This window comes from Xiphophorus maculatus, chromosome 6 (assembly GCF_002775205.1).
Source record: "Xiphophorus maculatus strain JP 163 A chromosome 6, X_maculatus-5.0-male, whole genome shotgun sequence".
NCBI classification, from domain to species: domain Eukaryota; kingdom Metazoa; phylum Chordata; class Actinopteri; order Cyprinodontiformes; family Poeciliidae; genus Xiphophorus; species Xiphophorus maculatus.
In genome coordinates this window covers 19,580,307-19,647,201 of record NC_036448.1, presented here as the reverse complement: position 1 = coordinate 19,647,201, position 66,895 = coordinate 19,580,307, and the positions used below count along the sequence as shown (strand labels likewise).

The 66,895-nt window shown below is 35.9% G+C and overlaps 4 protein-coding genes across 4 annotated transcripts; 3 read left to right on the top strand and 1 right to left on the bottom strand.

Moving 5' to 3' along the window:
• Window positions 1-17,744: 17,744 nt before the first annotated feature.
• On the bottom strand, window positions 17,745-37,236 carry LOC102230637 (FYVE and coiled-coil domain-containing protein 1-like). Its single transcript, XM_005799990.2, has 18 exons — window positions 37,163-37,236; window positions 36,562-36,651; window positions 35,393-35,499; window positions 34,229-34,354; window positions 32,277-32,383; window positions 31,145-31,288; window positions 29,751-29,847; window positions 27,229-29,628; window positions 26,106-26,198; window positions 25,662-25,780; window positions 25,303-25,470; window positions 24,996-25,136; window positions 22,886-23,094; window positions 22,632-22,767; window positions 21,681-21,785; window positions 20,159-20,369; window positions 19,282-19,391; window positions 17,745-18,838 (listed from the first exon to the last, which is right to left on the bottom strand). Exons 2-18 carry the CDS (start codon window positions 36,620-36,622, stop codon window positions 18,778-18,780), a joined length of 4,395 nt encoding a protein of 1,464 aa, XP_005800047.1. The 5' UTR covers window positions 36,623-36,651; window positions 37,163-37,236; the 3' UTR covers window positions 17,745-18,777.
• A 566-nt stretch (window positions 37,237-37,802) lies between these two features.
• Window positions 37,803-40,538, top strand: LOC102230371 (chemokine XC receptor 1-like). The gene is made up of 2 exons (XM_005799989.2): window positions 37,803-37,837; window positions 38,635-40,538. Exon 2 carries the CDS (start codon window positions 38,657-38,659, stop codon window positions 39,734-39,736), a length of 1,080 nt encoding a protein of 359 aa, XP_005800046.1. The 5' UTR covers window positions 37,803-37,837; window positions 38,635-38,656; the 3' UTR covers window positions 39,737-40,538.
• A 1,339-nt stretch (window positions 40,539-41,877) lies between these two features.
• Window positions 41,878-44,962, top strand: LOC102230110 (chemokine XC receptor 1-like). The gene is made up of 4 exons (XM_014469083.2): window positions 41,878-41,910; window positions 42,275-42,370; window positions 43,158-43,183; window positions 43,311-44,962. Exon 4 carries the CDS (start codon window positions 43,321-43,323, stop codon window positions 44,281-44,283), a length of 963 nt encoding a protein of 320 aa, XP_014324569.1. The 5' UTR covers window positions 41,878-41,910; window positions 42,275-42,370; window positions 43,158-43,183; window positions 43,311-43,320; the 3' UTR covers window positions 44,284-44,962.
• A 3,652-nt stretch (window positions 44,963-48,614) lies between these two features.
• Window positions 48,615-50,447, top strand: LOC102229849 (chemokine XC receptor 1-like). Its single transcript, XM_014469106.2, has 2 exons — window positions 48,615-48,669; window positions 48,829-50,447. Exon 2 carries the CDS (start codon window positions 48,839-48,841, stop codon window positions 49,754-49,756), a length of 918 nt encoding a protein of 305 aa, XP_014324592.1. The 5' UTR covers window positions 48,615-48,669; window positions 48,829-48,838; the 3' UTR covers window positions 49,757-50,447.
• The last annotated feature ends 16,448 nt before the right edge of the window (window positions 50,448-66,895 follow it).

Sequence of the window (66,895 nt, the reverse complement as noted above, 5' to 3'; positions counted from 1 at the left end):
TAACTGTATGCAATCTCTCTGCCTCAGCTAAGGTGTTTTATGTTTCAATAAAGCTGTGTTTGTTCTTTTATTTGTATCCTGATCTCCAATTTTTCCCACTTATCAACCTGTTTACTATTTGACTGTAGAGTGCACTGCTTCAGAAAACTGTTTGTAATAATGCAATGAGAAAGTGTAAATACCCAATCAAATATTTCTTTCTGGCACAGGATAACAAAGAGACATACATGATAAAAAAAAATCATGTACACAAACGTAAGGGTAAGTTAAAGTGACCAATTCACCTAACTTGCATGTTTTTGGGGGGCTAGAAGGAAGTCAGAGTACCCAGACGAATCCACCCATGTACAGAGAGAACATGCAATCTTCATAAAAAATTTAAAAAGTACAGGTCAGGATATATTACTATTTTTCAGTCAACTAGAGTTTAGTTATGGAAGCCAAAGTTAGCAAAGAAAAATAAAATCTTCAATATAGCTAATGGTTACAGCTATTCTGATATAACTAGAGTAATAAATTATAAATAGATATAGAAATTAAAATAAAAAATAACTATTAAAGGGTGTGAAATAACATACTTAAATATAGTCTATAATATTAGCAAATACCTCCAGAACTCCAGAAATGTCTATGAACATCATTCATTTTTTGGTTAAAATAGCACTGAAATTTTTTAGTGAATATTTATATATACATTAATATATTTGTGACTTTTAGCATGCAACAGACCTGAGCTTGTGAGAACAAGTTAGTAGCATAGATATAGGCTCAAACAAAGTCAGTCTATAAGACCCCTGTGGATTTCCTACATTTTCAACTTCCCTGAGCTTCTGAGCAGGAGGTCATTATTCATCAATGTCTTTGGAGTTAGTAAATGCTGTAATCACTGTTCATTTCCCCCTTTTGTGTCTGCTGCACAGAGATTCTCACAACAGTGATTCACTGTCTGAAGTCTTGTTCATTCTGGTATGCTGTGTACAATCTTGAACGTACAGTCATGAAAAATCAGGACACCCTAAAACTGCTTGTGTGCTTTAGTAACATTTGACATTACTGAAAATTTCAAGCAAAGATTTTTTAAAAAAAAGGTATTTGTAGTGAGGAATAAATAAGGACACCCCAACCTCTGCCACTTAAATTGGAGAAAATATACAGGCCTGTCCTGTTTAGAGCACAGACATTTAATTTGGTGTTGAATTGAGAGTGAACACCGTGCCTACTTTAATAGAGCAGTTTCAGGCCTTCAGAAAAAGAATTATAGAAGCTTATGAGTGTGGTTTAGGATTTAAAGAGATCTCAGAAGAATTTGAAATAATCCATTCACTGGACAGAAAGTAATCTACAAGTAAAAAATGCTCAAAACACCTGCTAAGATACAGTCAAAGTCGACCCGAGAGCAGAGAGCAATATGCTAGAAAACCTATAAATCATCCAAAAACTTAATCTCACTACTGTCGATACAAAAGTGCATCCATCTTTAGTCAAACAGAGATTGAACAAGTTTAACTTTTGGAGGTTTGTAGGAAGAAAATTGTTTCTGTTACATAGATATAAAGTTTGCCACTGAAAAATTACAGAGAGGCCGAGACATGTGAAAAAATGTTCTTTATATAGTAACTTATAAAAGAGGAAAAATCACTGGGATTATCTTCTTCTCTGGGGTTCATGTCAAACATAGCATTCAAACTAAAGAAGCTTTTTCAACAGCATTGGTACTCTCATTACATATTATTGAAATAACTGAAGAACTGGGTCAGACACTTTCTTGTTTTTTTTATCATACTTACTGGTTTGATTCTTATGTAAAGAACAGGGACTTCTTTGTGTCAGTAAGTAACTTTCCATTAGAGTCGTCAAAAATCCAATGGGACTCCAAGGTTCCATCTTGATGACCTTCTTGAAGGTGTAGTGATGGACTCAGACCTGCATCTTCAAAGATCCACAAAGACATTTACAAAGTCAGGCTTCTGTCATCTGAAGAACATTTCCAGGATTAAAAAAATAATGACCCATAAAGATTAAAAGAAAAACAAAATCATCTATGTATTCATCTTACCGACATGAATACTGCATTGCATTGCAATGTTTCTGCTCCACTAATCTGGAACAAACTTTCAGAAAACTGCACAACAGCTAAAAATCTGAGTTTAAATCATGTCTAAAAACCAATCTGCTTAAGTGAACAGTGATTAACTCTAGTCTGGATTGCAACTTTTCATACTTCTTGTTTTGCCACTGCAATGTAATGTTTATTTGTTTAATGTGTTATAAGTAAAATAGTTTGAACGCCATCGCTGCTAAAATGTGCTATCCAAATAAAAGTGACTTGACTCGACTCCACAAACAGGAAGCAAGGAATGTCATGGTTTGGAGATGTTTTATTCAGCAGGACCTGACCTGCTCACCTTGAAATATACCGTGTGTTGGAGAGTACTGGTGGTTGATGTGAGACTGTCTGTAAAAACTAAACTGAATGCAGCACTAGACACCACAACATGAAAATCACACAGACAGTACCGTTTAATCCATGAACGACTGATTGAGAATTAAAAAACTTTAAGCCCTGGACCGGGTCATTGTAAGTTGCTCATGGATGATGTAAAATAGGTTGTACGTAGTACGTACAAGAAAATATTAAAATATCTCAAAGCCTAAAGTGAGGAGTTGGAGAAATTTTTCTCAAATCAATGCAGAATACTGGCAGATGGTTGTAATGTATCACTGAAGTTACTTCAACCTATTTAGAGGGTTTCCCTTGGCTAAAACCCTAATATTTGTCTTTATCTTTTTGCTCAGTGAGTAAAACAATATGTTTACTTGATGTTTTCCCAAAAATAAATAACTTTCTTTTGCAGAAATGAATAGAAAAAAAAAGACTGGACATCATGGGGAGATTGCTTTTGATAGAAATACATGTTTCATTGGGTGTCCTCATTTTGTCAAGACTGTATCCTTGGTGACTGTTATACTTGTGTGTGTAGTGGTTCAAACCTGATCTTACATGTGGCATTAAAGACCAAATGCAGTTTGAAGTGATTTTTCTAAAGCGTCAAAGGCACATCAAATCTAAGCTTTTATTTCTTTAGATTTAGAAAAATTATTTTCCTATAACAAAAAATAGGGATTACCTAATCTCTGTTGTAACAACAAATATTCAGAAGTCTAAAAATGTAAATAGAGGGTTTCAGTCAGTTGTTTCTAGATTTCTTAGGCAGGAAAAAAAGAAAAACATTTTAAAGTTGTACAAAAGAAACCTCCGGGTAGACCAAAGAAACCGTCAAAAGCATAATGAAAATGATTATATGTTTATATTGAAAATATAAGATGGTGTGTAAAAGAAACAAGAAACAAACAGCAAGAAAAAGCAGGCAGAGCAAAATTCTCCCAGTTTCATGGTGTGCTGAAAGAAAGCGGCTCCCACAGCATCAGAAAAATCAAGGAGCAAAAATGTCTCAGTTGTCATGGAGACAAAAGTGTCTGAAGTGCTTTATTTATACAGTATTCAATGGTTGTGTGCCGTTTTGAAATGCTAGCTGTTTTTTTAGGATTGAAATGGGAAAAAATATATATTGTTTAACTAAATTCAAAGTTACAGTTTTGCCCACATGAAAAATTAAATATGTAAAAATAATATCAGTGAGTGCTAGTGTTAATATCATTGCTGCAATGAATAAATTGGTAAACATCCAGTAATCACTTCTCTTCTGCTGAACATAGTTCTGTCCCCTGTTTCTTTTGTCCAGAAACTTTTCCTATTTCATTCAGTTTTCATCATTCAGATGATTTTACATCTATTTATTACAAAGTTCTTAACAATTCGCCAACACTTTTATGAATGCATTAGGTCTCTTGGCCTTAAAACTGAGACGTCTTTATTGTTACCCATAACTGACTAACATTTGGGTATTTAATGCCATACTTTAAGTGGGATTATAACTATATTTAAAGTCATAATTAAGCGATTCTTCAAACTTTCTCCTCCATATTTAAACGGAATTGAAATTAAATTCTTTATTCAGGCCTTTGAATAATCTAGAGATTAGATTTCCTGTAGTAGTTTCTATGGTGGATATTGAATCAAAAGTGTTTTTTTCTTTTTATGTTTGTTATTATTGATAATATACTTGCATCCCACATAGTTCATTGGACTCATGAGTCACTCCATATACCGCCACCTACTGGAAAGCCAGAGTAAGTTCTCAAAACTCATGACTTGATTTGGTCATCTTCAGGAATTAAATGTGTATTTTTCTCTTCTTAACGCAGTAAAGTCATGCTTTATGACTGAAGATAAAGTCTGTCTATGTTACCCTACAGATCAATATCTCCTGCAGGTCAATCAAATCAGATAAAAAGTCAGTTTGCATTCACAAAATTAGAGTGCTTAATAATTTTAATTAGGATTGTCTGTATATTTGTTACATTTTTGTTTTCACCAATACTGCAATTCTAATCACATCACATTAATTAATCCAGCTACTTCGGGAAGTGTACTTTTTCTTAGAGATTAATGAATAAAGCTTTGAGTGTGAATACCAAAACAAAGAAATTATTAAGTAAAAATGCTTCATGTATTCTGTTCCTTGCCCACTATACATAGTTTATTGCCTAAAAAAGGAAATACAGCCCAAAGCAAGTTTCATCTCACTATAAAGCCCATAGCTATATTTAACTGTCAGATCTTTGTCTCCCAAGTAATAAATCTGAGCCTATAAACTCTAAAAGAATAGCAGAAGAGTTTTAAATAGGGTCATTGCAAAATGGGGCCAATACTAAAATCTCAAAGTGGGCCAAGGTTAAACGATACCCAAAAGCTCATTTTGTCCAAAGCTCGTAACTTTGGTGAGGTGAGGTTTTGATGCGGAGCTACATTTTGTCCTGTTATAACCATCTGCTTGGCTCTGAAGGTCGGGATGCTGTCAGCACATTGTGCCCTGTCTGCCCTTCTATCTATAACAAACACACACACACCACAATCACACACACACAAAAGTGCAAACACACTTAGTCTGCTGTGTTTTTTTCCCACCTCCTCCTCCTCTTCCTTTCCTCTTGTTGTCACTCCAGCTGGTGATTCTCGATGAGGGCTGTCAGATGCTTAGCTCCTTGATGTGGGGGCGAGAGAGGAGACGGGAACAAACGGATGAATAAAAGATCATAGACTAATTCTCACCCGCTTATGTTCTCTAAAAAAAAAAAAAAAAAAAGAAAAAGGTTGACATTGATGTTTATGAAGTAATAAAATGCAACTCCCAGAGAAGAAACTATTCAAGAAATAGACATAGAAATAAAAATGTATTAAAAAATTATCAGACAAATTTGGAAAAAAAAAAAACTTTTGGATGACAAGAAAAACAGCATTTCCATTTAAAAGCAGCAATCAGTGAGAATGTTAGACTGTTGTTGGAGTCTGGCATTTGGGTTAATGGGTAAAGCCCTTTCCTAGAACGTGTCAATATGTGTGTGTTACACACATCCCTCTGTTCTTTGCTCTGTTTAGAATTAAAACCAATTAAACCTATCTGACAGAATGCTTAAAACGTCCAGGAAGAAAGCTTGCTCTACAGCATGTACAACTGTTTTAGATGTATGTTTACCATTTAATTTCAAACTTTTTTCTTAGAGACTAAATTACACAAATCAGCAGTAAAGTGGCCAACTAAAATAGCTCTGCTGAATTGATATTGGTAAGCAATATCTGGGATTGTCCTGAAGTGTCCTAAAAATCTGTTGGATGGTCTTTATCAAAAATCCCAGGTTGAGTAATACCGAATGCAGAGCCACTGTGAACAGCAACTTTCCAGGTTCTTTCTAGCTACAGATTATCAACTGATTTCAGTCATGGGCTTGGATTGGGCCGTTTAAACACCCTAATATGCTCTGATTTGAATCTATAGCTGTGTTTTTAAGATATGTTATCCATTTTCCCATTAAAGAATCAAGTTTGTCGCTAAACAAGGTGTAGATACAATAGTTCATTTTGATGTAATCAAACCACTGCACCATCTTCCACAATTTCTGTTTCCTCTTCATGCCTTGTGACAAACTACAAATGGCGCTTTTTATGACATTCCCTCAGCAATGGCTTTTTTCTTACTACTCTTGTATAAATGCCAGATATCTGGCTGCCCTCTGAATATATTCTCCCACCTGAATCGTAGATCTCGGCAGCTTTCCCAGAGTTAACATGGGCTTCTTGGCTGCTTTTCTGAATAATGGTCTTTTGCCTGAACTGCAGTTTTGGGCGGATGGCCATGTCTGGCTTGCAGATGTGCCACACTTGTTCTACTTTTGGATTATAGAATAGTACACAGAGAGATGTTGGCACTTCGGGACACTGTTTTATCATCCAACACTGATTTTAAACATCTCCATAATTTCAACCCTCATCTGTCTGCTGCATTCCTTGGTTTTTATCAAGTGGTTCGTTGAATAATATTCTCTGACAATCCTCTGCAGTCTTCACAGAATACCTGCATTTATATTGTGTTTAAATAAATTACACATAAGTGGATTTATGTTTCACTTGTAAAGTTGGTCAATCTCAAAAAATCAGTTTTAGTGTAGTAGCATGAAAAAAAAAACATTCAAGAATATGAATACTTTTGCAAGGCACTGCAGATACAAAATCTCATTCCAAAATATTTAGCTAGATATAAGTGTCAAACAGATGTCTGTTAATATTGGACAAAGGCTTATCTCAGCAGAATATTTCTATTTGACAAAAGGAGCAGTTGGTTTATTGAGCAACAGAGGCTTTATTCTTTTTTATCTGTCCCGTCTTCCTCTGTGCCTAAGCCAATTCCTCTCAGGTTCTGAGTCTGACAGAGTCCTCAGTGGTGGAAACACCACCTCCTCCTTCAGCCTGTCCTCCTTCCCTGAATAAAAAGGAAAGTAATTGTGTGCTTTTGGGCGCCCTGAGGTCCCCATTGCTTCATCACGATGGTTGAAAGTGGAGCTCGCCGTTGTAATTAGTGGGGTTAATATCCCAGGCAGCATCTCTAAATTAAATCTGTAACTCCATGGCGATGTGGCTGAGTGATGCACCTGTTCACAGTAATTACAGATGCAGCCTGGGAGTGCGCTTGTAATGAGTTGGAATAGTCAAGGTTGAATTGCCATAAAGCCATATCCCACTAATTTGTTAAAAATATGTTTGGGAGTCCAAATGGAAACTATATTTGGTTTCCAAAGAATTGAGCTAAAAAATATATACATATATATATATATATATATTTTTTTTTAATCTAAACATTCCTTTTGAATTGTCTGCCCTAAATTGTATTTTGTATAATGAGGAATTTTTTGTTCCCTTTTATCTTTGTATTGTAGGGGGAAATAGGGTGAAAATTGTTGAATAATTCAGTTGCACAATGTTTAGAAGCAATGTTGACTAATACTTTATTTTTTTAAATAAGGGATCACAGCTGATAATTAGTTTGTTAAATTGCTGAATAAAAAAATAATTAATCATTTGGAAAAATTACCAGCTTTGTCTTAACTATAAATGAGGAACATATTGAGCAGCATATTTGGGATAATCATCCACCAAGTGAACAAATATTCATTTGTAAAGAAACCATAGCAATTGAAGAGTTGCAGAGACTGAATTGAAATTAAAATGATGATTTTTTTTTGTATCATAAGAGTTAAAAGGCCAGCTCTGCAATAGTTTTCTACTTGGTTTCAATGCTCATGATCGCACTAAAAAGTAGCAAATGGTATTCTCCAGATAATAAACTTGTTTTTATTCTTGTCCTGTTCAGTGTCAACAGTCCAAGGAATCTCTTAGACAAATTTCAACAAGTTTCTTGGAATTTCGTCCTTTTCCTCCACAAAGTTTCTAAAACTAGAATTATGTCCCATAGTAAAGCAGCAGACCTAGTCTACGCATACATCTGTTACTTTAAGGCTGGAATATTGCAATTCCTTACTACATGGAATTCCCTATAGGATATGTAGAATAACTTTTTAATATTTAGCTGTTAGTTGTTAAAATAGTAACATGCAAAAAGTAAAAGAAATCTAAACTTTATCTCTTTTTTTTACAACAACTGGTTTTTATAGCAGGTTAAGACATACACTGTAGTTGTTATGTTGGTCATTTAAAGGAGATCCAGGGTAGGCCCAGTTCACTCTCTCTTTTTGTGGTAGGTTTATTTTATGTATAACAAACAGAAATTGAATGCACAAATATGTTGGTTTGGAAATTTCCCTATACGGAAGTCTTACTTCTGGAAATTAACTGAGTAAATTATAGGAGAAGTGACATTGTTTTGCTAATTAGAAGTGTTTATGGCTAAACCAAACTAAATGTTGACAGAAAATGCAAAAGATTAAAACATGTCTATGATTTTCTCTCTTTGAACTTCGACATGGGAACAGTTCAGTATGCAACTCACCAAACAAGTCCTATTTCCTTTGGGGTAGTTTTTGGAAATCTGTTGAATATCCTAAATAGATGTTACACCATTTTTATTTTTTTTTTGCTGCTCTGAACTCACTGGATTAACACACACAGTGAGCTGTAAGGAATCTTGCATTAGGCCACAATACTTTAAGGAGGATAAGAAAGCTTTTGCTCCACCATCCCTGAATGTATCCTCCACTTTCAGTCTCCTCTGACAAATTTCTCCAACCCTTTGAGGCTGCCTGTCTGCGTAAGTATGTACTCAGGCAAGACGGCCTTCTGCACTAATTGAAGTCAATGACACAAGCTGCAGGGGCGCGTGAACAAACTGTGTCTCCATGGAAACACACGCTGGTAAGTGTGTCCATTGAGGAGCCTGCAGTACTATCGTGGAATGGCTGCATGCAATGATCTGAAGCCCCTTGCCATGAGAAAAAAGAAAGAGAAAACAAAACACACAAAAAGAAAGAAACGCCCCATATGCAGAACAGGAACCAGAAAATCGTGTTTACTTTCTCACCTGGTTAAGATACATGAAACACATAAAAATTCAAGAGATGATCTCAAATAAGTGATGAGTTTGGGCTTAGGATCCACATTGATGAGGAATATTTAATCAATTACTAAATTAATAAAGAATGACTAAATGGTCAGATCTTTATTGCTAAGTGTTAAAAATCTGAAGTACAGATAAACCATGCATGCTGGTGCACTGACTGCCACAAATGACTGTTTAAGAATGTTTCTGGTCTGAACACCTGCTGAAGCCCATTACAGTGGATTTGTTAGTAAATGTTCTGGCTTTTGCCTCCTCAGCTTTTCTACAGTCAGACTCACATTTGCATGTTCCACTGTGTCAACCTAATAACGTAAGCTACTTCATACCCATCCAAATCGTACCTGAGCCTGTGCCTAGTGAAACAAATTGGTATAAGTGAGCACAAGAGTGATGATTTACATAAATCATATGTCTTAAGGGTGGTAATACCAAACTGCACACTCCAAGCTATAATATAAAATCAACTTTTGTTTGACATCAGCTCTCTGTAGTCAAGGGGACAACATCACAAATTTCATATCAACAACATGAGGAAAAACTAAACATTTTCCAGACATCTACTGTGATGACTGGGCATCAGCACACACTTAAAAACATAAATGATTGACTGAATTGACATGGTTCGCAAAGAGGCTGATAAAGTGATAATGTGAGGACATTCTGTTCAGACAAAAAGTGAATAAAAAGAATTTTACGCTTCTATAGAAACAATGACTGGGACTCCTAGAAATAATATAAAACTACGCTTCTCACTCCAACTCAGCCTGATAAACAAGTTATTATTTAGTTATTATTTAGGATTTATAAACCATTTGAGTCAAAATAAGTGAAAACACAGTCTGTATTTGTATAAGTAAATATTGTCTAAACAATGTCAAGGTGTACTTATTGTCATTTGTAAGATTACATATCATAGTTTACAATATTTTACAGCATACATCTAAATTATGCCTTTCAGTGAGAGGGCCAGAGTTGAACCTATTCTAATAGCATTCATGTGCAGTGCTGTAAAAATAGATTTCCCGTTGTATGTGTTATTTTGACTTTATGGTGTTTGTATTAATAAAAACACCTACGCACATTGTTCTTTGTTCCACATTTTTATGACAGGGATGTAAAAATAATACTTTCCCCGCTGTAATTTTCACAACCAGCAAGGAAAAACGAGTTTCAATCCAACAAGTTCAGTCTTTCAAAAACGCAGCCATCACTTTGTGCCACTTGAGGCTGTCTAGTGTGAAATCATTTAATTTTCTGCCAATACAGACTGAGTAAAAACCCTAAGAGGGATGACTACCATAAGCAGTTTGATTACTGTGATTTGTGAAGTTGAAACAGCATTGAAAAAAAAAACTGCAGAAATATCTGAGGATGAAAAGATAACCATAAAAGCATTTTTCTGTTAGTTTTCTATCAGAGCTGTGACACTGTTCCTTTTAACGTCCCACACAAGGGCAGAGATTTCATGGCCTCGGCTAGGCACTTATCCCAAAAGAAGAAGAAAAATAAAATCAACATTGGCTGCTTTTCTGTGAGAATTTTTAATTTTCCAAGTGAGACACACATTGGACACAACGTCTCTGATCTTTTGAGATGTTGTGTGCAGAGGTTGCTCTAACAGTGTTGCCATGGAAACAGCACTCATCAAGACACTCTTCCAGCCTCTACCTCCACTTATAAGGGAAGCAGTAATGAACACCTCTGCTGCCCCCACCAACCCCCATGTCTGTGCTCCTTTACATCTATATTAGATTTAAAGCAGCAGGGGGCCTGTGGGTGGACCAATGTTCAACCGGAAAGAAAAAAAATAAATGTTTATACAGGCAAAGAGCCTTGTATAAATAACCATCCATGCTGGATATTTATATTTCCTTTCTTGAACCCGCTCCTGGCTTCCCTCATGAACATGTTTCTGTTAATGATCGCGGTGCTGGATCCATGTTCCAGACCTCCTGAAACTCTTACTCATTCATCATAGCAGCTCAGCCAAGCCTGGTTGAGATGCTGCAGGATAGCAAAGAAATAAATAATAAAGCAAAGAAGCCAAACTCTTCTCATGACAAGCGAGAGGAGGATAATGACCTCACTACGGCTGCTGATACCTGAAGAAAATGTTCAGCTTCTCACCATAAGAAGACGACCTTAAGTAAAAAACAGGCAGAATTGCTAAACTGGCACCAACTTGGCTTGTTTTGTTTATTCTAAAACACTTTCAGAATATAATCAAAGATTTCTGCATTACTTTTGCATTTTATACTAGCAGAAGTTATGATCAGCTCTTCCTGTTAAAGCTCGTTATGAAATTCTTGTTTGATAGTAAATGCTGTAATTCTAATATAATTATATTAATATCTACTTCAAGACAATCAAGGTCTCTGAGTGAAATTTATGTCATCAACTAATAAAGAAGAAAACTGTTTGATAACTGAACCACTTAGTAATTTTTATTAGGCTACTGCTACACTGTATCACTTTTACAGAATCACAGACTAATATGTCATTAGTTCCATATTATTGCAACGATACTGTGATATAACCGAATGGAAATAACACTGAAAACATGACACTACACAATGGTTGCATGTTACTAGAAAGCAATTACCGTTGCAGTTGCAATGTTGCAATCTTATTACTGAGCTATAATAGCAACTTCTTATATTGGCATAATTATCCAATAATTAGATTAACTAAAAGCTGAGGCTTGATTTTTACTAATTATGAGATGGAGACGAGCTGCTGGGATTGAGTTTTAAATATTAGTGAAAATTTTACATTTATACTAATAATGCATTAGTGAACATGTCTTGCGTAAACTCAAGTGCAGGCTAATGGAGGGCACGAATCAGATGCAAAGTCTGTTTACACCTCTGGCCCACCTCTGAGTGCAACTTTGAAATAAAATACACTGCTCAAAAAAATAAAGGGAACACTTTAAGTGTTAAACACCTGTTTAAGTGTTCCCTTTATTTTTTTGAGCAGTGTATATAGTGAATCAAAAGAAAACAATGACAGGAAGTTAAAATAACTTGGGTCCAGCAGGGGAAATGACAGCTGAAGCTGTGTTGTGACAATTTCTGAGACTTGGAGCGTGTGATGGTAGATTTTAATGCAGCAACTGTTTGGATGAAACTGTCTTGGATTGGAGCAAACTGTCAGAGAGGAGCCAAGTAGACCTGATATTATGGGGGTGAAATGTATGAGGAGACAAACTGTTCCACTAAGACACGAACATGCAAACAGGTGAACAGATGGAGGCACACAGACAGGCAGATAAACACATTCACAAGCATGACTGTACGGATAACCTCCTATACACACCGATATGCACAACCAGCAGGTTTGCATCAGCACCGCTCATGCACAAAGAGTCAGGTCCATCTTTATTCAGTTATGATAATACGGTGTCAAGCAGCAGCAGATTATGGTAAGGTGTCTGAAGGGACGGCTTTCACAGAGGAGGAGAGCCCTTGAAGCAGGGAGGACACTGGGATGTATCAGAGCTTCAAGAAATCATAAGAGAATAGACTTTAGAATACAGTTGTTAGTTTATAAATCACTGAAGGGCTTAGCACCACAATACATTAAAGATCTGCTGTTGCTGGATCAACCTTCCAGACCTCTCAGGTCTACTGAATCTGGTCTGCTCTGCATCCCCAGAACCAGAACCAAACGTGGAGAAGCAGCATTCAGCTTCTATGCACCACAAATCTGGAACAAACTTCCAGAAAATTGCAAAACAGCCAAAACACTTGAGTTCCTTCAAATCCAGACTAAAAAGTCACCTGTTAAGAGTTGCATTTCGAACGTTATGAATGAAATCTGATGTGTAATGATGGCACTTGACAAAATGTAATGCTTCAATTATTGACTGTGTGTTCCACGACATTGTAATTTAATGATATATATTGGAGAAATGTGCTATACAAATAAACTTGATTGATTGATTGATAGGCTTATCAGTCACCTGATCCTTTTTGAACGAATTGTGTGACAACCAAACACACACAAACCAGAGGGCAGTTAAGATTGTCCAATTAAACTAACAGCCATGTTTGTGAACTGTGGGAGGCAGAACATGCATGAACCCATGACCTTCTTGCTACAGGGCAACAGTGATTGTTGTCATTATGCTCCTGTTTAATTGATATGCTGGTAATGTTCGTACTCAGATAGTTTTATAATTCTAATTCCAATAAGGTCAAACAGCAGAGGTCCCTGTTATGCTAATATTCCTCAAAGAAATATTTTATCAATGTTTGCTGGAAAAAAAATATTGATTTACAACAATTTTCTTGGATTTTTTTCAAGAAAATTCTATTTAGAAGTGTATTATTAAATCAAAACTAAATGTAAAATACTCAATTGTAGAGTTTTTGTTTATCCAAGACAATATTTCTCTTACCGACATCTCATTGCTATGTATCTGATTTATTTGTTCAATTATCTTTGCGTTAAATAATGTTAAATATGTGTGAAATCCTAAAAGCCTTCATAGAAACTATGTCTGAAACACCCACAAACAAAAACAGGGTGCATGTTAATGTCAATAACAGCATATGAACAACTGATAAGTGATTGAAAAGGAGAGCATGTAGTATGCAAGTACATGAATCAATTTCTTCACGTGTGAGCATTTCCACATGCAGGTGTTTCCATCTGTGATCGGAATACAATTATACGAGTCTATACTTACCAACATTACAATGCAGTTCATGCACACACACACACACGCCCACGCATACATATTTATTAGCTAACAGGCTCATACATGTGCATAGTGATGGTACAAATCACAAATTCAGTGAAGACAGCAGTCAGGAGGAGAGAAACAGAGAAGGGAGGCGGCGGTGGGGTCAGGGAGGGGTGGATGTGACATGATTTACAATTATATCATTAACCTTGAGAAACAGAGAGGCCTCTTTGACACAAACAGTCTTTCTGACAGAGTGCTACCTTCTGGATGTAGACAGACCCAATTTGCTCTTGAATGCCGAGAAAAATAAAGCGTCAAGCAAGCATAAGCGTGTTCAGTGATTCTTCCAACAAAACATTAACAATGCCACACAGAGCTTAAGTTAAGGATTTCAAACTTGATTAAGTAAGAACAGTCACAGCTTCTTATGCAACTGAATATATTTCGACAGACCTTTGTGAAGAAATAAAGCACATTTCATGAAACATCAAGTCCTATTAGATATAAGAAGTATGTGAATCATTTATAATCCACTTTTTGTTTACACATTGTTTGCTATGATGAAGACTGTAGTTTCTAGTGGCATACTTGATTACATCACAGTACTCTGAGAGATCAGTGACTGCCCTAAGTGCTCTCATGATTACTAGCTGAATTATTTTTAAAATGGGTTTGATTGAGCTTCTATTGCACACACACACACAAGCGTCAACAATGCTGTGGTGAGTGAATCTGCTGAGCGCAGATGGAGAGTCTGCATTGTGTAGCATGATAAAGTCTGAGATAGCTCAGACTTTTGCTGGCAAATTCCTGTTTGCCAGCAAAACAAGATTTAAAATTTATGAATAAGGCATGTCACTTATTTTTTATCTGAATATTGTTGAACTTAAAGTTCTAGGTACAGGTTACCGGTTGTTGCATTTTTCATGAATAATTTGGAGCTATGTTCAACAGGAAAATCCATGAATAGGTGAATCTCCCAATATCTAACCGCAAATAGGCGGAGGTCATCCATATTCAATTTATGGCATCTCAAAATATGTTTTATGCAAAAAATATAAATTTGGACATTGTAAAAAAGATGGTGTTTTGAAAATAATTTCTACCATTTTCAATAATTGCTGGAATAAATGTCAATGGCAACCAAACTGCATACAAACTTGTTGCATATTTCTTAGCAAAGGTTGTTGCTTCTGGTTTTCTCTAGTTCTGGCATGAGAAGAAATGTTTAAGCCAAATGGTAAAAAAAAAGATTTTATAGTTAAATTAGTCAGGGGTCTAAATAACTTTAAGCCTAACTAACTGTAAATAGCATGCAAGCTAAATTGAACAAGGCAAAAATGTAAAAAACTTCAGACAAAACCCAATTGTCTGTCATCTATTTCTGTGCCTCACATACAATTTTAATAATATAAAATAGCTAACAAGGCTTACAAAATACAAATATTTACAAACAAGAATTTTCGCTCAATGCACCTCTGAAAGCGCAACTACAAGTTCACGTTGCGGTTCACGTTGAGTTGAGTCACCAGAGCTAACGCGGTGGGGTTTAAACTCTTACCTTCATCAAAAACTCTGGAAAGAAACAATTCCTCACAGAGGGTTGATGTAAATATCCATACAGGTCAGCTTGTGTCCAGTTTGAGTGAAAGGAGGCGCGCACGATCCCTCTGAGGTAAACTTAAGTCACCGAGCTGAGATGAGGCAGCGCGAGAAGCGCCAGCGGTGCGATTGGTCCGGCTTTAAATGCATAAACTATAAACTTTATTCTATAAACATATCTTTTAGGAATTTAGGAATAAATCTGCACAGCCAGTGAAATGCTCAGAGTAACAGAGACGCTTGCAATCTGTCTTAATAAAAAAAAAAAAAAAAAGTGATTTTTATTTTTATTATTTTCCTAAAAACATAAACAAGAAAGGCTTAGCCTGGAGGTGGGGCTAGTAAAGCATGGCGGGCCGCCAGGCCTATAATACACTAGGGAAAACCGTGCATTAGTAAGCAGAACAAAGTATTACAAACCCTGCATAAAGTTTTCAAGTGCAGAAGTTGTTAATTCTGAAGAGATTTGCAAGTGAGCACATTCAAATTTAGAAGTATTATCTACTAATTGTTTTGGCTATTTTTCTTTGAAAACAGTGGACGACACAATAGGATCACAGACAAAAAATGACAAGCAGATATAAATTTTCACACAAATCCTATTTATTAAACAAAACTGTTCAACATTTTAGCTTTAAATGTGTTTCATGTAAATTATATTATAATAAAACATTTGAACATTAGAAAGTAAAATAAGAAATTTAAAGCTCCCACGTCAAATATCCAGTAGAAGACAATGAAAACACATTCACAGATAAAACGAGACGAAAAAACACATTTATCTACTGGCACAATAACTCAAAGGATGCGGGCCATTCAGTCTTTTTTAAAAGTGCATTACACAGCAGTCTTTCTGTAACTTCTTTAAATAGAAATTCCCATTTAGCATGAGTAAAATATAAAATTAATATTTGGCAACATATATTTGTCAGTTAAAACATAAGATTTGCATAATTGTTTAAACATTCACCTTTTTTCCACAATATTAAATGGGTTTCAGTCTGTGGGATGAACTTTTTAAATGTTCTGCTATTGAACAGTGCATCATTAATCTAAACATTAAATATCTACCTGAAAGGTCTACCCAGGGCAAAATAAAATATAAAATTAACATAAATCCCAACTTGCATTATTTTAGTTAAACTATTTTCATTTCAAACATGGTAGGTTAGGATATGGTCACACATAATTCATTTCAAGATAAAATCATTCAAAATCAAAGAAAACCATTTATGTAAATTTAAGAAAAATGCAATAATTGCTGTTTTAGAACATATATTCTTCCATCCTTCAAGTATCTCTTGAGAAATTAACAAAACAAACAAAACAGGTAGATTAAATAGGGTTTTTGTTTGTATGTTTCAGAGATCATTAAAGACCCAAAGCTCAACTCAGAGAGTCATTTAAAGAGACTAATAAAGAAAATGTTAATTAAGCTTTAACAGTTAGCCACTAATAAAAATCTGGGTCATGTAAACTGCTTTTCATCTTATAATAAAAAGATGTTATAAGATCTGCTACATATTTCTACTGTTTGTTTAATAACAATGTTCACTGGGTTTTAAACAGGTTTATAACCATTTAGGAAATTTTAAGGCAGCTAGCTAAATTTTACATTTAGTTAAATCTTAGTTTACCTATACAATAGGTTTTATCAAACTTATTGAAAACTCGATGAAAGTAAATGTAACGTTATCCACTTAAGTTTGTATTCTTTCAGTCCTGGCCTGTGGCTTGAGTCCCCTTTACCTCCATTCATATAGAGCAGTGGTTCTTAACCTTTTTTGAGGTACCGAACCCATCAGTTTCATATGCGCATTCACCGAACCCTTCTTTAGTGATAAAATAACTTTTTTTTCCAAATTCAAGACATAGGTATATGTTTTTTGCTGGTGCACAAAATGAGCCGTGCATGAACGTCACCTTTGCTCAAAGAACAAAACCATGAACTCACAGCAAGCTACAGTATTACTTTATTCTGGCCCCCCAAAAATATTTTGGCCCCATAGAAGAATTTCAGCCCCCAAAAATATTTTTTTTACTATTTTACTAATTAAAAATAAATGTGGATTCTTTCAAAGAACAACATTTTTTTAATAACTTCATTTTTTTATTCCACAAAATACTTTTTTGGGGCCAGAATAAAGTATTGCACAAATGACATACCTGCAAATCAGTGTGACTTCTGCTGTTGTTTTTGGGAGACCAGTTCAGAGAGGCGTGGCTTCACCTTGGCAAGTGCATCTTCAGAGCAAAGTCTGTTCATTTTCTTCTTTTTTTTGCTCGACATATTTAGTATGGATTCAAATATTAAGAAAGAAACCACGCGACGTACAACTACGACAGCTGCTGATACTGCGCGCACTAAATTCCCCGCATCACTGATTGGCCGAGCAATGTAACATGATCCTCTGCAGCAAGTGATGGCCAAGCGGGACGTGTCATCACAGCTTTACACAAGTGTGTCTTTACCTCCGCGGCAGAGGCTCCGCCGAACCCCTGAGGCCGACTCATCGAACCCCTGGGGTTCGATCGAACCCAGGTTAAGAACCACTGATGTAGAGTATACTGCAAAGTTTAGAAAATGCTATTCTTGAAACATTTTATGTAACAACTGAATAACAAGAAGCCAAACCCTTTTTTAAACAGATATTTTTTATGAAAAGAGAGAAGGATTATTACCAAGAGCATTTCCTCCCCAAAAAACCCTGTAAGTCACTTTTAGGAGAACAAAGGCTATTTCAGGAACGTAAAAATGACATGTAAAAATGCCACATTTGCCCAGATAAAATTACAACAAAAAAATGCTGTTTTTTTATTCTTGAATAATAACAATAATAAAAAACAATAAACCTTGATAAAAAAGCAATCAAAGAAAAAAATATCCAAATTAATTTTCAAGTTCTAGGACTTGAAAATTAGAGTTTATTTTAGAATTTAAGACCTTGTAGAAACCCTGATGAAAATTTGACAGTAACAGACCGATTTACTTCTGTTTATTACTTTCATTTTTTTCTTAAACACAGAAAACATAACTGTTACAACACTACAAGCACTGTGGCAGAATTGTAGCCTATAAAACCCATTTATCCAAGTGTAGTTATTTACTTCATTTACCACCGAACTCCTTCTACAATACGAGTGAAATAAAAACCAACTTAACCTCATGATAAACCAAACTACAGTTTTACTTCTGCAAAATTCTCATTGCTACATTTAATCTAGGTTAGTCAACACACTATTAATATCAACAGAAGAACATTCTGCAGAGCAGAACAGTTCTTGTGAGTTGTTTGCAGCTTTTGTTCTTTGATAAGACCCCATCTGACGTTCAACGCCTCGTGTGCAAAACTGAGAGACACTTTTTAAATGCCACAACCTTTCACTGAGGCTGCTCTGCAGCTGAAGAGTCAGACCGTTTTACCTTGAAACAATCCGCGTGAACGTAAACATCTTGACACAAAAAGTCACATCCGCATCCGTTCTCCTGTGTCCCAATCAGAGAAGGCCAGATTAATCGCAGACAACTGGTTTGGCAAGACTCAGATGATACAGCACTTTCTTCGAAATGAACCTAATTAACAAAAGGGATGTTTAGAGTGGGGAATGAACGGGAGAGGATGGAGAGAATGGCTACTGGGAAATTCACTTCTTCATTATTTTGCACCCCAATTTACTTGCTGATGTAATGCCATTTAATCCTTTCCTACATTTTCTATTCATTTTGATTATCTCTGACATTAAAATTTGTTTAAAGATTGGAAACATTAAACTGTGTCAAAAAAGCAAATAAACAGTGGAAATTTTCTTATCATTGTGCTAAACACTTGAAATACAAAACATCCATTAGATGAGAAGACAGAACTGACTAGGAGGTGGCACAAGATCACTGCGAAACATCAAACTACACTATTTTGTATTTAAAAAAAAGGTCAAGAACCAAGTGCACAAGATTTTAAAGCACAACACAGTGAAGAGGTGAACTGACCAGCACCCGAATAAGTTACTAAGACTGACCTGGAGAAAGAGTTGTCAAAGATGAGAGTGTATTCTCCTGGGTTCCTGACTTTCAGCTCCCCCTGTATCGTCTCTTTGTGGGAATTACAGCGAGTCAGAGGAATTAAAACCTATCGAAAACACACTGACATTTAATTCACACAGAAGTTCACATATTTTGGGGTTTTTAAAAACTCAATAGAAGAAGAAAATTAAGGGCAACATATAATAGAATTTAAAATACTAATGAGTGTTGGCAACCCTGCCTGTTTAAAGATAATTTTGTAGCTGTGTTCGATCCATATTGATTCCAGATAAGCAGCTGTATGAGCGAATGTAAAACATTGCAATGGAGGAAATACCTGCTTACCAACTCATTGCAAATACAAACCTAACTTGCTCTTACTTAAAGGCAGGCATTTTGTAATGGAGCTAATGACCAGAGTTGTTGTCGTTATATAGACGATCATTTTCCTGAGGGACTTGGAAAACTTTATGCCTGTTGTAGTTTTTGCATCTCACAGCTGAAACTTTGCTTTGTTTAGCTTTGCAACAACTGGTGCTCTTTACCATCTGTTGTCACTGTAAACAGCTTTGCATATTTCTCTGATAGCAAACAGTTGCTGCAGCTAGCCTGGAGCAGAATAATCATTTAGAGCCATATTTTGGTCTCATTTTGAACTGCTGACAGAAACACTCTTCAGCAACATGTTTTTTATTATGTTAATGTCGTGTTTACAGTGTGTCTGTACCACAAGTGCTGAGAGAAAAACAGTACTGTAAAAGTTATGTCTGAAAAGCTAAAAAATTTGCTGAACATCACAGTAATATTTTAAAATTACACTTGGGGAAATAATTTTCATGTAACGTGTATTTTAGAACGATCAGTCAGTATTACCTTGGCCTGCTCCAGCGGAGTCTCTGCACTCTCCCTATAAACCACACTGAAAGAGATGCTCTTTGGTTCCGAGGTGAAGGTCCAGGACACGGTGGGTCCAGCAGAAGTCATAGTAACGGGGACGATGCTGTAACAGCTCGACTTGATGAAGAGCTCCCGAGAGCTTTCCCCAAATCCTGAGATGTCGTCCACCGTTAGGCGGACAGAGAGCCTACAGGCATACACACACAAGAAGTTCCCAAAGATATAGCATAGCGAACACACCAAACCTCATTTTGAATTGATTTTGTTGAAAAAAAATTATAAAGAAAAATCCTGGACTCATTGCTGCCACATAAATACGACAACCACTAATTGGCAGAACAACCTTTCACTGCAATTAGAGCTGCAAATCCACAGCAGGGTTTCACACCTAGAGACTAAATTGTTTCCCCTTTTTATTTTCAAAATACCTCAAGCTATGCCAAAATGCATGGAGTTTGTGAACATCAATTTTAAGTCATAACAATTGGACTTCTCCAGCTCTCCACAAAAATACACTCAACTTGTCTGCTGTGGCTTTTTGTTTTCAAACTTTTATGGAAACCATGTGTAATTTTTTCCAGTACACAGTTCTAAACTACTTTGTGTGTGCAAGATATTAATATCAATAAAATATATTGACGTTTAAGGTTATTAATTTGACAAATTGTGAAAAAACAGGAAAGTAAGGACCTGGATGTACCTTAGTGATAAACTGGTTCTCTTACAACCTAAAGGTCAGTGGTTTTCAGTTCCTACATGAACCTGGAGTCAGAACCTGAGTACAATCTATCGGCACAATAAAGTTATTGTAGTGCATTTCTATTGGACAGCAAAGTTGATGTGTCAAATATCGCAGTTGCAGTGAATATTTTCAATACAAAACTTGGTAGAATGTCAAAGTTTTGGATGCCATTAAAATCTTAGCACTGTTGGGAAGATTTTCCCTGCCTTCAATGCCCACAACAAAAAATAAAATGGTGGGAAACTTGAGATAAGAGAAAAGAAAAGGAAACACTCAGGAACACAAATTGCTTTAAAGATCATTCCCAAGAATATTGCATTACCTACCAATACAAAGTTTAGTTTGCAAAGATGTTGCAACCAATTTCATTTAAGGAGTTTGGCTGCAAAGGTCACAAACCAAAAAAGGCAGCACAAGTCAAATAATGTTAGTCGGGAGTCCAAAAATAAATGTTAGTTTCAGTAGAAGGATTTAGCACATGGGTCAGCAGCTCCTGGATAAGGTAGAAAGTCCTGACTCCAAGATTTTAGTTTTTTGTAAATACCACAAACCTGCTGTAACCCAAACAAATATTCTTTCCTATGTCCATGGAACACAGTGAAGGTTTTCACTTCCCACTTCAGAGGTTATCTTCATTTGAAGAATACATTTCTGCCACTTCCGTTTCAAGAGAAAGCCAACACCTTGTGGCATGGTAAATATATTTTACTTCACTCTTGGTTTTTCTGGGTAACTTTCACTTCAAGCGAAACTTACGTTAGTTCCCCAGACTTCAGCAGGCAGATCTCTGCATCCTGTACGGCGGTGCTGACGTCCTCAGCATCCTCTGATGGAAAGTCTCCTGTGCTGGCACTGTTGTTTCTGAACCAGAATGAAAATAAATACACACAGACACACTTTGTAAACGTATCTGTAGTGTTGAACTATTTCACATAAATTAATACAAACAATATGAGACATTAAGGTTCATCTATCAATCACAAAGGTTTGGTTTAGCTTTTTAACTAGGCATTCGCTGGTAACCAGTGTGAAGTTATCAAAAGTTTATGATTTCAAGACTTATTTAATAATATTTTTCCAATGACATAAAGTTATTTTTAATTAAATGCCAGAGAAAGTACTAGGGCAAATAGACAGTTTTCACAAGCTATATAAAATATAATTACAATCTTGTGGAATTGTTTTCAGGGCAGACTTGTATCAAATTTCCATGCATCTTTCCTGGTTAAATAAATTCAAAATAATATCTGTATATTTCAGAATGGACAAACTGCAGTTCCTTATGTCCAGATCTATTGAAAACAGGCATTAAATTTCACAGTACTGTAACAAACAGTACATCATCTAATGGATCAGAAAACATGGGTCAACAAGAGCAGCAGTGTTGCCAATACAACACCAGAAAACCACCATCACGAACCTTCTCAAGATAAAGTTGGACAAAGGTTGACAAGTTAAACATTCAAGATGTCCAAGCAGAGAATATCTTAAATATATGACTCAGTTAATGTTCTTTGCTTTTATCTGTGACTTTTGCAACACAACTTAATCAAAATTTTATCTCAAATAGTTGAATTGAAGGAGAGTGAAGCCCCAGGTATCATTCACATGTAAATGTAAAATGTATTTTTCTTTACATTTTATTAAATATTCACTAGTATTCATAATTTCTTTTGTCTGTGTGCTTGTTACATCTAGGATAGTTACAGTTGTGCTGCCTCCTGCTGGCCGTGTCCAGGAGAGCAGGCAGTGGTAAAAGAGTCATTGTCATAAACTCCACTGACTTCCTCTTCTGTGATGATGTCAAAAACACCGTCATCTGGCTTTTCACCTTCATCTCCTCCTAAAAACATAATCATCATGTTTTTACTATTATACTGTTCATAAATTGTGCATATTATCAAAATGTAAACCTACAGCAACAACCTTAGACAGTGCGACTGTGTGAGATCATGTTTCACCTGCAACGCCAGCCATAGATCGGCCAGTCTGCAGCAAGCGGCTGAAAGGAGACCCCGGTGCGTTGTGAGTGACCTCCACCTGTGGGTGGCGCTCAACCACTGCACTGTGCTGGTTGTAGCAGTCAGAACAGCAACGTTCTCTGTTGCCACCCTGATGGGTGCTCACTGCGTTGCTGCAGCAATAGTAGCAGAAGGGACGCCCACACAGCCTGGAAATACAAATATAAAGATGGGATGATGCAGTATGGGCGACAGCTGTGGTTGGTTTAAAATATAGAATAAAATGCAAGAAAAATATGGTTGCATTTTACTATAAAGGCTGTAGTACATGAAAAACTGAACATTATTTGGAATAATGACCTTCAAAAATAAAACAGGTTTAATTAGAGGGTCACTCTATTTATGCATTAAAGGTCAAGTTTATGAAAGACTCAATTTTCAAAATTGCATGTTTCCTTTTTCTTTATAAAAACAGAAAAAATATGTTTTTTTTCCAGTCACAATAGTCTCTGACTTATAAGCATACTTGATCAACCAGACTAATATCTCAAATTAATCAGTAAAGTTTGCTGTTTTTATTAAATAATTTCAAATTCTTGTGGTCATTTGCAGAAATAGGACAGATAACAACACGTCATTAGAACTGACCAGCATGTGATACAACATGTTATGAGACACATTAGGTTTATAAGAGAAGTGAAATACAGAAATAAAAACAGCAGCGGATTTCTGCAGAGCTCGTTTGACATCAGTTCGTGTTTACCTTATCATAACTTGGTTTTTGTGGCAAGAGGTGAAAATTAGAGTCAAGTTCTCTTCCAGAACAAACTGAAGTGTTGCAAACAGTGAAAAAGGAGGATTGCTTGATGGAGACAAACTCAGTTAAATATTCATCTCTTGTGATGTGCTTTGTAGAAGTATTCATACCCTTTGACCCTTTCCCCCTTGTTCTCAGGTTACAACAAGAAGGGTCAAGACATGTTACTCGAATGCCATGTGAAAGACCAATAAAAATCAATCCATAATTGTGAAGTGGAAAAATAGTAAGCCAACTTGAAATCTTGATATGTGTGATATCAGAGTGATATGCATTTTATTTCAACACTCAGAAGAACCTTTGACTGGAAATCTGCTGCTCAAGTTCATCCTTGAGCATCTGTGACCAACATTTTTCAAACCACAGTTTCTCAACTGGATTTAGATCTGAATAAGATCCCAAATATATTGGATTATATCAAAATATTTAGATGTAAAGCATTACATTGTAACTCCATGTATAGTTTCATGTAGTTGTTGTCCTGAGAAAATGAACAACAACCCCAGACCTAAGTCAGCCTCTTTCAATTTTGACCTGCATCTATCTTCTATTATCACCAGCTTCCTGGCCTTGATGAAGTTGCCATTTCTTGGCAGATTTACACACCTTCTATTTCAATGGGTTTTCTTTATTTTCATGACTATTTATAAGGCAAGAAATCCCACTTATTAACCTGACAGGGCACACCTATGAAGTGAAAACCATTTCAGGTGACCACCTCTTGAAGCTCATAAAGAAAATGCAGAGTGTGCGCAAAGCAGTAATCACAGCAAAAGGTTGCTACTTTGAAGAAACTAGAATATAAGGGGTATTTTCAGTTGTTTTACACTTTTTTGTTTAGTGCATATTTCCACAGGTGTTATTCATAGTTTTGATGCCTTCAGTGTGAATCTACAATGTCAATAGTTATGAAAATAAAGGAAACTCATTGAATTAAAAGGTGTGTCCAAACTTTTGGTCTGTACTGTGGTACACTGAAGACTGAGGAACACTCCAGAAAAGATGGAGAAAAAAAAAAAATATTATATATATATATATATATATATATATATAAATATTATTTTTATAGAAAATATATATATATATATATTTTCCTTCAACTTCACAAGTACACACTATATTAAGTGTTCTATCACAAAAAATCTCACTGAAAAATACTGAAATGTGTGCTTGTAGCATGACAGACTGTTAAATCATTGGGTTATGAATACTTTTGCATAGTACTATAGGATGGTGACTCTAACTGTCAAAAATGATGATGGTTGGTGTTTAATTCTCAGATGTACATCTGACCTGCAGTTGTACTTGCGCAGCCACCAGCTGAACTGAGTGTGACAACCCAAACAGTAGTTGACGTCCCTTTCAGTCTCCTCATCACGGAGCTTCTGCTCAAACTCCAGGGCATCAGACTTCTGCCACAATGCATCTTTTTCTCTAAAAAACAACAACAAAAAAACATAACACACTGCATTTATAACAGTCCTTGAGGTTATTTACATGTTACATGGATACAAATGAAAATGAACAGAAGCCAAACAACAGTAAATCAAGAAAATGTCACAGAACATGAGTAAAAATTAGACTAAATGATTTCCTATACCTGATAAGCTCCACAAGTCTTTCCTCTAAATTGATTTTGGTACGATAAAGATCATCGAGTTCAGCGGATGTCTTTAAATCAAAGCTCTGTTTGTCCTGCTTGACCAGCCGTAGATTTTCAGCCATCTCCTGACAGGCCCGCTGAGCTGCAGCCAGGCTCTTCTCAGACCTGCAACCAGCACGCATGCAAAGCGAACCTCAGCTCAAACAGTTTTCACTTAAATGTAATATTTAGTTTAAATTAATAAAGAAAAAAAATTCATGCAAAGCTCTGGATTAAAAATTTACATAATTAGAAAAGTTTAATTTAAAGAGCTTCGAAGAGGCTTAGAATGTGTGTTTTGGAATACAATATCTCACCTTGATAAATTTTCTTTCAGATGGATTATCTCATCTTCTTTCTGCAGGATGAGATTGTCTGACTCGGCCATCTGGATGTTTTTCTCCCCAATCTGTTGGCAATATCTCTGATTCTCCGCCTGCGTCCAGAACGGCAAGGCGAAGCATAAAGTCTGTGTTTTATAAGTTACGCTTGTAGCCATGACATCATGATTACAACTGCCAATTTACACAAAGCAACTGGAATTTACTGCAAGTAATTTTGTTACAGTATTTTTTTCTAAAGTTTGTGGCATAAATAGGTAGTAAATTTAATTTCCTCATATAAACATTAGTTTTGCATGGTAGTGTCTCTGTTGTTGCTTAAGGTGTGAACCATTCAGAAATCTTTTCTCGGTTTTATGAAACGCATAATAATTCAACAGATTTCTACAAAATAAGAGTCACCTTTACAGCACAACTGACCTCCAGCTGCTTGAGTTTGTTCTCCAGTCGGACTGTTTTCTCCTCTCTGTTAACTAGCTGTAGCTTCACATCTTCCAACTCCTCATTCACCCTCTGGAGGAGAATAAAATTGGTGAATGAATGTGTTCAAAACTACAAAATGTTAAACATCAATTTTCTTAAGACAGTTGAAAGTATAACTAATAAAGAAGAATTTTTCATTTAGTAAAGTAGTACAGACAAAATGTATGTAGGTTTGAATTTGAATATTATTTCCAAACAGGTGAAAAAAATAAATTACTAAATACATACACTAAAAAAACCTGTGCTGCACTCTTCAGAACCACCTTTTGCTGGAATTACACCAGCAAGTCTTTAGAGGTCTTTGGCAGCTCAGCTCAGGTAGATATGGAAATTTTTGCCCATTGAATGAGTCAATAGCTTTGACTCATTCAGACTGGATGGCTGGAGTCGCTGATATTTTCAGTTTTCAAGTGCTACAGTATTATAATGAAAGGATGAATACAAATGCAAACAACATTAGACTCCAGTTTCGAAGCATATTTCTTTTTCCTTCCATCTCTCAGTTGTTTGCATGCATTCTAGCAGACAACACACTAAAATACATTGGTTGTAGACGTAACGTGATAAGGGTATAAGTAAATCTGCCAGGCAGAGTATGTTTATTTATTTATTTATTTTTAAATATTCAGTCGGTAGAATTATTGCACAGTTAAAACCTCCTTCATTTTTTTTATTTTTATAAACATTGCAAACAGATTTAGGATCATGTTTCACAGATGGCAACAGAACATTCTTGGTGTAACAAGAACATCACTTGATAAATAATCTAATAACGAGACTTGTCAGACAGAGTCTCGCAGGTCTTCAGATGATGCAAAATATATTGAAGATATTAAAGTATCCAGTAACCTCTAACTACTTTTAAGAGAAGTATTTTAAATACTTCCCTGCTTCTTGTACATTTCAACTTCCTCAGTGATTCAACTGAATATGCTACTCAGCACCAACTATTGACCTTCAAAATGTATTCCTGGTTTATGTATGGATGCAATTATACTCAAACACAGAAGAAACAAGAGAAAGTCACTAACGCATGTCACACTCAGTTTTAGTGTCTGACCTGGATCTGGTTTTCATGGCCGGTGGCTTGACTGCTGAGCTGGAGCCGTAGGGCCTGAATCTCTTCCTGCCTCATCTTCTGTCCAGTCTCTGCCGCCTGCTGGGCTTCGCTCATCTCCGTCTGGAGTTTCTGCCTGAGCAACAACAGATCCTCTTTGTCACGGAGTTGAGAGCAGAGCTCTTGGTTCTCCTGACGCAGTTGCTCCATGCAGGTGTTGAGCCTCTCCGCCTCCTGGGCCGCTGCCTCCTCCAGGTCCTGTAGTCGTGACGACAGGCCTTCCCAGCGCAGTCGAGCCTCCTCGTTTTGAGCGGTCAACATGCAGACGTGCACGCCGAGTTCTGCCATTTCTGTGTTGGCTCTGTGAAGGGCCTCCTGTGAGTCGCTGTTTTCCAGACGCAACGCTTCACAGCGCAGCTTCAGTCTGTCCAGCTCCTCTCTAGAGGCCGTTACCTCCGCGGCCAGCCCCACACGGGCCTGTGCCTCCACATCACGCTCCCGCATGAGAGCCTCCTCACGCTCTCGAGATCTCAGAATCTCATCCACGTGCCGCCGGTTCAGCTCCTCCACCTGCGCCTTCAGCTGATCTGATAAAATGCGTAGATCCTCTCTGGAGGCCGCCGTCACCTCCTGCTGAGCCTGAGCCTTCAACTTGTCCTCGTTTGCCGCCAGCACTTGCGCCCTGAGCTCCACCACTTCTTCTCGGAGCCTGGTCACCTCCTTTTGGTTGAGCTCCAACTGGGCCTCAGCGATGACCAGCCTGATTGGGGCCTCTTTGGTGTCCAACGAGGAAGCTTGATGTTCATCTTGAAGCTTTTGTTCTTTTTCATTGCATTCCGCTGCTCCTTTTTCATGGTGCAAGGTCCCTCTCTCCAGCTCGCCTATTCGAGCCTGGAGGAGGGAACAGCTCACAGTCTGGGCTCTCAGGTTGGCCTCGGCTTCATGGAGTTTTTCAAGCAACTCCGCTTGGCCTCTTTGGGACCCAGTAAGGTTGTTTGCCAGCATGTCAGCTTTTGCATTGAGAAAGTCCACCTCCTGTTGAGTTGTAGTTAATTGACTCTTCATTGAGGAATGAGTATTTAAAAGTTCTACATTTTCTTGCTGTAACTTTTTGACTTGAGCATTTAACCCATCATTCTGGAGTAACATCTTTTGGAGAGTCTCTCCAAGTTGCAGGTTTTCATCTAAAAGCTTCTTCTCCCTGTCTTCCACGTTCATCGTTGCAGCTTCTACTCTACCCTTTAACTGCTTCTCAGAGGCTTTTAAAGCAGCCAGCTGGTCCAGCAGGGCAGCCCTGGTTGCAGTCAACTCTGAAACATTTGCCTCAGTCCTCCTTACTGTTTGGAGAAGCTCTTTGTTTATTTCCATTAGATGATTGCATTGGTTTTTGTGGTCCACATGATTTTCAGTATCACTACAGACAGAATTACTATCATCAGTTTGGAGGCACAAAGACTCTGCATCAGCATTTAGTTTCTCTAACTGTTCCTCCAAATGTTTTATTCTTTCTGAGTGAGCAGCTAGATCTTTCTCTCTAGTTTTTAGAGTTTTCCTTAACTCCAACATCTGACCCTCCAGTTCCTCGTAGCTCATACCACATCGTTGTTCTACCTCTTCTTGCAACCTTTTTCTCAGTTCCTCTGCCTGGCGCTCCCTGCTCTCCAGAGAGGCTTGCACATCCTGCAGCTGAGCTCTCAAGTTTCCGGTCTCCTTCTCTTTCAAAGTTAGCGCCCCCTGAATTCGACCAACTGCACTCTGTAGTTCCTCCAGCCGAGCAAGAGCCTCCTCTCGTTCAACGTGTGCTCTGGCTTTGACTTCATCAAGCTTCTCCTCGGTATTCCTCAACTTTTCTTCCCTGAGTTTCAGATCCTGAGACAAATGTTCAGAGTCTCTAGCTGTTTCCTCTGCCTCTCTTTTTGCCTCCAACTTCTCCTCCTCTGCAGTCTTAAGTCTTTCTAAGAGTTCTTGGATTTTCCAGGCTGTGTCACAGTAGCTGGCTGTTTGTTGTCCCCTTTCATTAAGAGACTTGTCCAATTTAGAAAGGAGCTCCATGTTTTTGCTCTCGGTAGCTTTGAGTCTCTCTTGTAAATCCTTCTGACTCTGGTCCTGATTCAGTCGGTCTTCATTACCGGTTTCTGAGTTACACCTGGCAAGGACCGATGCTGAATTGCCAGACGTCTGAGCCGATAAATGACCTTGAAGGTCTTTGACGACACCTTTCAGCTCAGCAGCCTCCTTACTCAACTCCTGCACACGTACCAGAAGCTGCTGCTGTCTGAGCTCGGACTGGTCAAGTTCAATGCGCAGATTTTCAGCAATGTTGCAGGAAGAATGTTCTCCCAAATCTCCAAGTTCTCCAAGCAGACTGTGATTTACGTCTGGGACCTGAAGGCACTCATGCACCTACTCAGTACATTGAAATGGAGAAAAGAAATCTCTTGTTAAATGCTGTAAAAAAAAAAAGGTAATATTTGACCAGATATTTGATTCAAGTTTGTTCATTAATTTGAAACAAAATTAAATACCTGGGAATGTGAATTGCTGCCGACCAAACTGCTGATGCTGGAACAGCGACTTGGAGGCTTCCACAAGAGATTTTGTGAAGCACCTCCTAAGGTTCTCCTTCACATAAGAGGAAAAAACTGATTTACTTTCAACTTTTCAACTGCAAATGTAGGTAATTTGTATGTGTCCATTAATTTGTAGAAAACTGCTGAGTTATTTCAGAGAAAAGGATATTGTATTAATGTCATTTTTTTCGTACCATCACAGTGGAAACGAGCCTACTGTTTCTGTTTTCTGCACAAGAAGTGCAATGCAAAGCAATGGATGCGGCGATCAAAAGAATTTCACCTCTGGATTCTAGAGCATGATAAAGTCATATTTCTCGAATTGTTAATCCAATTAAATAGGTGATGATGGAACATTATTTTCCTTTGGCAGCGTAAGTGCAAAGCAGATATGAAACAAAAATAACTGGTGTATTAGGTTAACCTAAGTCTCTTTCTTGCAGAAGAAATTACATGGAATTTGAACAGCTGCTTGTTTTCAGAATAAGCATGAGGGTGGAAGCCAGTAAGAAAACTTCCTTAACTGCACTACAATGACACAATTGTAGTTTAACCACCAAATCACAAATACCATCAAGAGCTGTTCAAGTTGTATACAAGAAACAACAATCAGAACCGAAAACTTGTTGTCAACCACTTATGAAAATGTAAAAGCAGAAATTGCCTAGCAAACTGCAGACAGATTTTGTTTTTCTATATAATAGCCATCAAAAGAAACGTATACAAAGAAAATGTCTGTGAATCTTTTAAATCATAGTGGTGAATCCATCTTACAGGTTTTAGCTTTGTTTGTCCTTAACTATATCTCAACATTAACAACATTGTAAAGCAAAATATGACCATTTTAAAAACTTATCACTGACTGCTAAATTTTTGTAGATTGTAGACAGAGGAGAAATAATTCAACAATAGGTGCAAACAAGAGAAACAAATATCAGGGCGTAAGTACAATGTGAGCACTCAGACAACATGAGACACGTGGATTTGCTAACGACTGGAAAATTGTGTTGTACTGTGAAATACTGGTGAAATAGTCTGTAATTCACCAAAAGTTTTCATTTGTTCCAATAAAGTGAAATGCAATTTCCCAATACTACCAGGTCTTCCACAGTTAACTGTAATGATTATTTTTAAATGTCTTAAACTAACAATATAGATTTATAAACTCAAGATCAGCCAACATATTTTTGCTTTTCCCTCACGAAGCTTTTACTACTAGTTTCTAGCAATAAAAGCTAGAAACTTTACTTTACTACTAGTAAACTACTAGTTTAGTTTACTACTAGTTTCTAGCAATAAAAGCTTCACCAAACAAATGTAATGTATGTAAATGCAGATGTAAGCGATACCTTGCAAAGGAAGGCCAATCTGCATCAAGGTCGTAACCTCTGGCAGCCACGTCAAATTGGATCTGGTTCAGCTCATAAAGGTCGTTGATTATTTCAGCTGTGATGTAGGACTTGAGGAAGGGACTCCGGGCATAATACCAGTCACTGCATTTCCAGGACATGAATGAAGATAAGTGAAGTAATATGTAGGATTCACACAATTACTTTCTAGTACCAAAATGATGTTATCATTCCTGGTAAAGCAATATTCTTTATGCTACTCAGCTAGAAAAACAAACAAAACAAATTGAATGAAAGTGACCTGTCACTGGGACACATGAAAACAGGGCTTGTATGACAGGCAAACATCAAAAACAGAGATATGAAAAATATCCTTATTCAAATGATGGTGGCACAAAAAAACAAAGTCAAAATAGAAATTTTAGAAACGCTTTCTTTACACATGTGGTTTTCAATCTGTTGTAAGGATCCCACCAGTGACATTTGTGGTTTTAGTGGCATCCTGAGAATATTATGGTGTAAAGATACATGCAAGTTAATTAAATGTTACGAAGAGCTACTAGGCTCTTGTAGATAAAAGGAAATTGAAGAATGTTGTTATTGTCAAAAGCATTTAAAAGAGAAGTTCATTGCAGTAAATTTCTAGTTTCACTGCTTCAGGAAACAGGAACAAACATTGATGGCTGCATATGCTGTGTTTCATTTACCTGTTTTGCCATTTTCCTTAGAAGAGGAATTCTGAATTACTGAATTACTTTTTACTTAACAGGCATTTATTTCAACTAAAATGCAAACACAAAAGAAAGTCACATAAAAAAGTGTAACAGTGCAACAAAACCATCCTAAAAAAATTCTATATACCACCCAGTTGATTAAAAGGTCAAATGTAAATAAAACAACTTCAAGTTTAAAGGAAGCCAGGAACTGAAAATGTATACTGGAATCTAAGGTTAAGGTTGTGTTGCCATAAAAAACAGAAACAAAACATAAAATCGGGAATGGAAACTAAACAGTTCCTGAGAATGAACATAGAAACGCAGTGCGCCCCCACCCAAGCTTAATGGAGAAAAACAAAAACTAACAACAGCTACACGGCGATAAACAACAGTACAGCATTTAAGACTTCTCTGACCTTGTAACCTTCTGATTAATGAAACACTGCTGCAGAGTGTCTGCAAGACGCTGGTGGACAAGGGAGTAGCGGATGAAGGCTCGTCCTTTTCCCAGTGATGTCTTCAACTGAGAAAATAAAAACATGCATTTTATTATGCAACCACAGATGCACAACCAAGAAACACAGCAGACAGGACAGGGGAAAAGTTACGGAGAAGTTTAAGACAGAACCTGAGCTATTTTGCATTGAACCTCGAAAAAAAAAAAAAATGCAGTTGCAACCAGAGTTTAGACCAGGCCCAAAAGTTCAACCCAACTCTCAAGAATGTACTTTAGGAAATCTGAATGCAAATGAACAATTCTCTACTCTTTATTTTTAACTCTAAAACAATAGAAAACATGTATCCCTTGCTTCTACATTACATTTATGCACTATTTTGTATTTATGTATCAAATCCAAATAAAACACTAATGTTGTGGTTGTAATCTGGCAGAATATTATATTCAAGAGCAACGGAAACTGTTCCACGCCACTGTACCTAAATTTGTTAACACCTTACATTCTTTTGGCTAATATCAATAAATGAGATTTTGTATTTGATGAAAATTTGAACAAAATAGCCCATAAAAAACTATGTCACCTGATTAAAGACGTTACATTTTTTCCTGCATTTGTGATGCATGCAATGTCTATAAAATATAGAATTCCAACTGGGAATTATTTGGTTTAATGTCTGAACCTTAACTGATCAACTGCAGAAATAGTTCCCTGGTAAATTTGCTCATAAAATAACGTATCTTTTAGTCATATAGCACACAGAAGTAAGCATGCAATCTATGTTGAATAAAAGACTCTAAAAACATTAGCAGATGAAAGGATTTTAAGTAAGACGACGGATACAACAATCTAGCAGACGGACACCGGCTGGAGTTCTTGGACTTGTTCAGAGTTCACAATCAAAAAGTGAAGCTGAAGTAAGAACACTAAAAGCCCACAAGAATTTATTAGTAATCACAGATCAAAGTTTTTAGCTTTAGTGAAAAAATAACACACCAGATCTCTAATTCATATTGATGTGTTTTGATAATACATCAAACAGAATTTTTTTATGTGACAATTGCCCTAATAATATCTGATCAAAATGCATATGTTAAATTGTACTAAATAAACAATAAATGTAATGTGATAATCAAATGTGACTTGATGTTTCTCTTTGTGCCACAGACTGAATCAAACTGAATATTTTAGCAAGCAATGTGGACAAAACAAGCAACTTAGAAGGTTTAAATTAGAATGATGCATAACTTCTTTTAAGCATCAGCAGCAGTTTCAACAAATGGCAACAAGCATAAAGCAAAGTAAAAAACTTAGAAAAACAATTGCATCATAATCCTGACAAATAGTATACATCGAAGTTCCAAAGTGTTTATTAAAGAAAGGTAATAATTGAAAGTTATTGAGCTATTTTAAAGCTGAAAACTCAACCTATCAGAAAAAACATACACATTCCACAATATGTCTTTAGCCAAATGATTAAGTAAATGATTAAGAGATTTTGTAGGTCGGTAATTCAGCAGTAGCATGCCTCAAAGTTGCCAAAACCTAAAGGCAAAAAGCAAAAACAAATCTACACCTTGAATTTAAAAAAAAAAATAAATCTGTTTTTTGCCAAACAATAAATAATTTAAATACTGTAAAAAAAAAAAAAAGAACATAGTGTAATGCCAATCTTAAAGCTCACCACAGTGACTTCCAAGCACAAAATGTGAGAAAGGAAGAAATTGCTGAAAGATGTGAGAATTGCAGCAATTAGCAGTATCTTCTAGTCCTCCTGACTAACAGAGGATTACCTACATGATTAAACAGTCACTGTGTAACGGGACGAGCACATGTGATGCAAGCCATGGCAGGACAGGGGCACATTGTGTGGATGTGCCTGTACGTATGTGTGTGTTACATGGGAGGATTACCTCAGGGATGGATTTAACAAAACGGATGCCATCGTTAGCTCCTTTGATCTTAATCAGGCAGTCGCAAAAGTAATCCCAGTAGTCTTTTCTTTGGCCAAGAAAGGTTGTCTTCTCTTTCTGGTCAAACTGAGTCACACAAACAGTAGCATGTTAAAATATCCTCAGTGTGACATGGATTATCAAACAGGTCAAGCAAACATTTAAATTCTGTTTATATCAAGTCGATTCATGTATATCCTTTTTCCACTTCTATTCTTCAACATCATATACTGTAATTTTGTTGGCATTAAACAAACATATCACATAATCATGAATACTGAAAAGTACAACCCAAATAATGTATATTCACATGTTTATCATTATTTTATAACACAAGAAAGTATATGATTTATGATGTATTTAGTGCCGTTCATAAGGACATAAGCTCCAAGTAGCTGCCCTGTTCCTGTTGAAGAAAAGTTTGCCACAGAATGACACTGCCATCACCATGTTATATGATGGAGATGCTATTTTTTTTGTCAAATAGCATTTTGAATGTAGGCCAGATATATTGGTTTTGGTCAATTATGAGTTTTTTATTGTCCTATTAAACTCTAGTTTTAGTTTTCAAAGAGGTGCACATGCTTTTACCCGTCACTATACATGGTTCTGAAAATGACAAACTTGGCTTTGCATGATTGGAAAAGCCAAACACATATCGGCTGCTGTCTTTTACAAATGAAAATATTTGTTTAGCATGTCAAGATGATTGATCAATCTCACAAATAAGTTAAAAATAGTACCAAAATAGAACTGCAACAATGTTTCCTTCATAATGGTTGAAGGCAATCTTTGCATCGTGTCATGTTTAGATCCCAATCTAGAATATTTCTGCCTGTTACCCTGTAAAACGTTGACGTGTCTGTAGTTTAAACAAAATTTTAATCAGCAAAACTTACAATTCAGAGAAATAAAATCCCTCTTATATGTTCTCAGAATAACTAAAAGTCCTGAAAAACTCATCAGGGTCACTTTATATAAATTACAACAATGTCTGGTTCTCTGGATTTAGGAGTCTCCAGATTTTGTAGTTTGTTTGTTTTTATTCTTTTAACTACTCGGATCATTTAGTAGATAAACTTGAAACAAATCAATATGTGCTATATTGTGGTAAAAACACCATACCTGCAAAAGGTATTCAAGCTTATAGAAGAACTTGTGCAGATTAGCACTGTCATCTGTTATAGGTTCATTACACTCTGTGTGTTCTTTAGTCAACTCCACCACAGCATCTGTGTTAAAACAGTAAGAGCAGAATTACCATATATCAATAAAAATAAGTCTAGATTTCAAGATAAAAAAATCTGCTAATTCTATTTTTTTAAATTCTGCAGATTAAAAGACATAAGAGACAAAAAAAAATGTTGCAGGTTTCTTTAATAAATACACGTTTAAACCCAAAAGAAAACAAAATTTAAAATGATCCCCAATTATGCAGCAAAGCAATACGTTTCTAACCTCTGTTTGACTTTATCAGCATAAAAAAAGGACATTAAAGATCATGTTGTTGTTGGTTTATCCATGTATAAATTAGAACAGGTGAAAATTCTCAGTTATAACGAACTGAATAATCAAGCAGGGAAAAACTTTTTTCTGTGTGTGAAATACCCATTACTGATCTTTGACCAATTGATTGCTCCGTCTTCAACAAAAACCCCATTCTTCAAACTTTAAGCAATACATTACTTGATACACATGCTATTAGCCAATATATTGTTCAACTGGGAAAACCTGCAACACACGACAATCACTTAGATTCTACTTTGACAACTGCCATGGACTACATTTGCTTTCGTAGCCCATTAATAATAATACTAATCTGCCATTTAGAAACAGTACTACTGTTTTGTAGTAGTCTTCTTGCATAAATGTATACATTCATACATGTGCATGCACGAATATGTCAAGGAACATGAAACCATATTAGAGATGCTTACTCAACCTCTTGATGCAAAAATGTGTCATCTGGAGGAAACAAGCTCAATCCACAAAGATGCCATGCAAAATAACCAAAACCTACCAGAATTAAACACCACATAATAATGTCCTCTGGTGTCAATGTCACTAGTTAGAAACCAATTGTTAATAATTGTAATATTATAATTAGAATTGGATAGGAACTTGTGCAACTTAATATAAATTTGTCTATATGCTTGTATTTTATTAAAAATGTTTTGAATATACATTTCTGTCAATGACTTTAATCTATTTTTCTGAGGGATGACGTATTTTGTTCAATTGACATTATATAAAAACAGTCGTATTTGTCATATGTGTGTGAATATATTAATTACCGTGTAGATCTCTGATTATCCTCTGCAGCTGTTTATCTCCAACCGATGAAGAGGAGGCCATTGTGAGGGGATAAGGCTGGCAGACAGGGACTTCATAAGGAATCACAAAAACACATATTCAGGTTACTTTATTGCGGCTGACAGTGCGAATTAATGTAATGCTTTCCCACTCGAAAGAATATGTGAATGTCATCTCTGACACTCAGTGTGTTCACTACAAATTAAACAACCATCATAGATTTATGTGGATCGGGATGCTGTAGCTGAGCAAAGTTAGCAAAGTCCTCTTGTTGTTGGGAGGCAGAGAAACAACGACGGCAGCTGACAGGATCTCGCCGTGTGTCGATCTGGTCATATAGCACTGATACACAATTTAATGTGATTTTAAATCATTAATAATGCCTGATAACACTAATAAACAGCTTTGAAACGCAACATAAACATCGACTTAGTCAGAGCTGTGTCTGAGCATGCACCTGCTCCAAGCTATCAACTTCCTGCTCTGATTTTATCTACATTCCCGTAATTTGTGTCGGTAGTTTAACTAAAATTACCAAAAGGACGCCTTCTCAATAAAAATACAACAATACAAAATTCATACCCGATAAGCAGAACTGTCCGCAACGTCTAGTTTCTTGTTGATTCAGCCAAAACAAAAACCTTGCTGGCTTTGGAGGCGGGCTCAAAAATGACTGACAGACTGATTGACGAATCAGCTCAATGCAATTGTAGTTTGGCTGAGAGGCATACATGACAGCAGAAATGTATTTATTTATTTATTTATTTATTTATTTATTTATTGAATCACTAGAATCCACATAATGTTGAAAAAGAGAAGATATAAGTGTTATTTGGCAAAAACACAGAATTAAATAAATGACTACGGAAGCCCGAAAAAATAATTTAAACAAAATATATGATTATCGCTACTATTCTTCCAACAACAAAACAACAATAATAATAATAATAATAATAATAGGTTTTTATAGCCTGATGAAAAACAGCATACAGTATATCCCTGCTTTTTCATCAGGGCTTTATTAAAAATATCTATATCTCAGTAAAATACACAACAGGTCTGGAAACTACAAACTAACTACTGGAAGTCATTCACAACTGAACACTGTTTTTATTTTTCTATTCTGAAATGATGGCCAAACAGGTTACAACATACAGGTTGTTGTTTCTGTTCCTCTATGATTTCTACTTAAGGTGAGACCTACTGCCCAGTTCTTCACCGCTCTTGGTCTCAACCATCCTTTGCATCATTGTGCAGGTGCAGTATGTTTCTTTATATTATTCATGTTTTTTTCCTTTCTATATATTTGTAAGATTTAGGGTTACATTTTTATGCATTTTAATTGCAATACTTTAGGTGTCCGCAAATGAAATTCAAGTTATCCTTAAAATTTTGAAAAATGAAAGACTTGATTTTTATCCACTGCATTACTTTTCCATATAAATAAAATCTATTCAGCCAAATATGTTAAATATGTAAACTATGTTTTAGCAGTAAAACAGTTCTTGGTTCTGACTTGTGTAACTACCTAACTCATGAGATATGACAGTAGCCAGTTTAATTTTCACACTTCCACCCAAATACTGAGCAAAACTACATAAAGTCAATATTATAGATAAATACATTATAATATTTTGCTTTTCCACACACAGCCATTTACAAATCCCTATTGTTTAAGTTTACATGATACCTAATTTCTACTTGCTGTCAGGGCTTGAAATGAGAGTCAAATTCCTTGTTTGTGTTTCGCAATGATTATAATCTCAAAGCAAAAAGAGACTAAAAGGATAAGATAAAAACATTAGCCTCTCTCTGATTTGTTTACTCCAACATAGACAACAGTCCAGAAAGAAACATCCAGATCTCATCTCTACAGTGAAGAAGCATAGTCAAGTTCTTACTTAGTATACAGGACAGATTCAGACATTAGCGAGAGAAAGAAAGTTACACATACTAGTTTACATAGAAACAAGCAAGCAAATGAAAAAGATAACTGTACAAATTAAAAGGAAAATCAAATTTTAATTATCTAACAAAGATTTTTGTGTATTTAGACTCCTTACCTGCTGGAGGAAGATGGCCTCATATGAATACTTCATGGAGAACAAAACTGAAAGCCCTTTTGATTATTACACTGGTGATTATGAGGATCAAAAATGCAACCAGACAAATGTGATTGAATTTGGAGCCACTTTGACTGTGTCTTTTTTCTCTTTCGTGATATTATTCAGTCTTTTTGGCAACATTCTTGTTCTTGTAATTCTGTTCAAGTACGAGAATGTCAGATCCATCACCAATACACTTATCCTGAACTTGGCTGTGTCAGATCTCTTCTTCACTTTAGGGCTGCCCTTTTGGGCTTACTACTACATGTATGGATGGACATTAGGAGAGCCTGCATGCCAAGTCGTCAACTTCATTTTCTATGTTGGCTTCTACAGCAGTGGTTTCTTCCTCATCCTGATGACAATTCACCGCTATATAGCCGTCATAAATCCTCTGTCTAGCATTGTATCCACTACAGGCCCTTCTGTGATTTTAACAAGTTTCATCGTTTGGGTTGCTAGTATTTTGGCAGCCAGTCCAGTCTTCATCTACATCAAAGTAAAAGATGATGACAGCTCAAGTCAAACATTCAAGAAATATTGTGGATATGAGGACTCCTATTCTTCAAAGTTGGGAATCTATGAACAAATTGCTCTCTTTGTCCTAACAGCATTTGTGTTCGTGTTTTGCTATTCTCAGATCATGTACAGGTTGCTGCGTCCGACTGCCCAAAGAAGAAGAAACAAAACTGTCAAACTCATTTTCGTTCTTATGGTTGTCTTCTTCTTGGGGTGGGGACCTTATAATGTCGTAATTTTTCTGAGGTCATTGGCTTATGGGAACCCACCAACTGCATCTGATGATTTTGAAATAAAAGTAGCTTGTGAAAAACACATAAACATGGAATATGCCTTCTACATCACCCGACTCCTTGCCTTTTCGCATTGCTGCCTCAACCCTGTGTTTTACGTGTTTGCAGGAGTTAAATTCAAAACCCATTTAAAAAAACTCCTGCAGAACTTCGGTCACAGGAACAACAGCTTCTCCCACAGAGTGAGCAGGATCACAATCACGTCTTTAACCAGCAACGAATTATCCACATATCCATAAAAATATACTAATTTATGGATTAATATTAGAAAGCATGAAACCTCCATTTAAATTCAAATCAAATTTAAGTAACCTTTTTTTATATTTTGCAGTTCTTACATAGAGGGAAAATACAATATTTGCTTGAAATTTCAGACACAGTGGAAACTGTTTGTGCCTCTAAGATCTAACAACTGGACTTTTTTATTACTGAAGACTCCTCAATATGTAAATGATCCTAGCTATCAGAAGCTAAACTTCAATACTTTTAATGAGTCTTTGACCAATCAGTCCATACTAAATATTTGTAAATGCACTGCTAATTTGACAGGAAAACAACTTATTTGTCTACTTTACTGTACCATGTAATAGAAAAGGCTTGGAAGGGAACATATGTGGCAAAAATAAAATGGGTTTTTGACTTCTTTTTTTTTTCCATCAGTCTTTGTTTGGTGATTATTTGTTAGTATTAAATCAAGATATTAACTACTTGATGATGTTCTTAGATGGATGAAAAGTTGTTGTAATGTAAATAAGCAATGATAGCTTCATGTACCTGTAAACTGCTTTGTTTGAGTTTTTTCATCGTACACTTGTACCATACATTTAGACCATTTTGTTCATTCTGTGATGTAAACTGATGTCGCCTTAACTGTACAAACTTTTGTATAAACTGACAGAAACAAGGAAGTTGAACAAGAATGAAGCTGAATCAGAAGATCCTGTCCACTTGCTATGAAATTCCCATAAACACATGCATACTTTCTAATTATTGCATTACTAATCTCTTTTTGAAGTTCAAATTAAATACAACTGTTGGTAATCTTGCCTCCTGCAACTCATTTATGTTTGTATTCTACACAAGCAGATTTTATGATGACTGTTTCAACATTTAATAGAATCTTTTTAACGTAAACACTAACTTAGTATTAAGCAGAGCAATAACAGAATTATATGAATTATATTATATGAATCTTATTATATTAGGTCATTGATCAATTTACTTTAAAATAAACACCAAGGAAGATGTTTCCTGATAGATACACCATTCCACTAGACACCAAGTCAAAAAGGGACTTTTTGGTATCTACCAGACCAGATCAGCTGCTTATTCAGTGGCTCTCAAAAGTGAACACCTGTTAAAATCCCCAAATTTTGATATGAAAAATGAGACAAATAAGTAATTTTAAAAAATTTGCACTTGTCATATTATAATAATTGACATTTATTCAGCAAAATTCAACTTAAAAATAGGCAGTACGTAGGGAAGAAAGTAGAAAACCACCATAAAGGTGTTATAGCCAGGTGGACAAGTCAAAAACCAGTCTTGTTCAAACCGTGGTACCTGGACCACTGGGCGCCCCCTAGTGGTCTTTACGGTGCTCCACGTAAACGACCGTTATTTCTTGTGACGTCAGCTCAAAGTGAGACGCATTCATCCACAGTTAATCAAAGAATTGTGTTTCAAAATAATAATGGATAAGTGACTTAAAACCGAGTCACTCCAAAGAAAAACTGAAAATAAAAAACACCAGGACAATTTATATGACCGGAGGACGCTAAGTCATACCTGTTGAGATGTGTTGTTCACTAGTGATTCGATTCTTTTTGAACGGCTCTTTGCTAGTTTCAGTTAGTGAGAACTGTTCTTGGTTTTGTTTTTTTTGACGATTTTGCTTGCTTATTATGCTCTACTCGCACGTCAATATTTATTGTTGTTTTTATTTATTATTTAATTTAAAATGTTTAAATTCAATTAATTAAATACAATACATAAATAAATGGATGCCGCAGAAGAGGATTTTTGTTTCTTTAAAAGCAATTATTTTTCTTTTATTGTGCTTCTATATAAATGGGTCTGAATGTTATTAATGAACACAGCACAACACTTTGATTTCTATGTGTTTGACATAATTGGAAAGCATAGAATCCACACTTTAAGAATCTGTAAATAGCTGAAAATGCCCCGACTTGACTTGTTCACGAAAAAAAGTGTTAAGAGCCTAATATTTTAACAATATTATGCATGAGTTTATATAAATTTCTTCATTTATTCTTTTAATTTGTATTGTTTAGTCCAGCAGTTGTTTCTCCTGACATTTATTGGTGTATCACTGCTCTTGAAGGTCGATGGTTACCATAGCAACCAATAACCGATCACTCGTCACCTTCTTCCGTCGCCGTCGGTAATTGCGGTACGTATTAGGATCAGCTCTGTGTTTTCTTTACAAGTATTCGATTTTAACAAATATTTTACACAAATTAAATCATATACAGTGTTTCATGAGTAATTTTGCTATGTTCTTATACACGCTTTTAACTCTTACCATTATGCGTGTTAGCTATGTTTAATTTTATAACTGTTAACTGCTACTATAACTGCTGTTAACTGCTGTCAAGCCCTGCCACATGTTGTAATATGTTGTGTTATTGCTGGAGCAATTTCAATTAGGTGGCCGGGGGTGTTTGCTAAATAGCTTTAGTGTTCCTCAGCCTGAAAAGGTTTCGGAAACACTACTTAAAAAAATTATTATTTTTTTCTTTTTGTTTTGTTTGCAGCACCTTTGGATTCATTTTCAGCCACAGTGATGTTGCGTTGACTGTTTAAGCTGCCACGTCGGATAGTCGGACTGAAGATGGCAGCACCTGTCTGAGGTAATGTCAGCATGAAGAGATGTCTAATTTCTTTCTCTTGTCAAAACTGGCTTAAAAACAAAATATATTTTTGGAGAGATTTCTAGATAAACTCAAAACCTAGAGGGCAGCGTCTGATACTGTAAGAAATGTTGGATTTTTGCCATCAAAGTTCTTCAGACAAGAATCAGACAAAAACCCCTGAAGTCTGACTTGCCTGATAAAAAATGAACTATGAAAAGAAAAGAACCCCCCTTCTCCCATGAATGTATGAACATATAAACACAGGTAAAAAAAAAAAAATGGTGCAGCACAATGACTTCCTTTAAATTACCTCTTATAGATAGTAAAATGCTGCATTTTAACATCTGTTTAATGATTCAAGGTTAAAGATTATTGTCACTGTAATAATGTCAGACAAAATTCATGTTGGTACCCTAAAGGAAATCAAGATTAAAATAATATAGAAACAAAACCAAGCAACACATTATTAAGCAGCAAATAAAATATCATAGAAACAATGGTTAATTAAAATAAAAATGTGTACAAATTATAGCACAAAGTAGCAAATAATGCAGCAAATAAAGGGCAATCTTTAACTATTAATTTGGTTTGTACAGCAAATTGTATGGCTGAAAAAAAGTCTCCAGGGTAAGAAAATCTGCATTTTTGAATGGAAAAGGTAGTCATTTGTTTTAGTTTTGAAAAATCATTAGTAGTCAGAATTGGTCAACAATAACATCTGACTTAATTTGAAGCAGAAAAGGGAAGTTTTTGTTCTCATTTTTGCTTTTTCTTTGACTTGCAGATGAGAATTGGCAGTGTCTGTCTGTGGTAAGTTTTTTTTTTAAGTTTTTTTGTAACTGATCTGGAATTAGGTGCTATACAAATGAATGAATGAAATTATACTTTGTCTTTATTAGAAATCTCAAAGTCCTAAACTTGTGCTCATATTCCTTAGATAATCAGCAATGGACAACAGCACAGAGATAGATGAGGACGTCTTACATTTCATCATCCAAAATATGACTTGTCAGGCTTTTGACTTTTCAACCATTAATGGAGCCGTGTTCATCACAATCTTCATCATCAGCGTCATCAGCAATGTCCTCCTCTTATGTATTCTGTTTACTTTTGAAAAGCATAATCTTTTCACATATATCTTCATCATAAACCTCGCTTGTTCTGATTTGATCTTTGCTGCCTCAGTCCCCTTCTTTGCTGTCTACCACATTCATCACTGGATCTTTGGGGACTTTTTGTGCAAATTCATCATTTGGGTGCACTTCTCTGGTCTCTACAGTAGCATCTTTGTACTAACAGCAATGACTGTGGATCGTTTTTGTACCGTGGTGCTGAACAACTGGCCAAACAACACTCAGAGGAAGAAACGGTATACCATCGGCGCCTGTGTGGTTGCCTGGCTGAGCAGTATTGGTCCATCTTTGTATGATGCTTCCAATATGGAGGTGTCTGATGATTACTACTGTGAAGCTGCTTTTTCTGATGAACTTGGATATTATTTCCAAATTGCTTTGCTGATTTTGATCCCAATTGCCATTATTATTTTCTGCAATTGTGCCATTATATATACTATTTTACGAGCAGCACACAGGACAAGGCACAAAGCTCTAAGTATAGTTTTTTGTATCGTTGTAGCTTACATCATCTGCTGGGGACCCTACAATATTGTACTTCTCATTCAGTCCAAAACCTGTGAAGAACTGCAGCAGATGAATATTGCCTCCAATATCTGTCGAATGCTTGCCTATTCCCACTGTTGGATAAACCCTCTTCTGTGTATGCTCACACAAAAGTTACGAAATCACCTGCTTTATATTTTGCGCTACAAAGTTGCTAGGACTGAAAGAGAGAGAGCCAGTGGCCAGGCTTATATTCAGAATGCCAGTGAATCTCACAGTTCAGGTCTTTAAGCAACAATGCTGAAATTCAAGAGTATTTGTTATAGTACATGGATACAGAATCTAGTATAGTTTGGATATTGTTCCAAATAGATTGGCATGAGATGGCTTACCACACTGAAATAGTTGGAAGTATTTGAAAAAATAAAAATAAAAAAGGGTTTTGGCACCAAAACTGTTTTGTCATGTGGGTGCTGGGAACAAATGGATCAGAAAATTCAGTTTAGCAAAATATCTGTTTTAGTGTGAAGATGATCTTAGCCAGCTTTTGTATGTTCAACCTGTTATTTTTCTATTTTTCTTTTTATTTCTTTTTCTTATTTTGTTTTACAAATGATGAGGAATACGTGTACTGTAAATGTGAATGATGAAACGGGACAAAAAGCACTGTTAGCAACAAGACTTGCTGATTAGGCAATACCAAGAACAGCTCTATAAAGAAAGAAAGATAAATTAGTCATTTATTTGAAAGGTTTTATATTTTTTAAATGTATAAATTGGTTTTATTCTTCGTTTATGATGGATTTTTGGTAATTTGAAACAACTGCTAAATGAACTATGTACTATGTATTATGCTGAATTGCTATTTCTGCTTCGGTGTAGTTTTGTTTATTTTGTACCTGTTACAGTTTTTGGAGTTCTTTTGTGTGTGTTTTGCTTGAGCAAATAAAATATTTCAGCTTGAAAAAAACACCATATTGTTATGCTTCTCTTTGTATTTTTCTTTAATAAGTGGACATTTGTTCACCTAAAACTGTAGTGACCCCAGAAAGATGGTTAGATTAAAACTCAGAATTTGAGGTCATAAATAATTAAACTCCTGACATTTAATAACGGTTACATCTTTAATCCTTTAATCATGATATTGATATGTCTCTAATGCAGATAGCGTACCGCTTTTCTATGTAGAAATAGATGCTAAAAGGTAAAGGTAATTTTATTTATATAGCACATTTTCAGCAACAAGGCAATACAAAGTGCTTTACAGGATTTAAAAGGAAATACAAACAAAATAACAAATCAAAAGAAAGAGCAAAAGAAGAAAAAGCCAAGGCTGTACAGTGGCGCAGTTGGTAGCATTGTTGCCTTGCAGCAAGAAGGTCCTGGGTTCGATTCCCGGCCCGGGGTCTTTCTGCATGGAGTTTGCATGTTCTCCCTGTGCATGCGTGGGTTCTCTCCGGGTACTCCGGCTTCCTCCCACAGTCCAAAAACATGGCTGTTAGGTTGATTGGTCTATCTAAATTCTCCCTAGGTGTGAGTGTGTGTGTGAATGGTTGTTTGTCCTGTATGTCTTTGTGTTGCCCTGCGACAGACTGGCGACCTGTCCAGGGTGTACCCCGCCTCTCGCCCGGAACGCAGCTGGAGATAGGCACCAGCAACCCTCCCGACCCCATTAGGGACAAAGGGTGAACAGAAAATGGATGGATGGATGGCAGAAAAAGCCAGTAATGTTGATCCAAAGTAAATAAACTAGACACTCTTATTCGGGGTTGCTAGTTAAGTATAAGTAAGTATCCTCTGGTCTAATTCCTTTTCTGGTTTGGAAGAACAGGAGTTTAAAAAGTAGTTCCTAGGATAGTTTTTCTGGGTTCTAGAAAAACCCTGGGTTCTAGAGTTAGCGTTGGTCTTTTTATTCCAGTTAAATCATTAGGAAATGGACCTTAGTGTAACTTATACAAGAAATAATCCTTGATTATATGTAAACAATTTGATTGATGATAAATTCATCTTCTTTAATAAGTAAATTAAGGTAATAAAGTAGATTGTGTCTTACACAATCTAAGAAAGAAAGTAAGAAAAAATGGGGGTGAAAGAAAGAAAAACTGCTTATTAATTAGCATCATATTTATTTTTCATTGAATATGACATATTATATCAGTTTTACAACCTAAGACACATTCACATAGTTAAAAACTAACTGTCCATTACACAAAACACATTGTTAAGATACCAGAGAGAAAAACTGTGTTTATTTATTAATTAAAAAACACAAATTCAGCTTTTACTTAGTTAACCCTCAATGTATACATTGTGTCAACATTTTCCCCTGCAACATTATTTATCTCTATCTCTGATTTTAAATGTTATTCTGCTTTCTTTTGTAATTGCTATGCTGTAAGATACTGTAACGTACGAACATGTTTGGGATTTTTTTTTTTTAACTTTCATTTTTGTTTAGTTCTTACTTCCCTTTCTAAGCAGTTTTCACTTCCCTGTCTAAACAAAATCTTCTAGCACTTTGTGAAAGGCTGAGTCTTAAAAAAATGCTGAGGTACACTTTTTTTTGTCCCTCACGAAATAAAGTCTAAGTCCAAGACTGAGAAAATAATGTAGACATGACACACATAATGCAATCAGAATCAAAACATCACTAGCTGGAGTGTGTCATACCGCTAAGCTAATGTGGCCGATATCACCTGCATTCGTCTCTGAAATGACATTGTGAGACTTTTATGAAACAGAGAGTTTATCAAAGTTGTAATGATTCAAGAAAATGTAATCCAGTTATTTTTTGAATAATTCAAAATTATATAAGTCGAATGTTTCACTTGAATTTGAAGTAATGTGACAACGGTTTTGTGCTTTACCAAGAACATAGTTTAAGATATGTTACAGTTTATGACATTAGAAACCTTAAGATTTTTTTCTCTTCAGCTTTTTGTTCTGAGATTATTGTTTTGTTTTAGAGACGTAGGCTTCAAGAATAAAATTACATTTATTTAGTGTATTTGGAGTATTTTTGACCTTTTATGCATTTTCACTAATTCATCATTAAATTTGAATGTATTTTGAATTGTAGGTTCAGCAGTACAGCAAAAAAAACCCCTCTGACCTGTTGTTTTTATTTCCTCATTAGATCATTTGTGGTTTTCTTTCATGACCACAAAATCAGCAATAGACACCAAAAGTGATTTTTTTACTTCTTCCAGAATGACAGCAATAGTGACATGGAAGAACCTTCTCATAAATGGGAAGACTTCAGTGCGCTTTTGTATGCAAGAATGTCATCATTCTTGTAAGCATGCCTGAAAACTCCTTCCTCTCGAGGTTTCTCCTGAGGAACAAGACGTGGAAGACAATGTCTGACATCTTCCTTCTGCAGCTTATAGTTTCTAACCAATTCATGGCAATTCTTAACTTTTCTGTGTGCAGTGCACTCCATGGATGGATCTTTGACAAGTGGTCCTGTGGAGTCATCTCAGGACTTTGATTACTCTGAGTACAAAGTCTCTCAATCCTCACTGTCGTGACCTGCCACAGTAATGTCACAGTGATGAAACGACCAACCCTCAAGCTAAGTTAGGATACTTATTTCCGGTATCATAATGTGGCTGTTGTACCTTTTTTAACAAACAGGGAAGCAGAAAAGAAGAAGCATCAAACTTAAGTTTGAAATGTTTCACAAGGTTGTTTTATAAGAAAGAGGAAATCTGGATTTTAAGATAAATAACACATTTCAAATTAAGGATGTCCAGAAATCCAAGCCTGAAACAAAACTGTTGTCAAAATAAAGCCATGGCCCAGTGGTTTAGAGCTAATGATTCACTACATGTATTATTAGTTTGGTTGATTGCTTAGACTTGCTTTATTTTAGTTTAGTTTATGTAGTGATAACAGTACCTTATTATAAGAAGCAATATTTCTTCCTTCTTTAAACATAGTACAGTACAGTAGCTTTTCTATATTTACTTTCTGAAAACTTTTCTGTAAAAATAAAAGAAAGCTCCTTTGTCTTGTAAGTCTGCAATTGGAAAAAAAAGTAATAGAAAAAGTTCAAATAATGAATTAGATAAGATTAATTTTACTCAAACGAGATGAGACTTAACTGATTTTAATTTCCAGACTGTTGCAAAGCGTTGCGCAAATAAAACTTTATCTGTTGATTGGTTGAATTGTTGAGACATTGAGATTCAAAAGTCATTTAATATGACACTGATTATTACAACGGATAGATAAAAGGGGAGATGATTGATTGGTCAATGATTAGCTGCACGAAATGTGTTAGATTTATAATTTGTTTTAGTTTAACTTGTGCCATCCTTATTTTCATTTGGTATGTTTAAGCATCTTAATAGAGGTAAATCTGAGGATTAAAACATGAGAAGTTAACTACAAGTAAAAAAGAATGTGATCAAAGCAATCTTTAAATACCTATTAATTAGGATTTTATAACAAGTTGTATGAGAGAAACATGACTCCAGGGTGAAAAATATATATTTTCAAACAGAAAAAGTGAGATCTATTACCATTTATTTTTGTTCTGAAAAACCATAAGGGGTCAGAATGGATCAGCAGTAACATCTGACCTAATCTGAAACAGAAAGAGAGAAGTTCGACTTCTTATTTTTGCTTTTCCTTTGAGTTCAAAGCAAAATCTGGAAGTGTCTGCTGTCTGGGGTAAGTTGTTTAACACTCTTTTGTATTTGATGAAGAATTGTGTTCTTTTTCAGTAAGATTTAACAGAAGAAGCTGTAAAAAACAAAAGTGTATGATGAGATAATATGCTTTGTTTTTATTATAAATTAACAAGGCATATTCTGTGCTCATATTCCCTAGATATTCAGCAATGGACTACGACTACAACAGCACAGATGAAGATGAGGACAGCCTCCCATTTGCTTGTCAATTTTTGGACTTTTCAACCATTACTGGAGCCGTGTTCATCATAATCTTCATCGTCGGCGTCATCGGCAATGTCCTCCTCTTATGTATTCTGTTTACTTTTGAAAAACTCTATCTTGTCACAAAAATCTTCATCATAAACCTCGCTTGTTCTGATTTGATCTTTGCTGCCTCAGTCCCCTTCTGGGCTGTCTACCACCTTCATCACTGGATCTTTGGGGATTTTATGTGCAAATTCATCATTTGGGTGCACTTCACTGGTCTGTACAGCAGCATCTTTGTACTAACAGCAATGACTGTGGATCGTTTTTGTACTGTGGTGCTGAACAACTGGCCAAACAACAATCAGAAGAAGAAACAGTATGCCATCGGTGCCTGTGTGGTTGTCTGGGTGATCAGTATTGGTACATCTGTGTATGATGCTTTCAAAATGGAGCTTTCTGATGATTACTACTGTGAAGTTGCTTTTTCTGATGAACTTGGATATTATTTCCAAGTTTCTCTGCTTTTTTTCGTCCCAATTGCCATTATTATTTTCTGCAATTGTGCCATTATGTATACTATTTTACAGACAGCAAGCAGAACAAGGCACAAAGCTCTAAGTATAGTTTTTTGCATTGTTGCAGTCTACATCATCTGCTGGGGACCCTACAATATTGTACTTCTCATTAAGGATTTGTACAGACCCAAAGACTGTGAAGAACTGCAGCGGTTAGATATTGTCTACAATATCTGTCGAATGCTTGCCTTCTCCCACTGCTGTATGAATCCTCTGCTTTGTATGCTCACACAAAAGTTTCGAAGTCACCTGTTTTGTCTTTTACGCCAGATAGTTGGTATTAACAGAGAAGGAGCCAACTGACCAGAACATGTCTTATGTTGAGAATGCCAGTCCAGCTCGCAAAACACGTGTCCTGCTTAAGTTGCACAGCAGATAATTGGTAACAACCAAACACCAGGTCACACCACAGGAACTCTCTTTTTTAAATTTATATGTGCACAAGTTTACACAAATTATATTTATATGGTGCATCTGAAAGCCAGAAATACTAATACACGAATATGGAATCTTAAAAGTCTGGCTATTTTTCCACACTGATTTTTATTGACTCACCATGTTGAAGAGTAACGTTTCAATCATTTTTAAAATATATATCTTTTTGGCACCAAATCTTTTTTGCATGTTGCTTCTATGGATCCGAAGTTTGTTTTTTTAAATAACAAAATTTATTGTGAGGACAATGTTAGTCAGTTTTCTATGTTCAACTTAGTTATTTCTTTCTTTTTATTTGCTTTTTGATTTGTGTTTTATAAGTGATCAGGACTACAGACTGTAAATGCAATACTGTTAGGGCAATACCAAGCACAACTCTATTATTGAGGAACAATAAAAATTGTTTAGCATTTTTTCACTTTTTTATGTTGCATTTTCAAACATTTGAAACTGCTGTTTAACTATGTACTGAGTTATGTTAAATTTTGCTATTAGTGCTTGAGCTTATCTGTTTGTTTAGCCCGTTTGATTGTTTGTGTGCTTATGAGTAAATAAAACATTTTTGCTTGAAAAAAAAAAGCATTTGTTAATTAATAAAAACTAAAGCGTAAATCTGTGAAACTTTTTTTCTGGCAGTTCCTACCACCAAAAAGGTCAAATAAATCAAATAGCTTTGCTTTTTAAGAAGCTTGCTATGATGTATAATAAACAGAAAAAAAACTAAATTTAATTTATTTGTTTGAACAAAATATGGAGTAAAAATCAAGTTTTTCACTTTCAATAATTTGGATCTTAAATTTGTTTTCATTGTGCCTATTTTATTAAGCTGTCAGACACATTATTTATTACACACAGTAGGCTATTCCTTTTTTTTTTAAATGTTATTTTTTTGTAAATACGTAAGCTAACAATGAGGGAAGCAGAATACACAAATTAAGTAATCCAATTGTGAAAGTTTTGCAAGAGTTTTTTATAAGAAGAAGGAAGATACAAGAGGAAAGTTTTATATTGCAAAAGAAACGTTTTCTAACATGATGAACAAATTAAACTATTCTTCACTTCCTCTTGGTGAATATTTTAGTCATTTCTTGAATAATGTGGTGAATAAATTAACCCACAAGGGGGCAACAAAAAGGAATGAAATAGACTTCTACTGTAGTAATGGCCCGTGATCATAATTTCTTTTCATAGTGTTAAATTACATGACTTTTGATTAATCATCTCAGAGTTGTATTATGAGACACACATCCTGATGTTGTGCAATGCATAGAAATTGTACTCTAAAGCATGATGCTGCCATATTTCACTGTGTGCATAGAAATCTTTTGGTTGATGCCCAATGAAGTTAGATTTAAGAATTGCAACCTTAATTCTGATCAATGACCATGACAGCCAAATCTGAGTTTTTCTTATGAAGAAAGACTTGTCTTTCAACTTCTGTCAATCCGACTCCTTAGTTTAATTAGACAAAGAGAACACAGTGAATTTCTGCCATTATGGTAAACAGTCATTGGACGTTCTTAAAATTATTTTAATATTGCTGTTAAGTCCTTAGCAACCTCCTCCACCCAGTTTCTGAAATGTTTTTTCAATGATTTCTGAGAAATGTCTTCTTTTTGCCTCTGCTGCTATTGTTGTCACGCATTGTTTAGAGTTATTGACAAATTTATTGTGTGTATTGTATTTTGCAGTAATAATAATAATAATAATAACACAGTGGAACATTTTGCACTTTTGTCCTAATACCTTTGTACCGTAGCTAAAGGTGAATCAGATTCAGTGTAAACTCAGGAAGACTGAATGCTGAAAAGTGGTTTTAAGGTGCCATTGCCAAGTATTAATTAAAGGTTGTCCACCTTTATGAAAATTGATTATTGCAGGATTTTATTGTTTAACATTTCCCACCAACAGATTTGCTTGTTTCTTATTTTAACTGTTTAAAATATATCACATTACCATAATGGTCTCAGTACCATCACAAAAACTTTGTTCTGTACTCTTGACAGCCACAATAATAATGTTACTAATAAAAAGTCTTTAAAATCTACCTTTTGACAAATTGTAGACTACTTTGTGCAACTCTATTTCTGATTGAGAGTTGGAAGCAATCTTTTTTACCATTGGGGCCTCTGTTTTACAACATTTGTACAAAGTTACTAGTTGTAATTCTACATGGGAAAATGAACTTGTGTCTCGTCAGAAAGTCTATGACAGAGCAATATTTCTATGTACACTATCTAGAAATATAATTTTCTTTAGTATTTCTCTGGGAAAATGATCTCCTACGATGCATTTCTCTGGAGTCCTGTCAGTACACTCAACTTGGCCCCGATGGCTCATCGTCTGGGGGTGGGGGTCCGGAGAGGAGTGCTCAGGGACAGCTCACTGGGTCTCTGTAACAGCAGCCACATCTCTGGGGCTAGATTAAGCTTAATTAACTAAACCATTCAGCATGCTTGAATGAATGGATAGAAGTCAAGGGCAGAGCAGTCACAGGAGTGCTCGCACATTCTCTGGCAAGAAAGAGCTTCGTGTTGGATTTTAACTGGATGTGTAAAATTTGACACTCTAGCTGTTCAAAGCCATGTTTAAGGCCAAGTACAATAAAGAGGCTTGTTCTGCCTTAATTGCATTGATCTATGAACGACTGAAAGCATCACTTCAAGGTTTTTCTGTATTGGAAAAAGTGTCCGTGCATTAGTTTTTCACATTATGCTGAGTTATTTTATTTAATTAAGATCTAAAGTAGCAGACCAAGTCACAAAAGTGCATTTATAGAGTGAAAGATATAGATTTCAGAATTTTAGGACAGGAAAAAAAATATTTATTTTACTTTGTCCATTCTCTGATGCCACTACATAACATCTCCAAATTAGTAAATTTGAGTCCAACTGTGTATAATCAGTATAATTCCAACTTTTTTAAAAAGGCCTCAGAGATTGATCAGTGAACAAACAGCATCATGAAGACCAAAGAACTCTGCACACCATCCTGAATACACTTGGTAAATATGGTGATGGCCAAATCATGCTGGAAATACATTATTGCAATAATGTACATTTTGTACATTATTACAAAATGTGAAAAAGTTCAAGGGTTGTTAATACTTACATTTAAAGGTACATTACATTTAAATATTTTAATAAAAGGAACTGACTGAACTGGTCAAACGCTATAACATATCACATCATAGATCAGAAAGAACGAGTCAAACTTAAAATGTACTCTCCATCCTGCAGAGATCCTGCTTACAATCTCAAAGCATCCCACTTCTTTTGAGTCAGTGCATTCTTATCTCCGAGTTCATTTTCTCAGCAAATGATGTTGTTGTTCACTCGTCTTTTTAGCCACAAGCAAAACAGCTGTTGTTGTTTTCTTATGTAGTCGGTGCTACTGCCTTCCATGGCCTTAAAATTCCTGCCATTCCCTTGTTTTCTCCCAGGCAAGTCGCACATCGATATCTCCCCTTTAATTTCAGTTATCTGTAACGATAATTACTCTGACCATATGTGAATTTAATTGATGCCTCTCAAATGTGTGAAATGTGTGTGCGTACTCTGTTCATGTCGCTAATAAAGTCTTATTGCTTGTTAATCTGGACTGTCAGGAAAACGCATGCAAATCGATTAAGTGTGCCAGTCTATCCTTTCTAACAACTGTTTTGTTCAATAAATATTGACAACTTAATCCTCATGCGGCAAATGCTGACATTTATGTCGTTTCATTAATGCAACTTATCCTGAAATTCTCATCAAGTTTGTTATGGGAAATTTAAAACAAAACAAAAAGATGGAGAAGAAACAAATTAATCACAAACATAAATGCAAAAAAAAAAAAAAAACATTGAAAAAATATAAAACTTCTACTCAAACACAAATACAAACTCATGTTTAAAAACCTCTAAAAAAGGAACTTGATTTAAAGAAGCATTGTGATTTACCAATTTCCTCTGCAATACTGCTCTCTTCCACTAGAGGGCATCTTATACTGGACTAAAGCAGTTCTTAAATGTTGATATCAGAGTTCCGTCTTACTGCACATACTCTAACAAAGCTGACAAGAAGTTATTGGTCCATATACATATATGTCCTCTTATGTGAATTTTATGAACATGTTTTTAGGCTCCTGGTGCGTTTTAGACACAAACCATGAAGAACAACTGCAACCTGTCTCTGATATATCTTAGGGTCATCCTCCCCTTTTTACCTGCTGTTGTCAGATAGGAAAAAAAGCATAGTGATTAACTACCGTGGAGACTTAATTAAGAAATCAAACATCTGGATATTCAGACTGAGCTTTGCTGCATCAGTTAAAAAGTAGCCATTTGATGTATCAAACAGTGCGGCCTGATGTTTCGCTTAAATTTTTCCCATCTGGCTTGTTTTCTCGCTAAACTTTATCCAGATATTCTCTTTTTTAGGTCTGTACCATTGTTCCATCCATAAGTATTTTTATTCCAGTTTATTGCTTTGCAAATCCTTAAAAACTTTTAATTTATGTGGAAAAAAAAGTCTAAATCTTGAGGCTTAATCTTACGAGTTTTACAAAATTACCTTACATTTTGTCTGCACAGATTACTGGTTTTTCTTATTTTTGTGGTTTGTGTTAACATATTGATAATAGTTCTTTAAAATACTATAAACTTTAAAATGCAAGTTAAAACTAATAATATCTCATGGTTCCTCCCTCTTTGTACACCACTGGCACACATTCAGTCTGTGTTGTTGCATCCAGCTTGTGTTAAACCTTCAGTGGCCAGGTGAAAATTGGCCTCCTGGACTGGTCTTCTGCCATTCCCAGCACAGTGTTTCTAACTGGGTGAATGACAGAATACCTCGCACATGAGCCAGGAACTGCACCTGCGTTGCCCCAAATGTCCTCCAGATGGGAAAGTGTCTGTTGATATTTTAAAGGATACGTATATAATCATTTAGTAGAATGAAAAGTTTATATCGTTGTTTTGCAAAAGAAAGGTTCTCAGAGGGACCAAAACAGACACAATGGCCACAATATTTATGACGATTTCACGTCAGTCAATTAAATATCTCTATTCAGTCAAGAGAAAATATTTGGGATGAGGGCCCAAATGTCCTGTTCAGACTTTGACATTGTAAGTTAGTCTCAGATAGCATGTTTAATCAATAATCACTACCTTCAAATCATGTTTATGCATCTTCAGACATCTTTATGTAGGCTGCCAGAGGCAACAGAAGACAACTAAGCAGCTGCTTGGTCCCACAAGAGACCTTGGATTGTCAAATTCTCAAATGTATATTTTTGGAATGAATAATATATCAGTAACATTCATACAAATGGGTCATTCTGTAAGACAGCTTTCTTCCACAAACATTCTGCTTTGCCAGAATTAATTTTTGAATTATAGAAGCTTGGAATTTCTCTAAAAATTAAAAGTTTTAACACTGAACTCTGCTTAACCAAGCAGAGTTGTGATTAAATTTCTTACCTTGAAGTCTGAAGCTATAATGCTGTTCATGGTAAATGGATGAGTTAAATGAGATATCAAATGAAAGATGGTGAGGTAAAGTAAGAATTTTCTACCAGATTTATGGGTTGGCTGGATGGAAGACTAAGATGGTACTTCAATTTTATTTTGCATTTTTAACAAAATTTTGCTCAAGATTTACTTATGCCTCACAATTGTTAATAGTTATTTGATCGTTGTTTTGTATCAGGAATTTTTAAGGCTAGAGGTTCAGAACAGTTTGTTGCATTTATACAGCATCTGTGTAACTGTGTCACTAAATAAGTTATAACCTTATTGTGTAGCTATTCATTCAAACCAACCAAACAGATGCATTATCAGAGCATGCAGTCTAAATGTTAAAAAGCATGTTGTAAACTGTAGGTTTCTTAAGCTTTGAAAGAGATGACTGTCCTATTCAAATATCAGTTCACGTCTGTTGATGACCTTTGATCTTTGTGCGAACCTACATACCTAGATCTTGCTGTTACACCCCCATTGTGTGACAATAAAAGATACATCTATTCTATTTTATCATACGTATAACGAAATTGAATTAAGGGTAATACAAGGTCTAACAATAGTGCCTCAGTCTTGTCTTGAATGGCAAATCCCATCAGGGTTTTTGTTTTATTGAAAAATAAATAAACGTTATCAAAAAAAGGAAAGAAAATAATCAGACCTCCATTAATTCCATGCCACACCAATGCATGCTCAACCTGTTTCCTGAATACCTTAGAGAGCCTTTTACATCTTGGCATGGTGACACGACACACTTGTCAAGATGGCAAAGGTTTAAATGAGAGAGACTGTGTCTATAAAACCTTCACACTCTGGCAACGGCTAGGACTTTGTAGGTTTAAATATCTGATATTTAGGCTAATTCCTTATTGGTTTCTTTAGATGATTAAAATAATGGAATAATTCCTCAATTAAAACTAAGAGAATTAGAAGAATAAAGGTTTTACTAGTTCAGTGTCAAAAATGTGGAAACAATCTCCAAAGCATGTCTCATTGTGCATTATTTAACTATTGCCATTGTTATATTTAACATTAAAAACATAGAGATATACTTGTAGTTGTAAGTGAGCCACACAATGAACCCCAAAGTTATGTGAAGAAAATTAAGTGATTTATAGAAGTATATATAAAATTTATGTCTGAACTTTTTAAAATTTTTAAACCTGAAAGCTAATAAAAAATACAATAAGTAAAGTTTCTCTCAAAAGGTCAGTATTACATTAGATCAGCACAAAATCTTATGTTATCCACATTTGTATGGCCTACACACAATCCTGGAACTGTGTAGGCCACACTACCGACTTGACAGCACACCAACCACACAAGGATAAGCTGCAAGTGATATATGGAAAGCTGAGTGGAAGGATGAAGTATGAGCTTCAAAGAGGTTTATACTTCACAGTAGATTGACATATGTTTCTCTAGAGCAAGGTTCATTAATTTATTTGTTTAAATGGCTGATCATGTAATATCAAGGTTTGCAGAAACCTTAGGGATAATATTGTGGGTTTCCTTAGCTGCAAGTTGCAGCAATCAAATTTAACTGAAATAAACATTTGAACTTGTCACTGTGTGTGCAATCAATGTATATATTTGTATGAGTTTACTCCTAAAGTTTCAGCTATTTTAATTTAAATAATCTTGATGAAATGTTTAAATAAGCGCATACTAAATTCTGTATCTCTGTCTACATTCCAACTCATACCTGTGACATACCTCTTTATTAAAATGGCTATTATACTGAAAAATAAAAACATTTTCATCTCAGATCTTGGATCTCAGCACCTGGACCACTTCCCACTGAGCTCATGTCCTGCAGACCCCACGTTTTGGCTTGTCCTTTCTTATCCTCGGGCTGCACCAGCTGCCGTCTACCTCCGACCTCACTCCAAGCTCCTAACATGTTTTCCTCTGGTCGTCTTGTCAATCCTGTTCCTCGTTTTGTGTCTGCTCTCCCTTCTTCTTCGGCTCAACTTTCCAAAAAAGGTGAACAGGAGTGATTCTCAATAGCACCGTGCATGACTAATGGTGGAAACATGTTAAAATCATTGCAGAAATGTCCTTGGGAAGACAAATGAATTTTCAGCAGAATAATTAACTTAATTAACAAATTTGCATGCATATTCATCAGGGCCATTGAAGTCTTTCCAGCTCAGCTTGATGAACGTTGCTGTGTAATAACCAGCTCATTTACATTCTGCCATCCACTGCCATTTGTGTGGATTACTGAGAAAAGGCAAAGTGTGTGTGGGTGTGTGTGTGTGTGGATGGTGTGAGAGCTACGTTCTATGTGCATACACACTGCCTTCTTTCCTTTAACATGTCATACAAAAGCTTGATGAATTAATTTGACATATAGTTTTGTTGTATACATTCCTTTCCATTTGTCCCAGCTGCCCTTGCTTTTGCACACTGATGAATATGGAGTTCACACACAGTCATATCCATACACACATACCTTGCAGGAATGCAACTGATCCAGGGCTGAATTTATGTATGTGCTTGTGCGCCAAACCCATATCTCTTTGCATCCCTGTCCCCCACCCCCCATCTCTCTGGTGGGCAGTTCTTGGCACCGATCCTGAGTCGTAAACCCTCCTGGGCTGCCAGACTGCGAGCTGTTAAAAACCACGAGGCCCTCCGTACCCCCTCCCCATCTCTGCAGGGCAATCTTTAAAGGCAGCAAGGTGTGACGGCACAGACTGGCAGCTTGGCAGCGATGCCCGAGGATACCAACGTTCCGTCAGCCGTGAACGGGCACCATCACATGGGCTCGCCTAACTAATATGCTCATCGTACATGTGCCTTTCTCATGCCTCATCTGGGCCGGCGAGAGACAAAGGAATTCATTAAAAAAATTCACATAGAGTTGTTTTGTGATTTTGTTGGGATGTAGTTAATTGGGAATTTCACACAAGCTAAGACAACTGAAGGAGAGAGCATCCAAATGAGTTTAGAAAAGTTAATTACACTCACTTGGCTGTGTGTACGTACACACACGAGTGTGTGTCCTTGGTCTGGCAGGGCAGGAAACAACAGGGAAGTTTGGTCCAAAAAAACTCACATTTATCCTTAATACCACGCCTCTCCATAATTTAAGTGACATGAGGAAACCACGACTAAGTTATCTCTTACTATGATTTTGATGAACAAAGGCACAAATATCCAAATATCTGCCAGAGAAGTGCAGAAAACTATCAAAAATAAGGCAACATTTTGCAGTCATTTTGAAATGAACAAATAACTTGCAGTCGTGTTAAGTCCACTGATGGCAGCAGATGGTTTGGCGATGAAGTGGACTTTGTGATTCAAGGAGGACGGCATGTGGAAAATTGGACAGTTCAAATTCTTCTCAACAAGGTTCAAGTTGACACTTTCTTGTGCAAAACTGTTGTAACCCTTGCTGATATTTCCTATTTCCTTTATTGAAGCTGTGGTTTTAATGTATAAACAATGTTGTGTTTATTAGGTTCTAAAATAAATATCCACCCTGTTTATTGTAACAATGATAATGTGTGATATATAACGTAGTCTTATATCAAATTGTTGTACATTGTTTTGTAAATGCATATGTTTTCCTCCATTTGGGCAAAAAGTCTCAACACTGTAAAGGTACAAGTGCCTCATAAGGAATTTACAAACACTTAACAATACAATTAATTATCATTTTGTAAATCAGTTATAAATCATCAGTAAACAATTGTAAAGTAGGTAAATTACATTTTCCACATATTGACTTGCTTATACATTGTAGTTACTTGTAACTAGTTTATCACCACTTGATCGTGTAACTGGTTTGATGAGTAATTTTATATTTTTAGGGTGAATTTACAGGGTGAAGCCTATTCTAAAGTGTCAATTGGGGAAAAAATGATTTCGTAATCTTGAAAGCAACACTGCTCATTACAAAACGGTGACTGTCGCAGTAACTGATTTGTTTTGTTTTGTTTTTTTTTTATTTCCTTTATTTAACCAGGTAAATCCCATTGAGATCTGGATCTCATTTTCAAGAGGGACCTGTTTTTTACCTATACATGATAAATAAGCTGTTAAAAGTCAGTTATAAACTTTTATAACTGACATACCGGCACTTTTAACTGGTCTGTCACTCGCTAATTGATGCACTATAAGTTTTTATTACTGTTTTGTTAGGCTCTTACGACTTACATTATAACTGGTTTACATTGTATTTAGGTATGTAAAGCAAATCTTATAAAAGTGTTATAAGATTTGCAAAATAAACTAAAAAATATTATTTAATATTAAAAGTAATTACAATCATAGCTGAAAGACAGTACACCAAGCACACAAAAAATCCTTTATAAATTATTTAGCTCCCATTTATTAATTAAAGAGCATAGACTTTATAACTCCTCCATAAGACAGCTGTTTTTTTATATGTATTCAGATTCATAATATTGCAAAAGACTGGGCACATTTAAGTTTACTCTCCCCCCATAAGCATTATTACTGCTTAATGTTAGTTTATAGAGTCTATATAGCTTGACTGATTACTGGTCTGTTAACTATTTATTAGTCATTTTTACGTTGAATCTTATTGAGAGGGGGTAATAAATAAAACAATGCACATTTTCATTAAGACTGTTTAAACTTAAATTAATTTGGTCTTTTAGTTCCAAAATTATGTGTCAGATCTCTGTTGAGCAAAATCACACCACAGATTTCAACTTTCAATTATTTATCAAACAATGATGAAACCACAACGGATGTTTATGCAATATTAAGAATATGTTAAAACTAATACATACTGGAAATGAGTTCAAGAAAAGCTTCCACTGAGAGTCAATTTTCCACTGGTTACGGTATAAATAACTGTAAAATTGAATTTTCACACCTATTTTTTGTCTGTTAGGGAAGTACAAATTAAAACAGTGCAGAGATTTAGACTAACTGAGACCATAAACTTAAAAAAAAAAGCAAAAAGGGAAGCAACAATTATTAACTATAGCAACTATAGTATTGCTTTAAAATCCACATCTCCTAAACTATTGCATTTTATCCCACACAATGAGATGTAAAACACAGAAAGAAACTAACTTGCTGATTTGCGTTCGTCTTTTTTGTGTTCCGTTTTAATTGACTTTTGTTTTCTCCCTTGCGCTCGCCATGTAATATTTCCACCAGCTTTAAAAGCCAACGCCAAGCGAAATGCTTTCACAGCTTTTACTGAATCAATATGTTCCTCTGTACAAAGCTTCTCAAATTGTAGTTATCACATCTGAAGAAAATAACAAAATCACCTGACATGTAAAAAACTTGTGATATTGAGCATACTTTGGCTCTGCGATGCTTTCCCCTACGTTTTCTTTTTCCTGCAGACATATGTGTGACACTTGAAGCTGTTATATTAGCTTGAAGTGTGAAAGAAAGCGGTTACAGTAATATCTTTCACTTGAGAGATGTGACAAGGAAATGGTTTTTCTGATAACTGGCAACTTCAGATCTTGTCCGACACAACACATCTTGTGTTCCAAGTCGATAAATTAACTTCTCCAGAAATATGTTAATGAAACATGTGCAGTAAAACTAGTTTATTGAGAGACTCACTGTAATGTAATTACACATTCTACTCATAAAAGCACGTTTATTGTGTTTTCTTGCCTGACCCTTTTTGTTATGAAGTGTCCATCGATGCAAAACGACCACAAAACACAAATGGACCATTAAACTGACCTTCATATAAAAATCAAACGACTGTCATCACACTGATGGGGGAGTCTACACAAAACGCACCCCGTTTCCCTTCAGTGAGAGTGTAAAAAACACACATCAAATGCTTTGTTTCATGATCTTTTCTGAACTTGCAGCTCTCACATGAGTAAATAGATATATGAAAAGTCTGATCATAGAACATGAAAAGCATCGTTTTGCTTCAATGGAAAAAGACTTCTGCCTGCAAACTGGCTTTGCTGGCCTGCTACTGATGTTGTTCCACTTTACTCAAGAGTTAACCTGATCTGTCTTGAACACATCTATTTTACCCGAGACAAAACACCTGAATGATCCCTTCAGCAACTTGGATTCTTGTCTTTGCATCTAATATTCACATTAGCCCGGAAACTCGAGAAAATAAAATCTTGTCACTCTTTCATAACCCATTTTGAGTTAGAAGGGTGCTGCATTTGAAGAAGCCACCATTTGATGGTGCAATTGATGGGAAAGTTCTGAAGAAAGTCCTGAAGCCTCAGAGGAATTTGATTACCTCCATCCATTATCTGCACAGTGAGCAATTGCGAGGCTCACCATCTGTCATCCGTTTCATTTGCATCGTCAACACCTGCCCTGCCTGTTTATGCCTTCACATTTTTTATAAGCTGCCTTTCATGGCAGGGAAGAAATGTTGACTTTTCCTTCTAAATATATTAATTGCAAAAGTTCAAAGAATGTATTGGGAGACAAACAACTTGGTTTATGTTTAATAGAATTTGGATAGTCTTCTTTTGATTTCTGTTGATTAAAAGTTTAATTTACACTGCCCACAAACAGACAGACAGACAGATAAATAGATAGATATAGTGATTTATCTCCTTCAGTAAACTCTGACCAGCTTTCCTGCCTCTGCTGAAGAAAATCACCCACACAGTACAACACTGTTACCACCATGTTTCACTGGTGATGGAGTGGTCAGGTTGATATGCGCGGTCTCATTTGATAAGACCAACATTTTCCCATGTTTGCTGTGTGTCGGTATTGTTTCTCCTTCACAACATAACTTAAGAATTTCATATCAAAGCAAAAAATGAATATCTATGAATTAGATAGATAGATAGATAGATAGATAGATAGATAGATAGATAGATAGATAGATAGATAGATAGATAGATAGATAGATAGATAGATAGATAGATAGATAGATAGATAGATAGATAGATAGATAGATAGATAGATAGATAGATAGATAGATAGATAGATAGATAGATAGATAGATAGATAGATAGATAGATAGATAGATAGATATTTTTCCCTCCTATTTATTAGTCATATATTGTGCTGCACTCACTCCTTCCTCTCTCCCTTCCTCCCAGCCTCCTCAGTCCTCCCCCATCCATCCTCCCCGTCTCCCATATCCCCAGGTGGTGCCGACGGCTGCGGGGCCCATTAGCGACAGAATTCCTGCCTCCAGCAGGCCATGCGTGTCCCGAGTGACACATTTTTGGACCGGCACCAAAAATCCAACCCTCCGCAGACAGCTCACTTCTCCACGCAGTCACCACGGTCTGTGTTGGTGTGTGTGCGTGTGTATGCATGTGTGTAAAAAAGAGAGAAAGGCCTTGCTAGCACAGCATGAGTCCCACAGGAAATGCTTGAAAGGCAGTATGGGACAGATTGGTGAAGGGACAGAATGGTCTAGAATACTAAAAAGAAAAACTGCAAGATATTCCACAGCAGTGAGAACATATATCCATGCCATCACTCTCCTGCCAGGTTGGGACATTTGTTATAGTCATAACCTCCACAACGCCTCCCTCCCCCCACTACCACCACCATTGTGCATCGGCATGCCTTCCCACACAAACTGCGTAGATGTAGTCTCTTTCACTACAAAGATTTAATTGGAGTTTGCTGATCCACATTGTTGTTTGGCAATGCTCTTTGCCAGCTGATGCGTGTGTACCAAGTTTTACTTTGCAAACACCTCCTGTTCAGTGAAGAGAGTGACTTTAAAACTCGAGTTTTATTAATTTTACATCAATCAAATACAGTGAATAGTGTTACTGCAGTGATAACCTCATCTGGAATGATGTACATGTGAAAAAATTTAAGCTTGATCAAGATTCTTAGTCATTGGGAGGAGTGATTATGGAACAATATTTTATGAGTTAAGAGAAAGAAGTAATCCCTTTTTAGGAGAGATATTATGAATGATTTCTTTCTTCATGCTAATAGATAGTTAATTATGTACTTAATGACTCCTCACAAAGCAGTATATAATTAGCCTGGATGAGCCAAGAAAGTTCCTACTTGTTCCTACATGTTTAATGCTGGTGATTTCTCATTTTCAAATTAGACTGTGGATGATGGTGGTTTAAGACTGCCCGCATTATATATCGATCTATACATAGATCTATTATTGTAATTATGCATAGGTTCTCAACCCATTTTCTTAAAATGACAGGCTCCCCCTAAAAAAACTTGAGCACATTGCTTACAGTTAGTTTTTTCAGAAGGGACAGGGAAGCTGGTCAAAGTTAATAGGAAACATAAATGAAGGTAAATACAGATCCACACTGAAAGAAAACCTGTTACAGGCAGCTAAACGCTGAACATGTTTACTTTCAAGTCAAACAACACCAAAAGATAGACAGAGCGAAAATGAAATGGTTTAAACCAAAGCATATGTGTTGGAATGACTCAAAGTTCAGAGCTCAATGCAATTAAAAATTTTAGGCAAGTCTTGAAAATTGAGGTTCGCAGATTCTCTGAATGAACTTTTGCTATTATGAAAATAAACATAAATGTTAGTTTTGTGTTTAGATCAGGGTTGTGCATCTCTCTGTGCAACTTATTTTAGGGTTTGCACAGTGTGACAAGACAAAGCAACTAAACTATACTATCTTGCTGAATATGCCTGCTTATTAAAAAAACAACCTTGCACAAACTGGTATTGTCTATTAGTATTAGCACACTTATAAAGCCTGACTCACAATGAACCAAAAAAAAACTGAGGCTTAGAGCAAATCTGTAAAATCTTTCAGGCTGCAGATGTAATTAACAGTCAAACATTAACTCATCACTGGGTAGAAAAATGCATTTTCTATTTCATGGACAATAAATCATTACGTTAGCTTAGAATGTTTAATAAAACATTTGTCTATGAAATATCAAATTTGGAAATAAGCTTTAAACTAGCACCGCTATCACTTCTGAACGTTAACTGTAATGACAGTGACATAGCTCAGCTGTGTTAAAAATGCTCCTTCTTCTGACACATAGAGAAATTCATAACAAAAAATATGGAGGTATTAAAAGTAATGTTCTCCGTAACTTTATAAGGCTGTATATCATTAAAGAAGGTGACGGCATGTGTAACCATTTTAGCACAGGTTTTTCTAAAGGACAGCAAAAAAGTTTCTCACCACTTTTGGAGCTTCTGGTCCAAGACAAGTCTAAATCTGAGGTTAGAGGACGACCTATACATTCACAGAATGCTGCTTTCTCAAATGTGCAATAATGTAAATTATACTACCTTATTCTTAGGCACTGTGTGTATTATTATCACCTACAACATCTCTACCTAGTTATTTTTGTGGGATGCACCTTACACAGGCTCCATTTCCTTGGTGATGATAACCATTGTCTCCTTTCTATCAAAAAGTATATCATATATTTCTAAATAAAAGTATTTTAATACACTTATTAAACAGATTGAGTTTTATTGACCCAAGAATGTAAAAACCAATACACCCGGATTTAATCACGAAGCTCTACCTTTTCTCTACTGATGCATTTGCACGCCACATGCACAGGTAGAACTCAAAACCTCTGTTGTACAAAGTTGTGTCCCGACCACTTTTAAAGACTACCTTTTAGCACAGAAACCTTCAGTAAATGACCCCTTGAATCTATTTTATTTTTACCTTCACAGTTTTACTTTAACGAATAACAAAATAAGACATTGCACTCTTAGCTTGAGCCATATTAAGATAAAATCACAGTTTTCGGGATCTGAAATCTGAATCTGTGGAGCAACAAGTGACTCTTACTATTATGTAAAAATCAACTTTGTTACAGCTTTATCTCAAGTTATAATGTTATTCCCACATCAAAAACGTTAAAAGTATTACTTTGACTGTTTCATGCATGTTTCAAAAATCCTTGAATATCTCCTGGCAGCCACTAAGGAGAGCCTAAACCCTTTCGCATAAAGCACTGCCCTTTACCTCAAATCTCTTCCTTAGAGCTGCAGTCACCAGCCAAGCTTCCGCCTCACAGAGATTCTCTCCCCCCTGCTTTCCCCACTCAGCTCCACCAGACTAGCGGCAGCAGCAATTAGCAAACACCTAATAGAAGTTCTAATCTCCGGAGATTATACAAGCTATTTCTCAGTAAAATGCTGCTAAGAACGGTTGTTAATGACATAATGGAACAGCATTGTTGTGGTTTCATGCTGAAGAGTGTTGGAAAGAGCAAGAGCTTCTTAAAGAGACAGACCCACAATTTCAAGGCTCCAAATTGCTAAGTCAAATATATTTTCAGTTATATCTGATAATATAACTAAAGGTAACATAGTTAATTGATTGTGCTTTAAAAAGGAGCTACGTACCTGGAAAGTACATCACACATCCCATTAAGCAATAAAATGTTGTCCTTTACTGTTGTTTTATTCTGTTTTTCTGTGCCTCCATAAAAAAGCAGTGACGCCACTCTGGCTCCCTTGGTAAATGTGGTCTAACCACTACCATGCATGTCTGTTGGTACCCACTTTGACTTTTCCTGATAAACCTCTTGCTATTGTCACCTAAATAATTGGCTCGTTCGAAATTGAAAGCATGAATTTTGTGCCTCTCTGTTGGTCATCACCCTCTCGCTCCATGTAGGCATTAATCTGGTTTCTCAGTGGAGTCTCAGAAGTTTCCAGGTCATAGTAGTTTAGACCCTTGTTGGGTTCTTAGTAGTTGTTAAACATCCTCACCAATTTCCTTTTATCTTTGAGTTTGTTTGGGGTTTTTTTTTCTAAAAAATATAAGTAGACAAAATCTATGAAAGCAATAAAACAGACAAAAGTAATGTAAATATTGCTATTATAATGTTAAAAGATGAAAAAAAAAATCAGTGGTATGTTCAATCACAAAGTCAAATTGGATTGTTTTCTACTCTTTATGGTTTCTGTTATTCCTTGAGAAAAACAAGCCGTATTATTTTACTGCAAGTTGTATGTATTCAAGGTAAAGTGTTGTCTATATCTCTTTGAGAATTTCTCCAAGTTATCTATGTACCTTGCATCACACTGCAGTCATTATTACCAGATGCTCACATTCACAGTCAAGGGAATCAAAAAGCACTTCATCCAACAGCACCCGTGTCTTTGCCCTGAAATAGAGTGTTGCTGGGGTGTCAGAGGATCACACCCCTGTATGTTTCCCACCTGCTCCAAAACCCACCCTATATGCCGTCGTATTGTAGCAAACCTCCCAACCACCCCACACACACGCACACACCCACGCCAACACACACATATTACAGAAGCCTGCATTCACCAAGTTAAAGTGCCCCCAGACAAAGAGCACAAAGCACAAAGGTGATGTAGTGACAGATGCTCCCGTCACATACTTAGCATATCTCCACCTCCAGAATAGCTAAACTGCAAGAGTCAGTCTCCTTCTTTCACCCCTGGAAATCATCAGCTCTACTTTCTCATAACTTACATTCATTCCGCTCCCTGACGGATGATTCGCAATAATTTTTTTTACCCAATATTTATCCAATTTGACCAAATGGTATAATTAATGTTTTGCCATTTTCCTCTTCTTCCTCCTCTCCTT

Bases quoted from the DNA above. Each gene is read 5' to 3' on its own strand.
- LOC102230110 (XM_014469083.2), top strand. From the start codon at position 43,321: ATGGACAACAGCACAGAGATAGATGAGGACGTCTTACATTTCATCATC.
- LOC102230371 (XM_005799989.2), top strand. From the start codon at position 38,657: ATGGCCTCATATGAATACTTCATGGAGAACAAAACTGAAAGCCCTTTT.
- LOC102230637 (XM_005799990.2), bottom strand. From the start codon at position 36,622: ATGGCCTCCTCTTCATCGGTTGGAGATAAACAGCTGCAGAGGATAATC. The intron at 25,137-25,302 runs GTATAGGAAATC...GTTGTTTTTTAG, and splicing joins AGACTTGTGGAGCTTATCAG to AGAAAAAGATGCATTGTGGC. The intron at 18,839-19,281 runs GTCAGTCTTAGT...TTTGTTAATTAG, and splicing joins TTTGACAACTCTTTCTCCAG to GTTCATTTCGAAGAAAGTGC.
- LOC102229849 (XM_014469106.2), top strand. From the start codon at position 48,839: ATGGACTACGACTACAACAGCACAGATGAAGATGAGGACAGCCTCCCA.